Source organism: Pygocentrus nattereri, chromosome 6 (genome assembly GCF_015220715.1).
Source record: "Pygocentrus nattereri isolate fPygNat1 chromosome 6, fPygNat1.pri, whole genome shotgun sequence".
In the NCBI taxonomy this organism is placed as follows: domain Eukaryota; kingdom Metazoa; phylum Chordata; class Actinopteri; order Characiformes; family Serrasalmidae; genus Pygocentrus; species Pygocentrus nattereri.
Window position 1 is genome coordinate 8,971,460 of NC_051216.1, and position 60,948 is coordinate 9,032,407.

General features: G+C 40.4%; 1 long non-coding RNA gene across 1 annotated transcript; it reads right to left on the reverse strand.

Annotated features, from left to right (window-relative positions):
- Window positions 1-33,317: 33,317 nt before the first annotated feature.
- LOC108411302 lies at window positions 33,318-49,921 on the reverse strand. Its single transcript, XR_001856560.2, has 4 exons — window positions 49,855-49,921; window positions 49,555-49,618; window positions 47,840-47,938; window positions 33,318-33,433 (listed from the first exon to the last, which is right to left on the reverse strand). It is a non-coding gene; the product is annotated as an uncharacterized LOC108411302 (long non-coding RNA).
- Window positions 49,922-60,948: the final 11,027 nt, after the last annotated feature.

The window sequence follows — 60,948 nt, forward strand, 5'->3', positions numbered from 1 at the left end:
CTGGATTAAAATCACTCCACAATTATTACTGTCAGACTGTAAAACTACACACTGCAGATTCATACTGGATTAAAATCACTCCACAATTATTACAGTCAGACTGTAAAACTACACACTGCAGATTCATACTGGATTAAAATCACTCCACAATTATTACAGTCAGACTGTAAAACTACACACACTGCAGATTCATACTGGATTAAAATCACTCCACAATTATTACCCTCAGACTGTAAAACTACACACTGAAGATTCATACTGGATAAAAAATCACTCCACAATTATTACCCGCTGCAGATTCATACGGGATTGAAAATCACTCCACAATTATTACCAGTCAGACTGTAAAACTACCACACTGCAGATTCATACTGGATTAAAATCACTCCACAATTATTACTGTCAGACTGTAAAACTACACACACTGCAGATTCATACTGGATTAAAATCACTCCACAATTATTACAGTCAGACTGTAAAACTACACACACTGCAGATTCATACTGGATTAAAATCACTCCACAATTATTACAGTCAGACTGTAAAACTACACACTGCAGATTCATACTGGATTAAAATCACTCCACAATTATTACCCTTAGACTGTAAAACTACATGCTGCAGATTCATACTGGATTAAAATCACTCCACAATTATTACCATCAGACTGTAAAACTACACGCTGCAGATTCATACTGGATTGAAATCACTCCACAATTATTACAGTCAGACTGTAAAACTACACACTGCAGATTCATACTGGATTAAAATCACTCCACAATTATTACAGTCAGACTGTAAAACTACACACGCTGCAGATTCATACTGGATTAAAATCATTCCACAATTATTACAGTAAGACTGTAAAACTACACACACTGCAGATTCAAACTGGATTAAAATCACTCCACAATTATTACAGTCAGACTGTAAAACTACACACGCTGCAGATTCATACTGGATTAAAATCATTCTACAATTATTACAGTCAGACTGTAAAACTACACACTGCAGATTCATACTGGATTAAAATCACTCCACAATTATTACAGTCAGACTGTAAAACTACACACACTGCAGATTCATACTGGTTTAAAATCACTCCACAATTATTACAGTCAGACTGTGGAACTACACAAACTGCAGATTCATACTCGATTAAAATCACTCCACAATTATTACAGTCACACTGTAAAACTACACACTCTGCAGATTCTTACTGGATTAAAATCACTCCACAATAATTACTGTCAGACTGTAAAACTACACACACTGCAGATTCATACTGGATTAAAATCACTCCACAATTATTACCGGCAGACTGTAAAACTACACACACTGCAGATTCATACTGGATTAAAATCACTCCACAATTATTACAGTCAGAATGTAAAACTACACACACTGCAGATTCATACTGGATTAAAATCACTCCACAATTATTACAGTCACACTGTAAAACTACACACTCTGCAGATTCTTACTGGATTAAAATCACTCCACAATAATTACTGTCAGACTGTAAAACTACACACACTGCAGATTCATACTGGATTAAAATCACTCCACAATTATTACAGTCAGACTGTAAAACTACACACACTGCAGATTCATACTGGATTAAAATCACTCCACAATTATTACAGTCACACTGTAAAACTACACACTCTGCAGATTCTTACTGGATTAAAATCACTCCACAATAATTACTGTCAGACTGTAAAACTACACACTGCAGATTCATACTGGATTAAAATCACTCCACAATTATTACCCTTAGACTGTAAAACTACATGCTGCAGATTCATACTGGATTAAAATCACTCCACAATTATTACCATCAGACTGTAAAACTACACGCTGCAGATTCATACTGGATTGAAATCACTCCACAATTATTACAGGCAGACTGTAAAACTACACACTGCAGATTCATAATGGATTAAAATCACTCCACAATTATTACAGTCAGACTGTAAAACTACACACGCTGCAGATTCATACTGGATTAAAATCATTCCACAATTATTACAGTAAGACTGTAAAACTACACACACTGCAGATTCATACTGGATTAAAATCACTCCACAATTATTACAGTCAGACTGTAAAACTACACACGCTGCAGATTCATACTGGATTAAAATCATTCCACAATTATTACAGTCAGACTGTAAAACTACACACTGCAGATTCATACTGGATTAAAATCACTCCACAATTATTACAGTCAGACTGTAAAACTACACACACTGCAGATTCATACTGGTTTAAAATCCCTCCACAATTATTACAGTCAGACTGTGGAAACTACACAAACTGCAGATTCATACTGGATTAAAATCACTCCAGAATTATTACAGTCACACTGTAAAACTACACACTCTGCAGATTCTTACTGGATTAAAATCACTCCACAATAATTACTGTCAGACTGTAAAACTACACACACTGCAGATTCATACTGGATTAAAATCACTCCACAATTATTACAGTCAGACTGTAAAACTACACACACTGCAGATTCATACTGGATTAAAATCGCTCCACAATTATTACCGTCAGACTGTAAAACTACACACGCTGCAGATTCATACTGGATTAAAATCACTCCACAATTATTACCGTCAGACTGTAAAACTACACACGCTGCAGATTCATACTGGATTAAAATCACTCCACAATTATTACCGGCAGACTGTAAAACTACACACACTGCAGATTCATACTGGATTAAAATCACTCCACAATTATTACAGTCAGAATGTAAAACTACACACACTGCAGATTCATACTGGATTAAAATCACTCCACAATTATTACAGTCACACTGTAAAACTACACACTCTGCAGATTCATACTGGATTAAAATCACTCCACAATAATTACTGTCAGACTGTAAAACTACACACACTGCAGATTCATACTGGATTAAAATCACTCCACAATTATTACAGTCAGACTGTAAAACTACACACACTGCAGATTCATACTGGATTAAAATCACTCCACAATTATTACAGTCACACTGTAAAACTACACACTCTGCAGATTCTTACTGGATTAAAATCACTCCACAATAATTACTGTCAGACTGTAAAACTACACACACTGCAGATTCATACTGGATTAAAATCACTCCACAATTATTACCATCAGACTGTAAAACTACACGCTGCAGATTCATACTGGATTAAAATCACTCCACAATTATTACCCTCAGACTGTAAAACTACACACGCTGCAGATTCATACTGGATTGAAATCAATCCACAATTATTACCATCAGACTGTAAAACTACACACTGCAGATTCATACTGGATTAAAATCACTCCACAATTATTACCGTCAGACTGTAAAACTACACACTGCAGATTCATACAGGATTAAAATCACTCCACAATTATTACAGTCAGACTGTAAAACTACACACACTGGAGATTCATACTGGATTAAAATCACTCCATAATTATTACCCTCAGACTGTAAAACTACACACGCTGCAGATTCATACTGGATTGAAATCACTCCACAATTATTACCATCAGACTGTAAAACTACACACACTGCAGATTCATACTGGATTAAAATCACTCCATAATTATTACCCTCGGACGGTAAAACTACACACACTGCAGATTCATACTGGATTAAAATCACTCCACAATTATTACTGTCAGACTGTAAAACTACACACACTGCAGATTCATACTGGATTAAAATCACTCCATAATTATTACCGTCAGACTGTAAAACTACACACACTGCAGATTCATACTGGATTAAAATCACTCCACAATTATTACCGTCAGACTGTAAAACTACACACACTGCAGATTCATACTGGATTAAAATCACTCCACAATTATTACCGGCAGACTGTAAAACTACACACACTGCAGATTCATACTGGATTAAAATCACTCCACAATTATTACAGTCAGAATGTAAAACTACACACACTGCAGATTCATACTGGATTAAAATCACTCCACAATTATTACAGTCACACTGTAAAACTACACACTCTGCAGATTCTTACTGGATTAAAATCACTCCACAATAATTACTGTCAGACTGTAAAACTACACACACTGCAGATTCATACTGGATTAAAATCACTCCACAATTATTACAGTCAGACTGTAAAACTACACACACTGCAGATTCATACTGGATTAAAATCACTCCACAATTATTACAGTCACACTGTAAAACTACACACTCTGCAGATTCTTACTGGATTAAAATCACTCCACAATAATTACTGTCAGACTGTAAAACTACACACTGCAGATTCATACTGGATTAAAATCACTCCACAATTATTACCCTTAGACTGTAAAACTACATGCTGCAGATTCATACTGGATTAAAATCACTCCACAATTATTACCATCAGACTGTAAAACTACACGCTGCAGATTCATACTGGATTGAAATCACTCCACAATTATTACAGGCAGACTGTAAAACTACACACTGCAGATTCATAATGGATTAAAATCACTCCACAATTATTACAGTCAGACTGTAAAACTACACACGCTGCAGATTCATACTGGATTAAAATCATTCCACAATTATTACAGTAAGACTGTAAAACTACACACACTGCAGATTCATACTGGATTAAAATCACTCCACAATTATTACAGTCAGACTGTAAAACTACACACGCTGCAGATTCATACTGGATTAAAATCATTCCACAATTATTACAGTCAGACTGTAAAACTACACACTGCAGATTCATACTGGATTAAAATCACTCCACAATTATTACAGTCAGACTGTAAAACTACACACACTGCAGATTCATACTGGTTTAAAATCCCTCCACAATTATTACAGTCAGACTGTGGAACTACACAAACTGCAGATTCATACTGGATTAAAATCACTCCAGAATTATTACAGTCACACTGTAAAACTACACACTCTGCAGATTCTTACTGGATTAAAATCACTCCACAATAATTACTGTCAGACTGTAAAACTACACACACTGCAGATTCATACTGGATTAAAATCACTCCACAATTATTACAGTCAGACTGTAAAACTACACACACTGCAGATTCATACTGGATTAAAATCGCTCCACAATTATTACCGTCAGACTGTAAAACTACACACGCTGCAGATTCATACTGGATTAAAATCACTCCACAATTATTACCGTCAGACTGTAAAACTACACACGCTGCAGATTCATACTGGATTAAAATCACTCCACAATTATTACCGGCAGACTGTAAAACTACACACACTGCAGATTCATACTGGATTAAAATCACTCCACAATTATTACAGTCAGAATGTAAAACTACACACACTGCAGATTCATACTGGATTAAAATCACTCCACAATTATTACAGTCACACTGTAAAACTACACACTCTGCAGATTCATACTGGATTAAAATCACTCCACAATAATTACTGTCAGACTGTAAAACTACACACACTGCAGATTCATACTGGATTAAAATCACTCCACAATTATTACAGTCAGACTGTAAAACTACACACACTGCAGATTCATACTGGATTAAAATCACTCCACAATTATTACAGTCACACTGTAAAACTACACACTCTGCAGATTCTTACTGGATTAAAATCACTCCACAATAATTACTGTCAGACTGTAAAACTACACACACTGCAGATTCATACTGGATTAAAATCACTCCACAATTATTACCATCAGACTGTAAAACTACACGCTGCAGATTCATACTGGATTAAAATCACTCCACAATTATTACCCTCAGACTGTAAAACTACACACGCTGCAGATTCATACTGGATTGAAATCAATCCACAATTATTACCATCAGACTGTAAAACTACACACTGCAGATTCATACTGGATTAAAATCACTCCACAATTATTACCGTCAGACTGTAAAACTACACACTGCAGATTCATACAGGATTAAAATCACTCCACAATTATTACAGTCAGACTGTAAAACTACACACACTGGAGATTCATACTGGATTAAAATCACTCCATAATTATTACCCTCAGACTGTAAAACTACACACGCTGCAGATTCATACTGGATTGAAATCACTCCACAATTATTACCATCAGACTGTAAAACTACACACACTGCAGATTCATACTGGATTAAAATCACTCCATAATTATTACCCTCGGACGGTAAAACTACACACACTGCAGATTCATACTGGATTAAAATCACTCCACAATTATTACTGTCAGACTGTAAAACTACACACACTGCAGATTCATACTGGATTAAAATCACTCCATAATTATTACCGTCAGACTGTAAAACTACACACACTGCAGATTCATACTGGATTAAAATCACTCCACAATTATTACCGTCAGACTGTAAAACTACACACACTGCAGATTCATACTGGATTAAAATCACTCCATAATTATTACCCTCAGACTGTAAAACTACACACACTGCAGATTCATACTGGATTAAAATCACTCCACAATTATTACCGTCAGACTGTAAAACTACACACACTGCAGATTCATACTGGATTAAAATCACTCCACAATTATTACTGTCAGACTATAAAACTACACACACTGCAGATTCATACTGGATTAAAATCACTCCACAATTATTACAGTCAGACTGTAAAACTACACATGCTGCAGATTCATACCGGATTAAAATCGCTCCACAATTATTACTGTCAGACTGTAAAACTACACACACTGCAGATTCATACTGGATTAAAATCGCTCCACAATTATTACAGTCAGACTGTAAAACTACACACTGCAGATTCATACTGGATTAAAATCGCTCCACAATTATTACAGTCAGACTGTAAAACTACACACGCTGCAGATTCATACCGGATTAAAATCACTCAACAATTATTACAGTCAGACTGTAAAACTACACACTGCAGATTCATACTGGATTAAAATCACTCCACAATTATTACAGTCAGACTGTAAAACTACACACACTGCAGATTCATACTGGATTAAAATCACTCCAGAATTATTACCGTCAGACTGTAAAACTACACACTGCAGATTCATACTGGATTAAAATCACTCCACAATTATTACCATCAGACTGTAAAACTACACACGCTGCAGATTCATACTGGATTAAAATCACTCCACAATTATTACAGTCAGACTGTAAAACTACACACGCTGCAGATTCATACTGGATTAAAATCGCTCCACAATTATTACAGTCACACTGTAAAACTACACACTCTGCAGATTCTTACTGGATTAAAATTGCTCCACAATTATTACCGTCAGACTGTAAAACTACACACACTGCAGATTCATACTGGATTAAAATCCCTCCAAAATTATTACAGTCAGACTGTAAAACTACACACTGCAGATTCATACTGGATTAAAATCACTCCACAATTATTACCATCAGACTGTAAAACTACACACGCTGCAGATTCATACTGGATTAAAATCACTCCACAATTATTACCGTCAGACTTTAAAACTACACACACTGCAGATTCATACTGGATTAAAATCACTCCACAATTATTACAGTCAGACTGTAAAACTACACACTGCAGATTCATACTGGATTAAAATCACTCCACAATTATTACCCTCAGACTGTAAAACTACACACGCTGCAGATTCATACTGGATTGAAATCAATCCACAATTATTACCATCAGACTGTAAAACTACACACTGCAGATTCATACTGGATTAAAATCACTCCACAATTATTACCGTCAGACTGTAAAACTACACACTGCAGATTCATACAGGATTAAAATCACTCCACAATTATTACAGTCAGACTGTAAAACTACACACACTGGAGATTCATACTGGATTAAAATCACTCCATAATTATTACCCTCAGACTGTAAAACTACACACGCTGCAGATTCATACTGGATTGAAATCACTCCACAATTATTACCATCAGACTGTAAAACTACACACACTGCAGATTCATACTGGATTAAAATCACTCCATAATTATTACCCTCGGACGGTAAAACTACACACACTGCAGATTCATACTGGATTAAAATCACTCCACAATTATTACTGTCAGACTGTAAAACTACACACACTGCAGATTCATACTGGATTAAAATCACTCCATAATTATTACCGTCAGACTGTAAAACTACACACACTGCAGATTCATACTGGATTAAAATCACTCCACAATTATTACCATCAGACTGTAAAACTACACACACTGCAGATTCATACTGGATTAAAATCACTCCATAATTATTACCCTCAGACTGTAAAACTACACACACTGCAGATTCATACTGGATTAAAATCACTCCACAATTATTACCGTCAGACTGTAAAACTACACACACTGCAGATTCATACTGGATTAAAATCACTCCACAATTATTACTGTCAGACTATAAAACTACACACACTGCAGATTCATACTGGATTAAAATCACTCCACAATTATTACAGTCAGACTGTAAAACTACACATGCTGCAGATTCATACCGGATTAAAATCGCTCCACATTTATTACTGTCAGACTGTAAAACTACACACACTGCAGATTCATACTGGATTAAAATCGCTCCACAATTATTACAGTCAGACAGTAAAACTACACACTGCAGATTCATACTGGATTAAAATCGCTCCACAATTATTACAGTCAGACTGTAAAACTACACACGCTGCAGATTCATACCGGATTAAAATCACTCAACAATTATTACAGTCAGACTGTAAAACTACACACTGCAGATTCATACTGGATTAAAATCACTCCACAATTATTACAGTCAGACTGTAAAACTACACACACTGCAGATTCATACTGGATTAAAATCACTCCACAATTATTACCGTCAGACTGTAAAACTACACACTGCAGATTCATACTGGATTAAAATCACTCCACAATTATTACCATCAGACTGTAAAACTACACACGCTGCAGATTCATACTGGATTAAAATCACTCCACAATTATTACAGTCAGACTGTAAAACTACACACGCTGCAGATTCATACTGGATTAAAATCGCTCCACAATTATTACCGTCAGACTGTAAAACTACACACACTGCAGATTCATACTGGATTAAAATCACTCCACAATTATTACAGTCAGACTGTAAAACTACACACTGCAGATTCATACTGGATTAAAATCACTCCACAATTATTACAGTCACACTGTAAAACTACACACTCTGCAGATTCTTACTGGATTAAAATTGCTCCACAATTATTACCGTCAGACTGTAAAACTACACACACTGCAGATTCATACTGGATTAAAATCCCTCCACAATTATTACAGTCAGACTGTAAAACTACACACTGCAGATTCATACTGGATTAAAATCCCTCCACAATTATTACAGTCAGACTGTAAAACTACACACTCTGCAGATTCATACTGGATTAAAATCACTCCACAATTATTACCGTCAGACTTTAAAACTACACACACTGCAGATTCATACTGGATTAAAATCACTCCACAATTATTACAGTCAGACTGTAAAACTACACACTGCAGATTCATACTGGATTAAAATCACTCCACAATTATTACAGTCACACTGTAAAACTACACACACTGCAGATTCATACTGGATTAAAATCACTCCACAATTATTACAGTCAGACTGTAAAACTACACACTGCAGATTCATACTGGATTAAAATCACTCCACAATTATTACAGTCACACTGTAAAACTACACACTCTGCAGATTCATACTGGATTAAAATCACTCCACAATTATTACCGTCAGACTTTAAAACTACACACACTGCAGATTCATACTGGATTAAAATCACTCCACAATTATTACCATCAGACTGTAAAACTACACACACTGCAGATTCATACTGGATTAAAATCACTCCACAATTATTACCATCAGACTGTAAAACTACACACACTGCAGATTCATACTGGATTAAAATCACTCCACAATTATTACAGTCAGACTGTAAAACTACACACACTGCAGATTCATACTGGATTAAAATCACTCCACAATTATTACAGTCAGACTGTAAAACTACACACTCTGCAGATTCTTACTGGATTAAAATCGCTCCACAATTATTACCGTCAGACTGTAAAACTACACACACTGCAGATTCATACTGGATTAAAATCACTCCACAATTATTACAGTCAGACTATAAAACTACACACACTGCAGATTCATACTGGATTAAAATCCCTCCACAATTATTACCATCAGACTGTAAAACTACACACGCTGCAGATTCTTACTGGATTAAAATCGCTCCACAATTATTACCGTCAGACTGTAAAACTACACACACTGCAGATTCATACTGGATTAAAATCACTCCACAATTATTACAGTCAGACTATAAAACTACACACACTGCAGATTCATACTGGATTAAAATCCCTCCACAATTATTACAGTCAGACTATAAAACTACACACACTGCAGATTCATACTGGATTAAAATCCCTCCACAATTATTACAGTCAGACTGTAAAACTACACACTCTGCAGATTCATACTGGATTAAAATCACTCCACAATTATTACCGTCAGACTTTAAAACTACACACACTGCAGATTCATACTGGATTAAAATGACTCCACAATTATTACCATCAGACTGTAAAACTACACACTGCAGATTCATACTGGATTAAAATCACTCCACAATTATTACCGTCAGACTGTAAAACTACACGCTGCAGATTCATACTGGATTAAAATCACTCCACAATAATTACTGTCAGACTGTAAAACTACACACACTGCAGATTCATACTGGATTAAAATCACTCCACAATTATTACAGTCAGAATGTAAAACTACACACACTGCAGATTCATACTGGATTAAAATCACTCCACAATTATTACAGTCAGACTGTAAAACTACACACACTGCAGATTCATACTGGATTAAAATCACTCCACAATTATTACCATCAGACTGTAAAACTACACGCTGCAGATTCATACTGGATTAAAATCACTCCACAATTATTACCCTCAGACTGTAAAACTACACACGCTGCAGATTCATACTGGATTGAAATCAATCCACAATTATTACCATCAGACTGTAAAACTACACACTGCAGATTCATACTGGATTAAAATCACTCCAAAATTATTACCGTCAGACTGTAAAACTACACACTGCAGATTCATACAGGATTAAAATCACTCCACAATTATTACAGTCAGACTGTAAAACTACACACACTGCAGATTCATACTGGATTAAAATCACTCCATAATTATTACCCTCAGACTGTAAAACTACACACGCTGCAGATTCATACTGGATTGAAATCACTCCACAATTATTACCATCAGACTGTAAAACTACACACACTGCAGATTCATACTGGATTAAAATCACTCCATAATTATTACCCTCGGACGGTAAAACTACACACACTGCAGATTCATACTGGATTAAAATCACTCCACAATTATTACTGTCAGACTGTAAAACTACACACACTGCAGATTCATACTGGATTAAAATCACTCCATAATTATTACCGTCAGACTGTAAAACTACACACACTGCAGATTCATACTGGATTAAAATCACTCCACAATTATTACCGTCAGACTGTAAAACTACACACACTGCAGATTCATACTGGATTAAAATCACTCCATAATTATTACCCTCAGACTGTAAAACTACACACACTGCAGATTCATACTGGATTAAAATCACTCCATAATTATTACCCTCAGACTGTAAAACTACACACGCTGCAGATTCATACTGGATTGAAATCACTCCACAATTATTACCATCAGACTGTAAAACTACACACACTGCAGATTCATACTGGATTAAAATCACTCCATAATTATTACCCTCGGACGGTAAAACTACACACACTGCAGATTCATACTGGATTAAAATCACTCCACAATTATTACTGTCAGACTGTAAAACTACACACACTGCAGATTCATACTGGATTAAAATCACTCCATAATTATTACCGTCAGACTGTAAAACTACACACACTGCAGATTCATACTGGATTAAAATCACTCCACAATTATTACCGTCAGACTGTAAAACTACACACACTGCAGATTCATACTGGATTAAAATCACTCCATAATTATTACCCTCAGACTGTAAAACTACACACACTGCAGATTCATACTGGATTAAAATCACTCCACAATTATTACCCTCAGACTGTAAAACTACACACACTGCAGATTCATACTGGATTAAAATCACTCCACAATTATTACTGTCAGACTATAAAACTACACACACTGCAGATTCATACTGGATTAAAATCACTCCACAATTATTACAGTCAGACTGTAAAACTACACATGCTGCAGATTCATACCGGATTAAAATCGCTCCACATTTATTACTGTCAGACTGTAAAACTACACACACTGCAGATTCATACTGGATTAAAATCGCTCCACAATTATTACAGTCAGACTGTAAAACTACACACTGCAGATTCATACTGGATTAAAATCGCTCCACAATTATTACAGTCAGACTGTAAAACTACACACGCTGCAGATTCATACAGGATTAAAATCACTCAACAATTATTACAGTCAGACTGTAAAACTACACACTGCAGATTCATACTGGATTAAAATCACTCCACAATTATTACAGTCAGACTGTAAAACTACACACACTGCAGATTCATACTGGATTAAAATCACTCCACAATTATTACCGTCAGACTGTAAAACTACACACTGCAGATTCATACTGGATTAAAATCACTCCACAATTATTACCATCAGACTGTAAAACTACACACGCTGCAGATTCATACTGGATTAAAATCACTCCACAATTATTACAGTCAGACTGTAAAACTACACACGCTGCAGATTCATACTGGATTAAAATCGCTCCACAATTATTACCGTCAGACTGTAAAACTACACACACTGCAGATTCATACTGGATTAAAATCACTCCACAATTATTACAGTCAGACTGTAAAACTACACACTGCAGATTCATACTGGATTAAAATCACTCCACAATTATTACAGTCACACTGTAAAACTACACACTCTGCAGATTCTTACTGGATTAAAATTGCTCCACAATTATTACCGTCAGACTGTAAAACTACACACACTGCAGATTCATACTGGATTAAAATCCCTCCACAATTATTACAGTCAGACTGTAAAACTACACACTGCAGATTCATACTGGATTAAAATCCCTCCACAATTATTACAGTCAGACTGTAAAACTACACACTCTGCAGATTCATACTGGATTAAAATCACTCCACAATTATTACCGTCAGACTTTAAAACTACACACACTGCAGATTCATACTGGATTAAAATCACTCCACAATTATTACAGTCAGACTGTAAAACTACACACTGCAGATTCATACTGGATTAAAATCACTCCACAATTATTACAGTCACACTGTAAAACTACACACACTGCAGATTCATACTGGATTAAAATCACTCCACAATTATTACAGTCAGACTGTAAAACTACACACTGCAGATTCATACTGGATTAAAATCACTCCACAATTATTACAGTCACACTGTAAAACTACACACTCTGCAGATTCATACTGGATTAAAATCACTCCACAATTATTACCGTCAGACTTTAAAACTACACACACTGCAGATTCATACTGGATTAAAATCACTCCACAATTATTACAGTCAGACTGTAAAACTACACACTGCAGATTCATACTGGATTAAAATCACTCCATAATTATTACCGTCAGACTGTAAAACTACACACACTGCAGATTCATACTGGATTAAAATCACTCCACAATTATTACAGTCAGACTGTAAAACTACACACTGCAGATTCATACTGGATTAAAATCACTCCACAATTATTACAGTCACACTGTAAAACTACACACTCTGCAGATTCATACTGGATTAAAATCACTCCACAATTATTACCGTCAGACTTTAAAACTACACACACTGCAGATTCATACTGGATTAAAATCACTCCACAATTATTACCATCAGACTGTAAAACTACACACACTGCAGATTCATACTGGATTAAAATCACTCCACAATTATTACCGTCAGACTGTAAAACTACACACACTGCAGATTCATACTGGATTAAAATCACTCCACAATTATTACAGTCAGACTGTAAAACTACACACTGCAGATTCATACTGGATTAAAATCACTCCACAATTATTACAGTCAGACTGTAAAACTACACACACTGCAGATTCATACTGGATTAAAATCACTCCACAATTATTACAGTCAGACTGTAAAACTACACACTCTGCAGATTCTTACTGGATTAAAATCGCTCCACAATTATTACCGTCAGACTGTAAAACTACACACACTGCAGATTCATACTGGATTAAAATCACTCCACAATTATTACAGTCAGACTATAAAACTACACACACTGCAGATTCATACTGGATTAAAATCCCTCCACAATTATTACAGTCAGACTGTAAAACTACACACTCTGCAGATTCATACTGGATTAAAATCACTCCACAATTATTACCGTCAGACTTTAAAACTACACACGCTGCAGATTCTTACTGGATTAAAATCGCTCCACAATTATTACCGTCAGACTGTAAAACTACACACACTGCAGATTCATACTGGATTAAAATCACTCCACAATTATTACAGTCAGACTATAAAACTACACACACTGCAGATTCATACTGGATTAAAATCCCTCCACAATTATTACAGTCAGACTATAAAACTACACACACTGCAGATTCATACTGGATTAAAATCACTCCACAATTATTACAGTCAGACTGTAAAACTACACACTCTGCAGATTCATACTGGATTAAAATCACTCCACAATTATTACCGTCAGACTTTAAAACTACACACACTGCAGATTCATACTGGATTAAAATGACTCCACAATTATTACCATCAGACTGTAAAACTACACACTGCAGATTCATACTGGATTAAAATCACTCCACAATTATTACCGTCAGACTGTAAAACTACACGCTGCAGATTCATACTGGATTAAAATCACATAACTTGTTGGTAGTCACTTAATTCACTCAACTTCCGTACGTAAATCTAATCCAGGGTTGAAAGTATGTGCTCAAAAGTAAATAGAGTAATTCATTGTCATGGACAATGTTCATGCAGGAAAATAAAATGTCTGTGCAAATTCATTTACGTCATGTCTGCAAACCTCTCTTCAGTCTGAGCTGTCAGACAGATAAAAACGAAGCCCACTGGGAGGATTATGAAGTCATTATCTTTCTTCTGCACGATTTCAACCGTCCAATTCACATTAAAATCCTCAGCAAAGTGGCCGATTTAGTTTTGGACAGTGAGACCATGAGAGAGAGAGGGAGAGAGAGAGAGAGAGAGGGAGAGAGAGAGAGAGAGAGAGAGAGAGAGAGAGGGAGAAAGAGGGAGAGAGAGAGAGAGAGAGAGGGAGAGAGAGAGAGGGAGAGAGAGAGAGGGAGAGAGAGAGAGAGAGAGAGAGAGAGAGAGAGGGAGAGAGAGAGAGGGAGAGAGAGAGAGAGGGAGAGAGAGAGAGAGAGAGAGAGAGAGAGAGAGAGAGAGAGAGGGAGAGAGAGAGAGTGTGCATGGCTTGTTGACTCAAGCCCTGGGATAACTGCCGCTGCATGAATTCAAGAAAGGTGAATTACAGTGACCAAAGAAGAGGTCATCTTTCCGTTTCAGTGAAAGTTATTCTACTGCTGCATTGCTACTCTTAGCACTGTGAAAAGTGTCCAAACCATGTGTTTGCTTGCGATGGTTGTCCCATGAGCGGCATCAGAGAATCATAACACTGGAACGTTCCCTCAGTACTCCATGGTTCGTGACTGATAAGCATTTAATAGTGTGGAAATCTGGTTAAACAGCGGGGCGTCGGCAGATTGCTTCCCATTACAATTCTAATGATACAATTAAAACTCCAAAGAGGATTAACATCGGCACACACACTTTTCCCTGTATGTCTGTCAGAGGCTAAACTGCACTTGTCACATGGACTGGGTAGAGCTTGAAAAGAGATGGTATGACCAGTGGGTAGTAACTTCAGTACTTTGGAAAAAAATGAATAAATGTGTTTTTCTCTTACTTTTTTAGCTTTCATCTCTGAGAGGGAGGAGAAAATCAAGCTGCTTCAGATCTGAAAACATCCACAGGTGTTTCTGTCCATCCTTCCACTGTGAGAAGACCGCTCAGCGCTGTGGGTCTGAAAGGACGTGTAGCTGATCAAGAAGAACCTCACTGAGAAAAGGAGACGGACACACCAAACAAAGAAGCTGAACCTGGACTGACCGCCCCACAGTCCAGACCTCAACACCACTTAATGGGTTTGATTACTTCAGAAAATCATCCAGCTTCTAAGACTGAACTTTGGAGGTGTGTCTGCAGGTTCTCTGAGAAAGTCAAAGTGAGTCTCCTGAAATGAATGGAAGCTGGAATAAAGTTAAAGAGTGGACTTAATAAATACTGAAAAACGCATCGCATTATCCTGAGTTGAGGCTTCTGTGTAACTGATTGTTAAATATATGCATTTTTGTTCTTTTCTTGATGCTGGGAAATGAATAACTTCTTATTGGCCGTTTTGACTGAAAACCCTTTTCAAAAATGTTCTATATAGAACCATCTACAACACATTCTCAGTGGTGGAGAAAGCACATAAATCATGTACTTGAGTTAAAAAACACCCAAGGTAAATATTACTCCAGTAAAAGTAGAAGTTCCTCCCTTTAGACCTCCACTTGAGTAAAAGTATAAAAGTATTTCCCTTCAAATGTACTTAAGTATCGAGAGTAAAATTAGTAAAAGATTAATTAACTTAATGCAACTTGGTTACAAGCTTAGGTTTAATAAAAACTGGCTTTAAACTCAGGATCACAAATGAGTTTCCTTTACTTTATTGATCTGTAAGTCTCTGTTCAGTAGGGCTGCAACAAACAATTAATTTGATAGTCGAATAATCGATCAATTGCTAAAACAAATAATCAATTATTTGGATTATGAATCACACACACACATTTTCTAAACCGCTTCTCCCTCAGGGTCACAGGGGGGTGCTGGAGCCTATCCCAGCAGTCATCGGGCAGAAGGCAGGATACACCCTGGACAGGTCACCAGTCCATCGCAGGGCAGGCAGACAGACACACAGGGGCAATTTACTGTGCTCAATCGACCTGGCTGCATGTCTTTGGACTGTGGGAGGAAACTGGAGAACCTGGAGCAAACCCACACAGACAACATGCAAACTCCACACAGAGAGGACCCTGGTCACCCAGCTGAGGAATTGAACCCAGGCCCTCCTCGCTGTGAGGGGACAGCGCTACCCACCGTGCCACTGTTTTTACTGAAATGGAGGAAACTCTGTATCTCTCCGTGCGCCTGTAAGAGACTCGCTCTCCTCTGAGAACGGATACTCCTCACTGACATGCCCTGATGGAGTGGAGGGGAAAGTGGTGAATGTTTGTGGCAAACTTCTCAAGTCAAGTCAAATTTATTTGTATAGCACTTTTTACAACTGATGTTGTCACAAAGCAGCTTCACAGAATTCCAGTAAAGTTTTAGCATGAAATGTAACACCTCCCAGGTGAGCAAGACAACAGTGGCCAGGAGAAGAAACCCTGGGAGGAACCAAGGCTCACATGGGGGGACCCGTCCTCCTCTGGTCAGACTACCTACAAATGATTATACCACTAATATTAATAGAAGTAGAATTAGTAGTAGTAACAGCTAGGAGTCCATGAAAACTTCAATCTTCTTTTCTGGGCAGCTAGTCCAAGGCAGGTGGCAGTAGCTGGGGAGTGGGCAGCTGGTCTGAAGAGGGTAGCAGGAGGGCTCGACAGTGTCCGGCCATATACTCGGAAAAAAGGCAGGGAGATGGAATTAGTTTTATTCTTTGTTTGTACACAAAACAGGGAATGTGAACATTTCCAGAGTGTGGCTAACGACTCCGGCAGATCTGACTATGACAGCTTAACTAAAAGGAGAGAACCAGAAGGACACACAGACACGGCAGCACTCTGAAACAGTTTGGCATTCTTCCACTTCACCGTCCACAAACCTGAGTGACTGCATGCGAGCGGCGGGACGACAGCACCAGCGTCTCAGTTTACTATAACTCCCTGTGTCCATGGACCCCTGGATCTGCTGCCTTTATCTAAGGGGGACCATCACCTACCAAAAGCTAAACTGAACAAGTGAGTTTTTAGCCTAGATCTGAAGACTGTGTCTGAGTCCCGAACATTTTCTAGAAGATCATTCCAGAGTTTGGGGGCTTTATAAGAAAAGACTCTTCCTCTATCTGTAGCCTTATGAATTCTAGGAACTATTAATAAGGCAGCACTCTGTGATCTGAGTCATCATGAAGGCTTGTAATAGGAAATAAGGTCCTGCAGGCACTCAGGAACGAGCCCATGAACTTCTCTATAAACAGTTAGATTTGAACGATTTTGAACGCTTCATTTAAGCGGTAACACTTTGACAAGCTTCCCTGTGTGTTCACGGAGAACTACCTCCTTAAACTGTTAGTGAGTGGTGGCAAATGTTAATGGACAATCTCTGGTCTCCACCGAATTTGAACGCACCGACAATCTTGACGTTAAGACAATGATGCAGTGTTTAAAACTGTAAGCGTCATCTGGAAAGTGAAAAGGGTTGCTGTCAATAATAGTTACTTGCTTCTCTCAGCTCCATTAATAATTCCAGAGAACCTGCATTTGGAAACGGAAAATCAGCTCAGAACATGAAGTAACACGGCTTTTAGCATTAACGTTAGCCAACTAGCTCACTAGCACAATTAACGCCACATCCTGCTGCGCTGCTGCGCTGACGTTGAACCGTGTGCTGCACTGGGTCGGTATGACCAACAGGTCAAAACCAGCTCTAAACAAAGTGACCGCTGGGCCCTGATTGGTGCTCTGGCTTTGCGCTTCTTTCGTTTTGACATGTTACGTTTTTATACACACAGAAACCAAAAGGAACGACAGATTTCTCAAAATGTAGGAGGAAAAAGTCGGATATTAGACTCTGAAATGTAGTGGAGTGAAAGAAAAAAGTCGCCCAGAAATGGAGAAACTTCAGAACAGATACGCCAAAAAATACTAAAGTACAGAAACTAATTACATTTACTTACAGTATCTCACAAAAGTGAGTGCACCCCTCACATTTCTGCAAATATTTTACTGTTTCTTTTCATGGGATAACACTATAGAAATTAAACTTGGATATAACTTAAAGTAGTCAGTGTGCAGAGCTTGTATAGCAGTGCAGATTTACTCAACACACAGCTATTAATGTCTAAATAGCTGGCAACACAAGTGAGTCCACCTCACAGTGAACATGTCCCAATATTGTGTGTGACCATCATTATTATCTAGCACTGCCTGAACCCTCTTGGGCATGAAATTCACCAGAGCTGCTCAGGCTGCTACTGGAATCCTCTTCCACTCCTCCATGATGACATCACAGAGCTGGTGGATGTTAGACACCTTGCGCTCCTCCTCCTTCCACTTGAGGATGCCCCACAGGTGCTCAATTGGGTTTAGGCCTGGAGACATACTTGGCCAGTCCATCACCGTTACCTTCATCAAGGCAGCTGTCATCTTCGAGGTGTGTTTGGGGTCATTATTGAGTTGGAAAACTGCCATGAGTTGCAGTTTCTGAAGGGAGGGGATCATGATCTGCTTCAGAAGGTCACAGTACATGTTGGAATTCATGTTTCCCTTTATGAACCGCAGCTCCCCAGTGCCGGCAGCACTCATGCAGCTCCAGACCGTGATGCTATCACCACCATGCCTGACTGTAGGCAAGAGATAGTTGTCTTGGTACTTCTCACCAGGGCGCCACCACACATGCTGGACATCATCTGAGCCGAACATGAGTTTATCTTGTACTTGGTTCCAGTAATCAATGTTCTTGGGCTGCTTATCTTCAGCAAACTGTTTCCAGGCTTTCTTGTGCGTCAGCTTCAGAAGAAGCTTCCTTCTGGGACAATGGCCATGCAGACCGAGTTAATGCATAGTGCGGCGTATGGTCTGAGCACTCACAGGCTGACCTCCCACTTCTTCAACCTCTGCAGCAATGATGGCAGCAATCATGCGTCTATTTTTTGAAGGCAACCTCTGGATATGACGCTGAACATGTGGACTAAACTTCTCTGGTGAACCCTGGAGAGGCCTGTTTCGAGTGGAATCTGTCCTGGAAAACCGCTGTATGACCTTGGCCACCATGCTATAGCTCAGTTTCAGGGTGTTAGCAGTCTTCTTATAGCCTAGGCGTCTTTGTGGAGAGCGACAATTCTATTTCTCACATCCTCAGACAGAACCTTTGCCATGAGGTGCCATGTTGAATATCCAGTGGCCAGTTTGAGCGAATTGTACCCAAAACACCAAATTTAACAGCCGTGCTCCCCATTTACACCTGGAACCTTGTAACTCCAGGGAGTGACAACGACACAATTGGGCACAATTTGGACTTGTTCACTGTGAGGTGTGTATAAAAGATATAATCAAATATTTGCAGAAATGAGAGGGGTGTACTCATTCTTGTGAAATACTGTATTTACTGTCCCCCGCTGCACATTCTGAATAGCCCTTTCATGACACAAAGAACCCTTTAATAATGCACAGGACTCTTTGAGTGTTTATGGTTTCTTATAGAGCCATTTGCTGTTCTAAAGAACCCTTGAAAAACCGTCTTTTTTAAGAGTGTAGCCTAAGAAATTTCCATTCTACTGGCTGCACTAAGACCTTCCACTGCAGTTTTAAATTATTCAGTACGTGAGCAGTTTATTGAAGTTGTTTCTTGCTTGGCTACTTTACTTCTTATTAAGTAGAACAACACTTTTACTTGAGTTTGGGTTCAGGTAGTTTCAAACTTAGGTGACCTGTTCGCAGAGGAACGGACTGTCTACTGTTAGTTTTTTCGCAAAAGCCAAATGCTAGAGGTGAGCTGCATTTGTAGACCACTACATAATCAAGGACTTTTCCAATCAAAGAGATCGTTTGAATACAGCTGGGAAATGCCGTCTTGTGACTGGAATATCCTTTGTGGTCTTCTGTTGCCAATAAACTGAGACATGCATTTTACACAAACAGATTTAAGACTCTGTGGAATTTGTATTCAAAGGCAAGTTGTTCATATAAGCTTTGCTCCAAAAGCTTGTCTATATGAAATTAGTTTAGTTTATGTGACGGCTTTCTAAAATATCAAAGAATAATGAGTTTATAAGAAGTGCTAGCTGTATTCAGCTTCTTGGACAGCTAATGCTTATGATAAAATGCTTCAAAAATGATGGCACCCAGGGTTTAAAAAGGCCAGTACAATTTATTGTAAAATAGATAGCATACTATTTCTTCAGTTGTGTATCTGTTTAAAGGGTATAAATTGAATGCATGGTAGGAAATACATCTGCATTCAACAAGCTGAACAGCATTTAATTATGAACAAGTCAGTGCTTTGCCTGCCATTTCACTATGGCCTCTTTTCCACTGCTGGGCTTAAAGGTTCTGAGCATGGAGGGAAATCGTTCCCGTGGTGTTTCCACATGGACAGAGTTCAACATAGAAAGCTTGAAAAAAACTGTTTTTGTCGGCACAGATAGCTAACTGTACTTGGGCCACAGGACCGTTCAGTGGGATGATTTAATGACATACTAGTCACTTATTGGTTCTATGGTTATGTCAGTATTCTGCCACTGCATCCTGCTGCATTACTTCAAAGCTGAAAACAGTCCATTAAGTTCAGTTGCTCACATGGACACCAAATGAATGAAAGCAGTGCATGATTCTAAACCCGCCATTCAATAAATGCCAATGCTTCGATCTAAAACCAATTTCTAAATATTAAACAGTGCCGATAACTGGGAGAGAGTAACTGGCAAGCATTCGCAATGCTTAGCGTTACCCATGTCACCTCAGAACAGGTTCGATTCTGACTAACAAAAGCTTTACTGACAGACGTTTAGATGATAGTGACTCAGCTTTGAGGAAGAGAAGTCAAGCGGCTGATGTTAGAGGGTCAGAAAGCTGCAATTAAACCTGTTCTCTGCTGTTTGGGGCTGGAGCATCCTAGCTCAAGTTATGCTAGGAGGCTCCTCTCTCCTATCTAAACACCCCGGTGCAGGTTAGACCAGCACGGAACAGCCTAGAGAAGCATTTGGCTCAACATTGGAAAAGCAGCTTATCATTCACACAGTATTTTCTCCATCAGATTTCCAGTGATGCAACATTGGCTTTGTTTCCATTGAGTTTTTATATAATTTGCCAACAATAAATTGAAAATACATAAAATTGTTTTTGCTATACTCGCTTCCCTGCAGCTTGTGTTTTTGGGATACAAATGGTTATGTAATGATATCATCATCATCATCATTATCTTCTAAGCCACTTATCCTCCTGGGTCAAATTCCATTTGCTTAGCTTACATCAACAAAGGTTTTGAGGCATCGCAACATTTTTTTTTGTAAAAACTCCCTTGCATAGATACCTAATGTGGCTTCGGTAATTACATTTTGCCTTCACAGGTTCAACTTTTGGAAACTCTATGCCAAATGGGTCACAGTTATCAGGATATTGTTGGTTGTATTTTGGCCATGAATCACTTTCACATATCATTATTTAATCTGTCCAATGGGAAATATAGTTTTTAAAATAGTCATCTGCTCTGTGTAACATGGTGAGTCTTCTGTACTAATCATATTTAATAAAGTGTACAAATTTCATGGCATCACATCTTCAGTAGTTTGATTATTTATTAGTTATTATTTAATTATTTTGTAGTTTTCCTTTTGAAGAGTTTAGAAGCTAAAGGGTGAGATTCCTTGCATGCATGTCACTTTGTTTCTCCCAGGTGTGTTTTTGTTGTAGCCCCATTTAAAAACCACCTGCCCCTACATATCATATGAATACAACAGTCTGTGACTGGTAATATTTTGTAAGTTAGACGGCCCGTTGTCATCAAAGTAGGTAGTTCTTCTCCATGTTGAGCAACAAAACACACTAGACCTCCTAACAATAAGCAGAAGTCTGGCTGGAAAAACTAAAGTGTAGGCCACCTGGCTCACCTCAAGGAATGCCTACAAAACAGCGGCCTTTTCTTCCACAGAAATGCACTTCATTAGCAAATAAACTCCATGAAGGATCTCCAAGCAGCTTTCAGAGTGAAGAAAGGCTATGAATAGGCCACATAGCATGGCACTGATTTAAATGGGTCGCTCTCGGTAGTAAATGGAAAACGTCAGCGTTGTGACAGCTTATCAAGGCTTAGAAAAACAGCCTGGTGTCTTTCCATTCAGGAAATGGCCCTGAGCAATATCCCTGGGCAAGGAGGCACTTTGTGGTGGGTGGTGAGATGAAATTTCAGCAGGAAATGTCAGCTTTACAGTTCTGCTGAGAGCTCTTCTCTCACATCCACCTGCACTTGGGGCTCATAGAGGTCCCAGGCACGTTCTTCCTCAGGAGAGCTTATGTGTATAATAGCCTCATGCAAACAAGACCATGGGGAATGAAATAACAAATGACATTCATCTAGAAGCTGAGTATCCTAATAAACCACGCTGAAGGTTCTCCTCCTCTGCATCTTCTCTTTGACATAAACCTACTTTATTGCTGGGTTTTCTGGGGTGGATCTCCATCCTAATTCAGGGAGGATTGTATTTTTTTGAGCATCATGTAAGTTTCACAGTTTTGTTTTATAGCAGTCACTACCTGTAGCTTACTTTGCCTTAATACATTAACTCTATAGTGCACTTAATCTGCTCCCTGAATCCTATGATAGCTGTCACTGCTTGCAGAGAAATAGCTGATTGGGTATATTAATACTGAATCAAATAAATTATGTAGAAGCGAAGTTGAAGTAAAACTTATTTGTATTGTGTTCTGTGATACAGGCAAACCCAGTAGATCTAGAAGATATGGAAAGTGTCATTGAGGATAATAAATCCAAACCAAAGCGTATGCTGAGCAGGTGGACCAAGTACAGTTTGAAATGCAGTTTAGGGGGGGGGTCCAAAATCGATAAACTTATATGACCCAAAAAATGTCCAACAAATTACCAATCTTTCCTTTTTACAGTGTTGTGAAAAAGTATTCACCCCCACCTGATTTCCTCATATTTTATATTTGTCATGATGATGTCAGATCATCATACATAATATATGGAGAACACGAAGAAAGACATTTTAAAATGTTTTTAAAATTTATTGAAGGGGAAAAAAAAAGTTTTGAAATGCCTTTGTGAAGAATATTTGCCCCCTAAACGTATTAGCTGGTTGTGCCACATTTAGAGGCTAGTCTTTCAGTCTATGCAGGAATTCTGGTCTACTCTTCAATTTCGCCACATTGGAGGGGTTTTAGGCATGATCTGCCTATTTAAGGTCCGGCCACAGCATCTTATTGGGGACTAGGCCATTCCAATTTTTGTTTCCAAATTTTGTTTCTTATGATTTCAGAATTCAGAAGGCTGCAGCTGGGGGAAGAGCTTTTTCTTATAAAGCCCCCAAACTCTGGAATGATCTTCCACAAACTGTTCGGGATGCAGACTCAGTCTCAGTCTTCAAATTTAGGCTGAAAACTCACTTGTTCAGTTTAGCTTTTGGTAGCTAATGTTCCCCCTTAGATAAAGGCAGCAGGTCCAGGGGTCCATGGACACAGGGAATTATAGTAAACTGAGACGCTGGTGCTGTCGTCCCGCTGCTCGCACGCGGTCACTCAGGTTTGTGGACGGTGGAGCGGAGGGATGCCGAACTGTTTCAGAGTGCTGCCGTGTCTGTGTGTCCTTCTGGTTCTCTCCTTTTAGCTAAGCTGTCATAGTCAGATCTGCCGGAGTCGTTAGCCACACTCTGGAAATGTTCACATCCCCTGTTTATGTACAAACGGATAGAATAAAATTCCATTTACCTGCTTTCTTTCCGAGTATACAACCATCCACATGTCCGGCCAGACACTGAAGGACGACCGACTGCCGAGCCCTCATGCTACCCACTTAAGACCAGCTGCCCATGCCCCAGCTGCCACCACCTGCCTTGGATGAGCTGCCCACCCTACACTGATGTTCTCATAGACTCCTAGTTATTCCTAATACCAATATTACTGCTGTTAATATTAGTAGTATAACCACTTGTAGGTAGTCTGACCAGAGGAGGATGGGTCCCCCCTTGTGAGCCTGGTTCCTCCCAAGGTTTCTTCCTCAGCTCTGAGGGAGTTTTTCCTTGCCACTGTTGCCCCTGGCTTGCCCACTGGTGGGGGGGGGGGTTGTACATTCTTACAGTCATGTTAAAATTTTGTCTTTTCCGAAATTCTGTAAAGCCGCTTTGTGACAACATCTGTTGTAAAAAGCGCTATACAAATAAATTTGATTTGATTTGATTTGATAATCCATTCAGAAGACGACTTGCTCTTTCTTTGGATTGTTGTCTTCCTGCATAACCCAAACGCTGTTGAGCTTCAGTTCACAGGCTGATGATTAGATGTTTTTTATAGAGAGCAGAATTCATGGTAACATAAGGTCTCGCCAGTCGCTCAGGCCTTGAAGCAGCAAAGCATCCCCACACCATCACAATACCACCACCCTTGTTAGAGCCATTTATTTTTTGTATTTTAAGAGAAAACGTATATTGTAAATTTGGATTTAATCCTTCATTAATATTTGTAGCTTTTGCATTTGGGTAATATAAGAATTTAGCAATGTAATTGCTTTAATGTGATGCAATCTGATTGGCCGCTGAGCTTAGTAAGAAAGGGTGATGACGCATAGAAGAGAGCAGAAGCCTCGAGCCTAGGAGCATCACAGTCTTTTGACTGTCACGCTGCCTAATTTAGAAGTCAAGAATTCGTCTTTTGTTTTGTTTGATTTTAAGTTCATAGTAAAAGATCTTTTCAAGATCTTTTCATTTCTGATACGTGACGCGTGTAAAAGAACTTCGAGGTTCAAGGCTAGTGAGTCAGCACGCTGTACTCACAACCATGTTTGACCTTTGGTGACGTTCTTAGTGAGGAATGCGTTGTTTGGACTTGGATCTTCCAAAATGTTCTACTTTTGATTAATCAGTCCACAGAACGACGTTCCAAAAGGCATGGGGGTCGTCAACATTATGTTCCTTTGGTTAACAGTGTTTTTGCCTTGCAGCTCTCCCATGGATACCATTTCTACCCAGCCTCTTTTCAGCGGTGAAATTGTGAGTGCTGTGGGAATTGTGAATCTGAGTTGAGCGAGGCCTGAGTTATATTCATGGGATTTATCATATTACATTTTGCTTGAAGGTCTGAAACAATTAAATGTGACAAATATGGAAAAGTCTGAGAAATCAGGAGAGAGAAATTCACATGATTGATCTAGAAGCATGTTGAGCTTCCTTTGATTTCAATAGCATCAGTTTGTCCTGGCATGGATTCTACAAGATGCATATTCTTGTTATTCATGGACAGCATCTTTACAATACTCTGCACAACAGCGTTGAATCTGGATGTGATTTGTCTGGTTGTAGCCCAACTGTTTGCATATATGATTCTCATCATTCTCCCTTGACACGTGAGACACTTTTATCTTTTATCCATATTTTTGCACCATGGTAAACGTATAAATGGCTCTATCTTCAAACTTATTTTGGCTATTGTGCCATGTGGATGGTACAGTGTAGTGGGTAAGACCTCTGTCTTCTATGCTGTACACTGGGGTTCAATCACCACCTGAGCAAGGACCCTACACTATACCAATAAGAGTCCTTGGGCAAGACTCCGAACACCACCTTTGCCTACCTATAAAAAATGATTAAATTGTAAGTCGCTCTGGATAAGAGCGTCAGCTAAATGCATTGTAAGGCACAAATAAATGACAATTCCACACAGATCTTTCAAATTTTCTGCATAATGCTGAATGCTTTAAATGTAAACCAAGACAGAATCATTCACAGTGGTGGTGATAGGAATGTCTAAACAATGTAATTCCTCTAAAAGCTCTATCAAAAAAGTTATTACATTAAATGGTTCAAGTTCTTTCATGGTGGAGAGGTACAAGTAGGGTGTTGTGCTAAATAGTCCACAATGGAAACTGTTTTTTTCTTCTTTTCAAGAAAACAGATTAAGTTAAATTATCTTTAAAATTCTGCCAACAATCTTAAAAATGAGGGTAAGAATATTCAGTCAATCTTTAATAAATAATTAGTTGAATGTTCATCAAATGCAACTGAACTTAAGTTTGTGTGTGGAGGGTTCTATTAAATTTGGCCCTAACCCTAACCATTAATCTTAACCTCAAGGCAAAACCTCCATGTGCTTATTGTAACGTGGAGCGATGAGGAGGTGGAGGCATATGTGGAGACAAGTGAGATTTATTCAGGGCAAATCCATAGTCAGGGTCAAAACAGTCCAGGTTCAGGGAGCCAACACAGAGAACAGGAGGGACAGGCATGATGAAAAAGAAACCAGATCAAACAAATAACGGAGGCCAGAATAACAAATACCAAACGATACAATACACTTCAAACATAAACCAAACAGCACAGGCATGCAGTACATACATCCAAAGACCAGCAAACACAAGGGGCAAACACAGGGCTTAAATACAAACAAGGATAATGACAGAACAGGATACAGGTGGAAAACACAGGTGGCAACGATCAGGGGAGGAGTCAGAAAACAAGGGGGCTGGACCGGGATGGAATCAAAACAAAGAAAGCACGTGGACTAGACCAAAACAGAAAAGCACATGGAAGACTGGGAGGGGCCAATCGTAGCACTTATAAACCTAACCCTGTCCACAGTGTTGTTGATAATCAACTGAACATTGCCAGTAAGTGTCTTAATATGTAAGTATCTGTAGATCATCTATAGGGGACCATACAAAGAAAGTGGGATCATAATGAGAGATACTAGATATATCGACTTAAGATGATTTCCCTTGCAAAGAGCTCAAATCTCAAAGACCATGAGATGCTTAAATTTCTAGTTTATTTATTTTGCCCATCACTCGAGTCCTGGCACATTTTCAATTATTTTTCTTTGGAAACATCCAACCACATTCATTCCAATGTAAATTAAACTGCCCAAACTATGTTGATTAATGTTTGTGCAATAAATTCTGCTCATTCCTTGCTGCACTACACAGTAAAAAAGAGAAAACTCTATCAGTTCGTGCACTTTGTTTTTGTCTTTTTGTTTGTTTCTTGTACTTTAGTGGTTCTACAAGGGAAATTTGTCATTGTCAATCAGTCTGGGAGGCGAACTCAGTCACTCTTGGGATGTAAACCCACAACCTCAAACAACAACTCAGCAGACACATCTCTCGACCAAAATTAGCCACTTTTTGCTAAAAACGTGACCTAAAAAGAGCTGAAATGGCTCCTAAACAGTGATTGGAGGGCTGGGGTAAATGGGGTCATAAGTTGGAGGTCTTGAGATCGTTCTGATTGGCTTGGTCCCTGATGTTGTTGCATACTAGATACCATTCTGTAAAATTTCATGAAGAGTAGCATGCAGTATACAGCAAACACTAGTGCAGTATGCCGTCTTGATTACACCCAGTGTTTGTGCAGGACAGATCAATATTTTAGACAATAATATCTTAGAGAAAGTTCTTTAGTTCATGTTATTAAAAATTGGCTTCACAATGGACTGTACTGTACCGGACCACTCTGCGGTCTCACTGGAGGGCGCAGAGACCTATACAGTTTTGTTGGAACCTGCAGGGCGCCTTCTGGGAGTGACATCAGCTTGAAGAGCATCATCTAACTTTCCCGCACTGACTTAGAGAGCACAACAACATCCGAGCTCCTGCGTGATCCAGCACACAAGCAGATCAAAAAACACGGAAACGTGCCAGACTGTTATGTAGCAGAGATGAGCTGAAAGAGCGTCCGCGGCAGGCAGTTCTCCAAGCACATCCTTGAGAGGATGACAGGCAGAAATCAGGGAGGTTTGGTTTATTCTGGACTGAGATGAAACGAGCCTGTCAGGGCAGTCGCACTGTCCCCTGAGCCGCAGTCTCATTTGAGCCAATTGCTTACTGCTTTTCAGTGCAGTAAGGCAATAAACCTCACCGACAGCAGAACAGTAGTAGTAATTGGGGCTGGAAATTGCTTATTATGTGTGAAAAAGGAAGAGACAGCAGAAGGAAATCTGTATAGACGCACAAATCAAAATAAACCCCCATCCTCACTGTTTGGTGCATCTCTCTGGACAGATGATAATAATGTCCTGAAAATAATAATAAACATGTGAAAACATTTCCTGAGTCAGAACAAAGAAAACTGAACTCTGAACTCCTGCTGTAAAACTAGGCCAGCCTTTTCCATTCATGTCCTTGTGGCCGCTTTGTTCTCTTACACACCCGTTTTCAAATTTCACCAATTTTTTATGGCTCGCTTTAAAAAAGCAAAAGGAAAACTGCGGCTGCTCGTCTTCCAGCATGGTTTCCAGTGTTGTCAGTGGTAAGATATACTCAGTGTTTGGCACCCTCTGCTGCCCTTCATGGGACAGCTGGGCAAAAGTTTGCTATAATTAATTATAGCAATTAATTATTAATAATTCATAAGCTTAATGAATAATAATAGTACTTAGGTAATCAATAATGACCACCAGCACACTAGTTGCATGTTGTGGCTATACCTAAAGAAAAGCATAATTAAATCTGCTTTTAAGCAGAACAAATATTCCCACTTAAATGTTTGCTGAAACTTTGGGTGGTGCACATGTTGGTGCAATGCTAATGTTACTACTAACCTAGGTTGGCTTTTAGGTAGAAGAAATATGTTCACCTCTACTTTTGCTACAACTTTACATGGTGCACATGTTGGTGCACTGCTAATGCTTATATAGTATGGCTGGCAGCACACATTCTGCTACTAAGGTACATGACACCTTCAAAATCAGTCTTTACCTTCTTTTAGTGGATTAGCCTCGTAGCTGCACCCGTCCAGGGAGGGATTAACTTAAACCCTGAACCTCACACCTTGGAAGCGGCTGGAGTCGTGATGGGAACTCATCCAGAGAGGCTTAGAAGACCTGCCCGTGACTTCATGGATATGTCAGTGGATTGGATCTCACATAGGGGATGTAAGACCCAGCTCCTTCAGGAATGCATGGAGAATGGTGGTCCAGCATGATTGATGATTTAGATTTAGATGACATGTTCCACATATTGATACGTTATTCAGACGTCCTTTACAAACCATTTACTTCACAGTCATGAGGTCAGATCTCGCCCACAAGACAGGCATGCTTGCTCTAGAATAACACATTGCCATTAACATACTGAGCGTCTAACTGCCAGCTGTGCTCTGTCAGATAACAGATTAGCTAGTATTACCCTGAGTGATGGAAGGAGAGGGAGGTCCATCACACCCACCCAGAGAAAGCATTGCCTGTGATGCGGATGGCATTGTCATGGAGCAAACCTGCAAATTCCTGATGATAAGGTCAAAGCTAATGTTTGCGCCCCAGAAACGCCTACCCTTTGTCACGCTGTTGGACAATAGTGGAAGTTCATGAAACTCAGATTCTGAGATTACAATCATCCTGGAAGGTTTAGAAGCCTATACGTGTGACTATATATATGTTTTTTTAAATTTTTTTTAAACACCTCACTGCCACTGCTGGACTGGGAATAGTCCACCAACCTGTGGGTCCTGTGGGCAGCATTCTGTGACCACTGATGAAGGACTAGAGGACGACCAACACAAACTGTGCAGCAGCAGATGAGCTGTCGTCTCTGACTTTACATCTACAAGGTGGACTGACCAGGTAGGAGTGTCTAATAGAGTGGACAGTGAGTGGGCACAGCGTTTAAAAACTCCAGCAGCACTGCTGTGTCTGATCCACTCATACCAGCACAACACACACTAACACACCACAACCACATCAGTGTTACTGCAGTGCTGAGAATGATCTTCTTCTTTCGGCTGCTCCCTTTAGGGGTCGCCACAGTGGATCATCTGCCTCCATCTTGCCCTATCCACTGCCTCCTCTACTTTCACACCAACCATCTCCGTGTCCACCTTCACTACATCCATAAACCTTCTCTGAGGTCTACCTCTTCTCCTTCTACCCGGCAGCTCCATCTCCAACATTCTTTGCCCAATATATCCACTATTCCTCCTCAACACATGTCCAAACCAGTGCTGAGAATGATACATCACCTAAATAGTACCTGCTCTGTGAGGGTCCATGTGGGTCCATTATATAATAAGGGGAGATGATAAAATTGACAATGAGTGTAGAAACAAGGAGATGGTCATGATGTTTTGCCTGTTATGATGTTATGTTATGATGTTATGTGTATATATATATATATATATATATATATATATATATATATATATATACACATATATATACACCAATCGTACAGAGAGTGAGAGAGAAAGAGGACTTTCATACTTTTTACATTTTATATATACAGAGGCACAAGTGTATCCCCTACGCAGGGCTGAGACACAGATAGCAAAATAGGTTCAACTGGACAGCAGCTGAAAATGGAGGGGCACACAAACAGCAGAGTTTTTGTTCATATTCCCAAACAGTTATAAACCGGACCCCCTCATGAACAAACCATTTAAAGTCCTCCAGTACAGGCAACAGTATCAGTCAAAACACCTCGCAGTGACCGTCCTGGACAAAGTAATGACACCCCCCCCCACTCCCCCAGGCAGCAGACTTTTTTTGCTCTCCTTGAAAATACAATGTGTCATAAAGCTCAACACGCTGACTCAGCACTAGGACACCTGAGCCCTAGGCTTCTACAGAGCGTATATCCTCCGACCTAACTGTCCATTTTATCAGGTTAAGTTTTGACCACAGGTCAGCGGAAACGTCTCACTAAGCATCAAATTCAACTCTGTCCTCTTGGCGCAGAGTGGAATTGTGGGACTGCTGCTCTTTATTGATGTTCTGAGGCCAGCGCTGCTGATCCAGAGCTTTCCACACTCTCAGCTTGATGAGCACACAGGTGACAGGATGGTCATCACGGTTGCCTCATAAGCATTTCGCTTCGACATATTTCTCCAGCATTACTGCAGTGGTTGGGCCTTTCTCACAGTTTCCCTCTACGCCAAATGTAGTTGATCAGCCAAGAGACGTTTGGTGCCAGAAGTTTGCTTTATTGGCTTTGCCCTGAAGATTTGAGGCTCATGTACAGTACTGTGCAAAAGTCAGAGACCACCCTTCATTTATTTAATTTCCAGCCTTTAAGGACAGCTGCTTTTATTTGACTTGACTTAACTTTTAATATGACTTTTGGCATGTTTTAGCTATGTCTTAGCTATTGTTTTTACTTTTTACTCTTACTTTTTTTTTACTTCTGTGCTTTTATCATTATTTTTATTTCTTGCATTAGTAGTCTTTTTATTTATTCTATTATTGTCAATGTATTGTCTTACATCTTTCTTTTATTTCATTAATTTATGTTTTTATTTATTTTATCCTTATCTACTGTGTTACTTGATAAGTTGATATATTGTAATTTTAATCATTTATTGATTTAACAGTTTATTGGTACCTTACTACTACTATTATTACTACTACTACTACTACTATTATTATTATTATTATTATTTACTTATGATTTTTATCATTTAATTATAACGTGTATAGTATAGGGGCAGTCGTGGGCTGGAGGTTAGGGACCCACCCTTCTGACCGGTCCAATCCCCTCAGCTGACAGTCTGTGACTGAATTGCCCTTTAACAAGGCACCTAACTTCCAACTGCTCCCCAGGCGCTGTGGATAGGGCTGCCCACTGCTCCGGGCAAGTGTGCTCACTGCCCCCTAGTGTGTGTGTTCACTAGTGTGCACGTATGTGGGTGTTTCACTGCACGGATGGGTTAAATGCAGAGGTCTAATTCCATAGTGTGCAAACACGGTTGGCTGATGGTTGTGTACTACTACTGATTTTTGTTTTTTACTGCACGACTTCTCAATCCCTGATTCCTGTATCTACTCGACTACATTGTAAATGAGGGTCTCCTCTCATGTATTCCGAGTTTAATTAAAGGTTGATTGATTGATTGATTGATTATAGTTATTCATTGTGAGATGTTTCTGATGAGATTAGACAGAATATAATCCACTTGCATTTTGCTAGTGTTGCATTAGTAACCCTTCTGTAACCCTTCTGTATCCAACACATGCAGAGCTGTGCAAAAGTCAGAGACCACCCTTCATTTACTGAATATCCAGTCAAAAAGGAATATACAGTGAAAAACACAATTTTCCAAAACAGGAGTTCTGTCAGAAATACTCAGGAGGCAAAAGTGAAGAGGACATTTTTTTATATCCTCAGTGGAATTTTGCAGGTTTAAAAATAACAATTCAGTAGAAATTAAAGAGCCTTTAGCGTAGGCCGGGACAGACAGGGACCCAACTGGTGGTGGTGGGGAGGAAGGAGAGGAACATCAGAACGTCAGCACCTGAAAGCAGCAGAATACATAATACATAATACATAAATCGAGTCACTTTTAATACAGGTGTAGGCCCGTGATTGGTCAGGAGTAATGAATGAACGGATGACGTAGCTGGAGAGTCTTCCTGGTGGACTTTTTGCTAAAGTTTCTATTTCAAAAAATGATGCTACAGAGAAAATGGGGCTCCTAACAACCACCTGGAAAGCCTGGTAGACACCCAAACTGCCTCCATCAGAAAAACAGCACTTAATGCTTCCATCTTTGAGAGAGAGGAGAAAACCAAGCTGCTTCAGATCTGAAAACATCCACAGGTGTTTCTGTCCATCCTTCCACTGTGAGAAGACCACTCAGCGCTGTGGGTCTGAAAGGATGTGAAGCTGACCGAGAAGAACCTCACTTGCTTTGACTGCACTTCTACCTATATGTCACGATTGGCCCCTCCCAGTCCAGTCCATGCGTTTGTGTTTTGGTTTTGTAACTCCGCCCCTGATTGTTTTCACCTGTCTCTCGTATTTAAGCCCTGTGTTTGCCCTTTGTTTTCGCTGGTCGTTGTGTGCTCGTCGTGTGGGTGTTGTTTGCCGTATCCAGCTGTTTCTCATGTCGGAAACTCAATCTGTTCGTGTTGGCTATATGACCCTGATACTGGATTTGCCCTCAATAAAAGTCACTTACCTCCACACATGCGTCCGCCTCCTCGCTCCTCGTTACACTATACTCGTATATAGTATCAAGTTCAACTCCATCCTCTGGAACTGCTGTTCAAACCAGTGTTTATTCTAGCATCTTACTCACCTGCCATATTACCCCACCTATCTGACCGTCTTTCTCTGCTACTATACACCCTTTAACTGCTGCTGCACTCGGCACTTTAACTTTAGACTCACATTTTTGCACAATGTAAGGTTTACAGGTATGACTGTGTGTGTGTGTGTGTGTTTGAGTGAGTGAGTGATGGTAGGAATGCAGGTTTTATTTTATCTTGTTATATTTTAGATTTATTTTATCTCTTTCCCTACATGTGAATGTCTGTCTGATACTGTGCACTGTGAGCTCCTGCAACCAAAACCAAATGACTTGTATGTGTAGCACACCTGGCCGATAAAGCTTGATTCTGATTCTGATTGGAAATTAAATTAAAGGGTTGCCTCTACATTTTGCACAACACTGTAGCTAAGAAGTAAATAAAGAAGTAAAAAGTTTTTTAAAAGCTTAAAAAACATTGTTCAGACTGCATGACTGAACATTTGCTTCGAACAATGTCGAGGCGTTAAATAATCTCTACTAGACTTGCTTGTGTGGTATCTGACACTGTTCGGCATACCGTTGCCCATTAAAATGGACATGAGCATATCTCAACTACAAGCAGTGGGAGCAGCTGTCTTAAATCATGCATTTCATTTGTACTTTGTCCATTTTTGTATAGATACAGAGTCAGAAACCACACAAGTAAGTCTATTTGAGGTTATTAACAACTTTACACAGTTTTAAGTAAGTGTGTGATGCTGTAGGCCTGAAATTTGCACAATGCTAATAGGTGGATATAAGCTTCCATTACTCGTTTGCTTCATTAGCCCTTTAATTCCAGCACTAGTTTGGCTGAACCATTGCTTTAAACTTATGATCCTTATTCCTCAGTTGATCTGCGGCTGTAACAGGGCTTGGTTCAGATTGTATTTGGCCCTGCAGCTATTAATATCTTATTTCCTATCTGGCCAAGGATAGAATGTACTATAAATGACCTAAAAGGCCAATAAAACTGCTCAATTTTCTATTTCCGCCCTTAGCAAGTTTGCTTCTTAAGAAGATGACAATTTCAGCTTTGTAGGTGTTTTATTATCCTCCCATCATTGTTACTACAACTACCTCAGAGTCTGATTACACCTCCAGTCTGCTGGTATTTTTGACTCTAGTCCACACCCATGTTCCCCAGACACTATACACTGCAGTATAGTCCAGAAAAAGGCCGGTCCCTTCTACTCGTAGAATGCACTTTCCCCATCAGTCATATATGGTGTCATATTGCAGCATATTGCTAATGAAATATAAGTCTAATAAAGCCTGGTTATTTTTAATCTGCCAGTCTTATACCAGTGACGGATTTGGTAGCAGCGCCAGAGAAGCCTCATCTCAGCGTGCCAGCTGAGGCTCACTGCAATCAATTATGAATTTGGCACTCAAAAGCCAGCAAGCCACATTGCTCTGTTTCCAGGTACCAGCAAGCCTCATGATCTGCCAGGATGTCCAGCACAGTCCTTCTGGTCATTTAAATACAGGGCAAGCCAGTGCATTGTCACTTGTTTCTTCACCACTCATTTAAATATAGTGTCCAGGCTTTCTACCGTCAGGAACATAAGCTTTATTTAGCACAGCTGTGGAGCTCTGAACATGGAAAACTGATCATTTACAGTTCTGTCTGAAGCTTAAAGCATCAGTCAACAGTTTTGACTTGCCTGATCGAAAGTGGTGTATCTTAATCTTAAACGTATTCTCATCTAAACGCTGTGATTTATGTTTAAACGCTTGAAGTGTTTCTACAGCCTCACCATTTCCCCTCAGGGAGTCTCCTTACAGGCCACTGCTTTACTTTATTAGCTGACGGGAAGTTTGTTAGCTGAGCCCTTGGAGGGACGAATGATGGAGTGAGCACAAGTGTTGACTTCAGCAGCAACTTCTACCCACGGATGATGGTGATCTGGCACATTTCCCTTTTCAAAATAAAATTGAGGATGAAGCGGTTTATAAGCAATATCAATAAAATACTGTTACATTTGTTCATGTGACTTTAATACTGTACTTGGTTACATAACTAGCAACAACAAAAAGAAAGATAATACGTGTTTCACAAGCAAAGCTTATCACCAGACAATGCAATGAAAATTTTAGTCTTAAAAAATAAAGATTTTGCTTTCCATTGCATTTATGTGCAAGTCTTCATGGATAAGTCACTGAAGTTAACCTAGTCGAGGCTGTTACAAATATACTGCTCACTGTCCTCTACTCCCTGTGGCGAGCCATGACTATTAGAGGTAGGCCTTCATCTTAGGCCATAATGTTACAACTCAGTCAATAGTCACGTACATGCAGACTAATAATCTGTTAATAATCCAACTAATAGCTTAATCAGAATAGAATATGTCCATGTACTTAAATTGGAATAGAGTAGCCTGATTGAGGCCATTTGGAATACAATTCCTATCTGACCGAGGTGGGAAATCCTGTAAATAATCAGTTAAATAGAAGAATAATGTCAGTGTAAACGCCTGTATCTGATTACATTCCCTATCGGAAAGTTTACGTCCGTTCTTAAGTCCGTGCCCACCTTATGTGTCTCAGAACATGACGTCTTCCTCTCGCCCTTCTTTTAAAAGGACATGTGAGGTACATTTTTCTGAGCCTGACATCATTTTAACGTTATTAAGAACACAAGCACTGCTCACTGCTGCTCATCTCACTCTGACTGGACTTCGCTGTCATGGTGACATTTATTCCAAGTGGTTATTCATGCATGCCGTTTTGGATCAGATTATTTGCAGTGAGCATGTAAACGAAGATTTTCATCAGATTCTTGAGCAGATAAACACCTCAGTCTAATCTGGAATCGGAATATATTCAATCGGACTGGTAAAAACCTTTGCATGTAAACACAGACAAAGACGAGGGAGAGAAACCTAATATATTATTGATGACGCTGCACTATACCAATAAGAGTCCTTGGGCAAGACTCCTAACACTACCTTCGCCTATCTGTGTAAAATGATCAAATTATAAGTTGCTGTAGATAAGAGCATCAGCCAAAATGCTCTAAATGTTCTGTGATTCTAGTAGCATGTTAGTGCTAAATGAATATCAATTCTTTTTGGCTGTTCTAGATTAAGCAATCTTGTAAAACATGTTCCATGTCCTATGGAAAGCTTCCAACAGACATTAACATGTCACTTTACAGTAAAAGGAAAAAAATACTCTTAACTTTCTATGTAAGCTCATGTAACAAGATTTTATTCGAAGTGATTTTGGACCATTTCTATTGGAGATTCAAGATGTTATTCTGACCTGCGGCGGTATATTTTGTATTGAGTGTAGTACTCACACTCAGTGATGTATCTAGAATGTCCAGAAGGCCTAGACATTTTTCTCAATAATGTGCCCAACTGGCAATCCCAATCCCATTGGCATCAACACGACTGATTCTGCTGTCACTTCTAACTCATTTTAGTGGTTAATCTGACAGGTTAGTCCTTCAGTCCAGCTCCTGAAGTCCTAACCAATGGGAGATATAGCTTGACAGTATCTACCTAGATACCACAGAGAAAACAATTCTGATTGGACAACTTTTTATTTGTTTCAAGCCAAAACCTAGTAATAATGTTAGTATTACAACAGTACTTGCAAAGTATTTATATAAGTGTGATAATTCAGTTTAATGAAAATGAACGAAAATTACAGACCTGTGTTCTTTAGTTTCCAGACATAATTAGGACTTCTCTGAGGGCCTGTTAGGCCCTGACGATCCCCTTCTAACGTTTCTCTTTGCCTTGTGGTATGATGCACATCTAAAAGCATTTATGTGGATCTTCTTAGGTCCTGTTGGAAAAGCATCTCAGGTGTCTCTTCATGAAGCTACAGGAGAGTATCGCAAGATTGTGTTGAGCTCCATCAAGACAAAGGGAGACCACTAAGAATCTAAGAATAGAAAGTAGTTTGGATATGTGGATCAACTAAAAGGTAGTCTGGATATGACTTTTTTGATCAAAACATTGAATATCTTTTATTTCACGGTTTGAAGTCTTCACTATTGCTCTAATGTGGACCTGTGTGATGCCCCATCATATCATAGCCTACGATTACTTTAAAATCACCTCTGGTAGCCTAATGCATGTTAAATGATCATTTTAATACATGGTATGAAATAGATGCAGGTCTTGCATGTTAAAAAACAGCCCACCCCAGCAACCCAGGCTTAATATGTGCCGCATTTATCACAGTCTTACAGAGAGATTAGGCCTGTGCCCTTCATAAAAGGTGGCGAGACTCCAGAGATTTCGCATTACGGTCTTGTTTGTTCTAGCATTTGCCTTTGCCAATCATGTGTGGTGAGTGAAGGGGGTGGAAATGCGCAACATGTTTTATTCAGGGGGGGATATCAGATACAGCTGTGCTGCTGCACACAGCCATTAATCTAGCGCCAGCGCTCAGATGCTATCGAGGTGTCACAGGCAGTCTTTGTTTGTTTTGCCTCTCGCTGAGGCCGTAACCTTTTCGGCTCAGAGGGAGAGCGAGCTGCGGCATCGGATCGGTCAAGTAGAGCATGAGGAGAGGAAGGGGTCAGCAGGGCAAAGCCCTAAATGGGGAATGGCATCATCTCACATCAGATTGCCTTCTACATGACGGCTTCATTGAGCAGGAAACCAAGATGTGTGCTATCTTTGAGAGTGAATCACTAACTTAGCATAAATAACACATCAGCTGCATATATGTGCTACATTAATGAATGTAGTATTAATGGTGACATGATATTAACCCTTAGAACACTACATTTATTTGGTATTTTACATTTACATTCATGGCATTTGGCTGACGTTCTTATCCAGAGCGACTTACAGTTTGATCATTTTACACAAGTAGGCGAAGGTGGTGTTAGGAGTCTTGCCCAAGGACTCTTATAGGTATAGTATAGGGTGCTTGCCCTGGTAGGGGATTGAACCCCAGTCTGCATTGTAGAAGGCTGAGGTGTTAACCACTACACTAACTACACTACACTACACTATCCCAACCCCAATTTTAGGTCAATTACAATCGCAGTTACAAAGTATTCACATGTGACAGTCACGTGTCATAGGTTATTATTTTCAGGAGACCCTGGGCTACTCAGATATGCCATTGTTTGACATGGAAATGCTGAAAGAAATTTGATGTCTATGAATTTGGGTCATTTTTGATCAAACATTTACCTAGCGACTGCCAAATTTATCACTTTCTTGCATATAGAGATCTTGAAAACAAGTGTAGTTGTGGTTATCTTTTCAGAAATTGTTAGTCTGGAGTGCATGTGAGCTGAAAGTGCAATAATTTTGATGGTGATTCTTTCTAAATAGTTCTTATTAGTAAAAATAAATAATTAGCGCAAGGCGGAATGATTTTCATTGATTTTCTGTCCTCTTGGATTCATGCTGAGTCCTAAAACTCTGATACACAGCAAGACTTTATTTTTTTATCATCAATTGAGTTGCATGTGCAATATATAGAAAATTTTAATATTCAAAAAGACTGAACTGAAAGATCAAAGAGCTCAATATTATTCATTTTATAATCATATTTGTTGTTATTTAGCTGTCAAAATGTGTTTTAGGGCCTGTGTGTGATTTTGAGGGAAAGAGGGAATGTGCACTTATGTTGAATGGGACACCTCAGTTTTATCTCCTTTTTCCGCATTTTATGCATATTTAGCTATAAATGTCTGATTACCAGCACTAAAGTCAGAGTCTGAGTCAATCTGATGACTGTTTGATACTTTATACCGAACCCATTGCTCTGGGGGTTTTAAATGGAAGTACATGCAGTATCGGAACGGTGGTTTACTGAACTGGATTACTGCCTGGATCATGTCCGAAATATCCACAGTCTTTCTGGACACACAGGGTAAGCCCTGATGGTCAACGTGACGTGTGATTTGCGTCGCTGTTGTTAAAAAGTATCTAGACAGTTCTTCTAATCAGTGCGTTCGGCTACTTTATGGTACACCTATTGATGACACAGGTGACCACACAGTTTGTAGAATTTCCATTGACCAACCAAGTGGGATGCTTTTGAGCAGCCACATGTGAGCCCAAGATCACTAATGCCAAGTGTGGGCTAGAGGGGTATAAATCCCCCCAGGCATTAGGCTGTGGAGCGATGGAGCTCCATCCAATACCTTTAGGACGAGTTGCAGCGATCCAGAACTGACCATCCAACATCAGTCCCTGACCTCACTAATGCTCAATCAAATCCTCACAACAATGTTCCAACATCTAGTGTAAAGCCGAAGAGTCGAGGCTGTGACTGCAGCAAATAAGGACAAACTCACTATTAATACCCTTCGTTTCAGAAGACACGCTGAGCAGATGTCTAAGGCCTTTAGATATACAGTGTTCTGCTGTATTTTAAATGCAACAGCTGTTTCCAGACTCAAATATTAACTTGGTGAAGCCAATATACCACGAAATACGATAAAACATATTTATTGTTGTAGAAAAACAGGCAGCAGTCAACGCCTGAGCAATAACTCAGCAGAGCAGGAAGAGAGAGGCTTATTTTTCCATAACTACTGTAAAACGATCAGTAATGTTTGAAACTACACTACAAATAATTGTCTTTTTTCCACTCGCAGTTAATGATGCTAGTTTGAGAAGCATAATTAAGTGAAATAAATAAAAGGAAGACCCTGTCACTCAAAAACGGGGTAGGATATTTTTGAATATTTTTGCCGCAATATGAATATGAGCAGCACTAAAAGTGACCAGGTTTAGCACCAAAATATCCCCAATTTTCCAGATTTGTACAATGAAGGACCCGAGTGGCTCATTTGAATGAGCTGACCAGTGATTGGGCCGTTGTTTACAACCAGAAGACCACAACAGATGGGTGTCCAGAAATCAGATTTACTGACCCAGTTTGTTGCTGCTACACGGTGGTTTTTGAAGTGCTTTTTTGGCCCGCACTAACAATGTGCAGCTGTTGTAGCAGGGGTGCAGTGGTGGCCCCCCTGCTGAGCTTTGTCCTTCCTCAGCACTGGACTGTTATATAAACGACTGAGAGAAATGGCATCCGATGTTTTTTTCCCAGCCTACTTGTGTGAGCTGTAAGACTTCGAATATGTTGGAATCAGGCTGAGTAGAAAAAGCGGCCAAGGTGATTTTGGTTTTTAGCACTACAGATTAATCACGGGGAATGATGGGACGGGAAGGGAGGCCTTATTGAAAATCGCTGATGAGGACATGCTGAAATGAGGCAGGTAATGCTGCAAATTCAATCACTGTAGCTGGAGCGGCAGCAAATATCCTCCATCTGGACAAAACAGTCTGAGGCAGAGAAATGGCTGGCCTGCTCGTAACGAAAGGAGGAGCCTTGCTCCAGCCTGAGGATGACAAAGGCTCCACGAGGCTGCATTTAATGCGCCTCTCAAAAAAGAGGCCATATACGCTGTAAGTGGCTCACGTTTAGCATGCTGTCACGCTTTAATGATGCAGCGAACCGTGAGCACTTCTGGAGCATCTCCCGCTGGCATTAGACAGCTGCGGTAAATGCTTATGTGGTATGTTTAGCGCGGCTTCAGGCCTTTTGCTTCATATACATGTGAACTGTATAAGCACATTCATGCTTTTTTAGTCTGGTAAGGCCGTTTTGCTAGTGCAATATGATCGAGGTGGTTCAGAATGTCCATATTGATTTGGATAGCTACATTAAATACATACATGACATGCATTTTATCCTTTATGCAGTCTTTCTGTGCAGGGTTGTGTTGAAATTCATTGAAATTCATTGAAATGTGCAGGGTAGGGTGCCACCAGCACCAGCATTGAGAAAAGCTGTTAGAAACACACATATTTCATGTTTAATGTGCAAGTTGACCTGCTTACTATAAGTTTTATGTCAGTGTCTGAAATATTCTAGTTTTGCTGGTGGCCAGCTATGCTAGTCTATGCTGTTTGTAGCAGAGATTCAACGAGCTGGATGGCAGTTCTTTGAACCCTGATTCTGTTAGCTGTAACTTCATTAGGATTTACAGGTATAGTTGATTAATGCTTCATGCATTTTGCCTTAGCCATAATATCGTTACTGACAAAAATGTGTGATTCCTAGTTGTAATGTACACTACTTAGTTGTTAACAGGTCACACTCTTGAATGCTACTACTACTACTACTATATTACATTTAGCAGACGCTTTTATCCAAAGCGACTTACAAATAATGAGGTACATAGAACAAGCATAGCCAGGCCTTAAAGCAGGCCAAAGGGTAATAGTGGGGTAGAGAAGGGAAGGAGGGCAAGAAGGAGATGACGTTGGTAGTGGTTAGATTGCAAGAGGCGATTAGAGTAAGTGCTCCCTGAAGAGAAAATAGCGAGGGACGCCGCTGCTCTGACAGTGGAAGGTAGCTTGTTCCACCATTGGGGAATCAAGTATGAGAACATTTACATTTACGGCATTTGGCTGACGCTCTTATCCAGAGCGACTTACAATTTGATCAGTTTATATAGGTAGGCGAAGGTGGTGTTAGGAGTCTTGCCCAAGGACTCTTATTGGTATAGTGTAGGCTGTTTACCCAGGTGGGGATTGAACCCCAGTCTACAGCGTAGAAGGCAGAGGTGTTACCCACTACACTAACCAACCACAGAACAGTCTTGATTGCTTTGTGTGAATGTTTGGCAAAGCTAAGCGACGTTCGTTGGAGGATCGCAGCGGCCGGGCGGTGCTGTAAGCCTTTAGGAGCGAGTGCAGGTAGGAAGGAGCCTGCTCTGTTAACACCTTGTAGGCAATCGTAAGAGTTTTAAATTTGATACGAGCAGCAAGCGGTAACCAGTGGAGCTCAATGAGCAGTGGGGTGACATGCGCCCGTTTTGGTTGGTTAAAGACCAGACGCGCTGCAGCGTTCTGAACCATCTTCAGTGGTTTTACAACACAGGCCGGGAGGCCCGTCAGTATGGCATTGCAGTGGTCGAGGCGTGAGATGACCACTGCTTGTACCAAGAGTTGGGTGGCTTGTTGTGTTAGAAACGGCCGTATCTGTCTGATGTTGTACAGCGCAAAGCGGCAGGACCGAGCCGAATGCTGTCCATGCTTGTGAATTTTCAGATAACTTGAAGGTAAGACCTCTGCAGTTCATCCCCCTCCCTGCCCTGTAAATAAAAAAGCATCAAGTGTTCTAAATCCAATTAATTCATTCACCCAGAAGAGATTTTAAATTAGTCAGAACATATCGCTGCTCTCCAAAACACACATCTCCACTTTTGTCCCTTTTTAGTTTTCTCTATATCATCTGAATTCTGTAGCTGCTCTGTGCGCTGTGCAATAAATTCCAGATCAACAGACCAAAAGAAGTGCTTTCAAATGACTTGGAATAACTTCCGTGTTACTTCAGCTTCCATTTAAAGTTGAGAACATTTCTGTGCTCTCCTGTAAAGTCATTATTTTGGAGCTGCATGTTTTTACATTTACATTTAAGGCACTTGGCAGACACCCTTATCCAGAACAGCGTACAACAGTGCTTCACTGCAGACTCAGAAAATATCCTTAGCTATTGCGTATAGACTAAAAGACACCTCAAGCTTCGATGCTGCAGAGTACAAAAGTCAGTACAGATATCTAGATGCACAATGCTCATATTAGTCAAACTGTCCCGTATTACACTGAAGCTCAACTCAAGTAAAGACGTAGACGAGAATAATTAGTGCAGAGTTAGTGCTCATTGAAGTGCTAGTTGAAGTGTTCTCGGAAGAGATGGGTCTTCAGGCGGCGTTTGAAGACAGCAAGTGACTCCGCTGTTCGGGCACTCAAGGGAAGATCATTCCACCACCTGCTCTGCTCTGTACACTGTGCAATACATTCCGGATGAATAGACCAAAAGAAATGCTCTCAGATGACCTGGAATAACGTCCGTGTTACATTAACTTCCAATCAAAGTTAAGAACATTTTTGTCTTCTCCTGCAAAGTCATTATTTTGGAGATGCGTGTTTTGCATTGGACAGCAACGATATGCATTCAGTAAATGTGTTGATGTACTTTTCCCATTATTGGTTATGCTAACTTAGCTTGTCTTTTAATGAGTAAACACAGCCTCTTCCAGAGTGCCAGCTGACATGTATTCAGACCCAAGTGAAAGACAATAACTCAAGCTTCACTCTCTCATGAGATGGCCGTGTAAGATCTGTTGCAGCATTCTGCAGAATGAGGGTGCCCCCCTAAAGCATCACAGGCCAGTGCGTGACACATTTCAGCGAAGTCATTCAGTGCCTTGTCCACATTTAGACTGCCTGTGCTCTTTGCATACACATCTACCAAGTTACCGTACAATGCAGGAATCACTGAGGCCAGGCGAACATGTCAAGTGTGTGGCTCTTGCTCTCCTTCAACAGGGAAGGAATACTTTGCACATATCGGCCAACATTTAAAGAAGCGTGAAACGGTGCAATGCGTCTTTACTCACTGTGACTTCAAGACAAATGTATATGGAACATTTGCATCCCAAGAAACAGAAACCACACCCCTCATTTGTAGTGATTTTAAAGAAGAAGTGATTACTCATACTGATCAAGAGGAAGCAGTTAAAGAGCAGAATCCTATTGATGATTAGAAAGAAGTAGTCCAAGACTCTGCTGAGTCGGCTGCAGGTGTGTTGGATATCATTGTTAAGAATGTGGGCCCCATATAGCAAAAAGTTGAAAGCATATACACTGTATGGGCCACAGTTAAGTGTTTTTGTTCATATTTGTCTTTTTTGTTGGCGTTGTGAGTGTGCGTCCTCTATAGATGATGGGTGTTACCCTATAACCCAGTGAATGAGATGCGTGACGGGGAGGAAGGCAGAGCGGCGATACCGCCATTGACCTCAGTTGGTACTCAGTAGGCGTACCCCAGTTCTGCTCGTTGTAAGGCTGCTGCCATTGGGGCCTGTTAGCCAAAACAACCTCACCTAACAGTTATTAATGCGATATTTACGGACTTCATGCTACCACTGCATATTTAATTTTGTATTTCTATATAATTATTATACATTTCCAGCGACATTTTGCATCAAACACTCTTCTTTGGATTTCGTGGAAACCAACTGTGAGTCTGACACTGAGTCTGTCGTCTCCTGTGTGGTAAAGACCATTGGAAACTGGAAACAAGGGGTTACAGGATAAACCCAAACTGTTTTTACCATTACATACAGACGAGCTTGTAGAAGAGCTGTCTTTCATCTGAAGCATCTATCCCTGTTATATTGTTGATGTAAATCTTAAGAGACATGGCTGTAGCGCTGAAGAGAAAGTAATAGCTGAATTAGCTGAAGAGCCGTGCAAAGGCAACCCTGTAAGTGCTGCACTTGGTGAAGACGGTCCGTTTTGTACGTCATTTAAGAGAGCTTACTGTAAATGCACTCAAGCACAAGCATCCAGACGATTCAGCCCCAGCAAAACATTAAGAAACCGAAGAAAGCCGAGGTTAATTTCGTTCCTCCTTACCCAACAGGAGAGACAAAGGAATCTCTAGAAAAAGTAAGGATTGAATTGATCGAAGAAGTAAAAAAGAGAGACAACGAAAAGATCATAAGTGAAAAAATGGCCAAAACGTTTTCACTGCGCAGGGAGGAAATTATCACCCAGCGTCCTTTGATTGCAGACTGGAAGGACAGATGGCCAGCTCTGTTTACATTAGCTCAGGTAAGTTAAGTTAGCGTTAAATTCTTTGAGTGTTTGTTTAAAACTGAACTGACACTTTGACTGTATGTTTTGATCTAGTTATTTTTGACTGTCATTTGCAGCACAATGGATTTTTTTCCTGTTCATTTACAGATCAAAGAGGAGCTCCAGCGCATAACTACTTTGCATCTAGAGTCAAAATTCATGTTTCCCGTTGACCAGTGTACACCAAAACTCCTCTCTATCTTTACTGCCACGGGAGGAGCCGCAGGAAGAAGGATGCGAGCCATAATGAATTGTTTGCACAAGGTATCCACACCTAATTTTATTTATTTATTTGCAGTGCTTTAGAAGAACCACCTTTGTTTCCCTTAAAACCTAAAATCTCCTTTTATAATTGAGATGTGTGCGAAGAACCTATTTAAAGTTGGAAGAACCTCCACATTATGTTAAAAGTTCTTGGAAGAACATGGCAGTGGTTTTCAAACCTGTTCTCAGGGACACCCAGACAGTCCATGAGGACCAGTTTGAGTGCTACAACTGGTGCTTGTATGGCTTTGCTCAAGTAGGCCTTTGTGATACCATAGTGTAAAAAAAGGCAGATCAGTCATCATCTGCTGTTTGATGGAGTATGTGGGGGAACCTGGCCTTTTCACAGAATGTTTTGCAGTGTATTTTTATTAGTGATGGGACTTGATTAAAAATTTTAATCGAGTTAATTACAGGGTCTGTAATTAATTCATCGCAATTCATTACAAAAATGATTTTGCTACTAAAATTTTGAATGAATAGACGTATATTCTTAACAACAAACATGTTTATTGCTTCCACCCTTTGGAAACATCCTGGATTAGGGGTTCATTTTCCTGGTTTATACAGTTCCATTGTGTTGGCTGGACTGTGTCTGAAATGACCCACAATCTTGCGGCACTTTGCTAGAACATCATTAAATCCACAGTAATGGCACACTGATGGATCTCTGCAAAATATGCGCAACACCTGGCATCTGCTGAAATGGGAGCTGTCTTGCTGCTGCCATCATGATTCCGGCACAATCGGTGCCAATTGTTGTAACCTTTTGCTCAATTTTCCAGGACTCAGCTACAGAAAAAAAGGTCTGAGATGTTTACTGCATAATGTCTGCTGTTGACTTTCTCTACAGTGAGGGCGAAAGATGCTAATTGCCATACTTCGTTAACGACGCATGCTGTGTGCGCGGTCACGCCAAGGTAGTTAGACTTGCTGGCGGAAGTCCAATGGTCCCCTGTCAATGCAACACAATCAACTGCATTCAATGTGTCTTGTTTTGACTGCTTTTCGTCATCATAAAGCTGCCTAATCTTACTCACTATGGTTTTCCTACACGGGAGTTCGTAAGCAGGGTCCGATGTCGCGATCTAACACAGACTGTAGCCCCCTGTCCTCTACCACCGACAGCGGTCTACAGTCTGCTGCGATCCATTTAGTCAGGGAGTTGTTTAATTTTTCAGACGTAGACTTACTTATTTTGGCCCTGAAACCTGTCACCTGGTCCAGTGTGGGCTGGCTGGAGCGGTTATTTACCCCTGCTGGGGGCGCTGAAATCAGCTGTGGGGTCGGCTCTGCTTGCCGCAACATGTTTTGCATTGAGATGGTATTTTAGGCTTGAGTAGCTTCGGTGATGAGCAAACTCCTTTTTGCACAACTTGCATACAACAGTAAGTCTTTTCAAAAGTCCCAACAGGATGTTTTTTAAAGCTAAAGTTTCCCTCAGTGGACCAAGAGAAGCGGCTTCGTCGTCCATCTTTGTTGTTTGCGGATGTCGCTTGTGCATCAGATTTACAGGCGTGCTAGAACACGCGAATACAAAGGTTCCAGCTCCAAACTTAAAAAAAAAAAAAAGTGATTAATTCCGATAAACGTTTTAACGCGTTAAAATCTTTGTAATTAATTAATCTATATTAACGCGTTAAAGTCCCGGCCCTAATTTTTATCAATGTGCCGATATAATTTTTTGGGCTAATATTGATAATTTGAATTACACAATACTTACAATACTGTTCTTCTTTGTGCTGTGGTGTGCTGTGCTGTGCTTGACAGAACAGTGAATGAAACCACAGTCTTCCATTCTGAGGTGGTTCTGTTCTGTATACTGTGTTCCACATATATGATGAGAGAAATTCTCAATTAGTGAAAGCAGGTGCATCACTGCATGCATGAGCTGAAAGAAAGATACTACATGATAATATCTAGGGGCGGCACGATGGCGCTGTCGCCTCACAGCGAGGAGGGCCTGGGTTTGATTCCCCGGCCGGGTGACTGGGGTCCTCTCTGTGTGGAGTTTGCATGTTCTCCCCGTGTCTGCGTGGGTTTCCTCCGGGTTCTCCGGTTTCCTCCCACAGTCCAAAGACATGGGTGTGAGTGTTTGAGTGACTATCTGTGTCTGTCTGTCTGCCCTGCGATGGACTGGTGACCTGTCCAGGGTGTATCCTGCCTTCCGCCCGTTGACCACTGGGATAGGCTCCAGAACCCCCCCACGACCCTGAAGGAGAAGCGGCTTAGAAAATGGATGGATGGGATGATAATATCTAATTAAAATCTAACAATAATTACATTTGATATTTTATTTGGGGCGGCACGGTGGCGTGGTGGGTAGCGCTGTCGCCTCACAGCGAGGAGGGCCTGGGTTCGATTCCCCGGCCGGGCGGCCAGGGTCCTCTCTGTGTGGAGTTTGCATGTCCTCCCCGTGTCTGCATGGGTTTCCTCCGGGTTCTCCGGTTTCCTCCCACAGTCAAAGACATGCAGTCAGGCCAATTGGACATGCTAAATTGCCCCTAGGTGTGAGTGACTGTCTGTGTCTGTCTGTCTGCCCTGCGATGGACTGGCGACCTGTCCAGGGTGTATCCTGCCTTTCGCCCGAAGACTGCTGGGATAGGCTCCAGCACCCCCCCGCGACCCTGACGGAGAAGCGGCTTAGAGAATGGATGGATGGATGGATATTTTATTTGAACAGTCCATCTTCAAACTAAACAGTCCATACTAACAATACAAATGTTGGCTGCCAAGGTAAACATGAGCAAAATGGGCTGTAAGAAACTCGTTTACTGTTATCTCTCATTCAAAGTATTAATGAAAACTGTGCTTTGGATCACCGTCCTGCTGGAACCACGGCCAAGTTCCGACCCCAAGACACAACCAACTTCTGTGATTGCTGCGTCCTGTTGTCCTCGTCACCTGTGTAGGCTGCATCTCCGTTTACTCAACATTGATTGGTTTACAGAATTCAGGATGTGCATCTAACGTTGGCATGTTATTAATTCGGTGAATTGCCTTTCCAGGTTTCTGATGCCCTTTGCATGCATGTGTGTCCCGCAGCAGAATGAGCGCAACAGATTCCCTCCGATTCCCTGCTTTTATTTCTGGGTATAAGTGTAGCCCGGGGAAAAGGTGCCACACAGGACACAAATTATTATTATTATTACGTGCCTGTTACTTTGTTTGGAAAAGTATTGTTCTTGTTTTGTTTGCTTATTTTCTTTCCAAAAATTGTATTCGGTTTGTATAAAGCTTCATATGGATTTCAACCCCATGGGGGCGCACTTTATCTTGAGGGAACACAGTACAAACTAGAGTGCAATATACATAAGACCAAATAAATACGGCAGTGCTTTATGACTGTAAAACAAAGAAATGCAAAAATAGTGAGAAGAACAAAATCACAAAAGTAGAGCCACTAATAAATGATAGAGAAAACAAACAGAAACTCACATCTCAGGTACGTTAGAGGCTCCCTTTTCACAGTTGAACTGCTCTCGACTGCGTACACATAGTTCTATATTCAACACAAGAGATTTACAGTTTTAAGGTTACAGAATGTTATTATAAATATCCTCAAGAACATCTAAGATCTCTGCTGGAATGGGAGAGCCAGCTGAGTATGATCTCATACACCTCGAACCATATACTAAAAATAAAATGTGAAAAGATGGTCATCTCTACTTCACAGGAACACTGTATAATAGTTTGACACCTATATTCTACTTCTGGGGTTAAGGATGAAATAATTACCAGTGGATTTCTCCCTCCGAGACATTTCTAACTCCACCACGCAATCTGGACAAAACCATGCGCTCTGACGACAAACTCTCGCTAGAGACGCTCAAACCACGCGATAAGTCGAGTTTCTTAAAGGGCCAGTGTTCATTTACCCACCACGTTTACACTTACAGAAAGGAAGCTGATAACAAGAAGGATATTGTGAACTGAAAGCTCTGAAATAACAATTTTATTTCCCACCTGGATACATAAGGGTTAATCTACAGCCACAGTAGATAAAGGAATCACCATCGTAATCTGTTGGGCCCGTACTGCTGCGAGACACATGTGCATGTGGAGTCAGATTGGAGTCAGGTGATGATAGTGTGACTCAACTTACTGTTATTGTTGCGTTTATCCTGTCAGTTGATCCGGGCTGAGACCATCTCTTTTGCTTGGACTAAATTTTGGTCCTTTGGTCCGGACCACGGTTTGCGGCATCTTTCACACCTGCTTTTTTGGTTCTGACCAAACTGAAGAATCAGAAGTTCTGGACCAAACAAGGCAGGTGTGAAAGCATCCTCTGAGTCTAAAATGGCAAAGATTCCTTTCCCCAAAATAATACCAAAATACCATCACAACAGCGGAATAGACTTATTTGTCTTATAAAAAGGCCAACCTGTTTTTGAGCTGGATGTCCAAAAACACAGACTTCACCAAGTTAGTTACCAACGGTGTTAAATGTGCTGTGTATTTTTAATAGGATGTGGACAGAGCTGAGAAAGCATCTGACTTTTCACAGCTTGTGATGAACATCGTTGGCGAGCAACAGAGGACGATGATTACGAAGACATTGTCATTGTCCTTGAAGGTGAAGAGGTAATGGCTGGTTTCAGAAACATCTCGCAGGCATGTGCTGCTCTCCTGGGGTTCATATATGCCTTGAATTTGCAGTACCCTAAACCACTGAGATATCCTTTTGAAGCATTTCAGAAGCTCTTCCTGGAAATTGATGGTCTGAAACTTTCTCTGAAGGTGTTGTCTTTGAAAAAGCAGTTGTTAGCTTAAGCCTTGCTGTCTTGTTCAGAGGGAACAAGTAGCTTTGAGAGATTCTGTGGCATTTCTTATCACCAGCTTTGCAGAATGGCTTTAAGTTTTGCTTTGTTGTTTAAGTTAATCAGCTGAGACTTTTATCAAAGTAATTGTCTTGGCTTCACTATAATGGCTGTTAATGGAAACGATAACTTGCATCCACAGAACTTTGCAAGTATTATGGTGAACACTTAATCTCAGACTCAAAATCTTTATTTACATCGTTTTTTGTTGGATATCACTGCTCTCTTCGTGCCACGTAACAACTGCTGAGAACTGTTACTTTAGATTTATTGTGGTTCTATTTAATAACTTTTTGTGGGAGGGAAAACATAGAAAACTTGTGCACTACACAGTGAATGATGGCGACTTTCAGGTCTGACCACTATTTGATTATTATTTATTTTTCAGCAATATATTGTTTTAATTTAAAGATAGAGTGTAGCTTAAATTTTAGGGATTGTATTTGCAAGCCTTTTGGTATTTGTTAATTGTCTTCAGGCATGTGCTGCTCTACTGGGGTTCATATAACACCTTGAATTTGATGTGCAATAAACCACTGAGATAGAATTGAAGTATTTGAGGATCTGGTGTTGTCTCTGAAAAACCGAGTTGTTAGCTTAACCCTTGCTGTCCTGTTCAGGGGAAACTTGTAGCTTTGAGACATTCTGTGGAATTTCTTGCCACCAGCTTTGCGAAATGGTTTTGAGTTTTGCTTTGTTTGAGTTTGTGAGACTTTTATTGGTTAAGCACTGGGATTGGCTTCACTACAACAGCTGTTAATGGAAGTGATAACTTGTACCTAAAGGGTATAACTTTTCAAGTATTATTGTGAAAGCTTCATGCCAGACTCAAATCTTTGTTTACATTAACGTTGTGTTGGATATTACTGGTCCGTTCAGGTCACGTAACAAATGTTAATTGAGATATTTTGAATGCTGCTCTACTGTTTTATTTAAGAACTGTTTTTAAGTTAAGTGATACTTTTTTGATCCCACAACTGGGGAAATTCCACCTCCGCATTTAACCCATCCGTGAAGTGAAACACCACATACACACTAGTGAATACACACACTAGGGGGCAATGAGCACACTTGCCCGGAGCGGTGGGCAGCCCTATCCACGGCGCCCGGGGAGCAGTTGGGGGTTAGGTGTCTTGCTCAAGGACACCTCAGTCATGGACTGTCGGCCCTGGGGATCAAACCGGCGACCTTCCGGTCACAGGGCCAGATCCCTAACCTCCAGCCCACGACTGCCACAAGTGCCCCCAGTTTTTGTTAGAGGGAACAAAAAAAAGAAAGCAGTTGTGCACAACACAATGATGGTGACTTTCATTTGACCAACTTTTGTATAATATTTTTGTAAGCAGTACATTTTATGTTTCATGTAACCAGAATTAAGGATTGTATATGCAAGTCCTTTTGCTGCTTGTTTGTTTGCACTTTTAATAAATGCAGATGTAGTATTTGATGTATGGAAATTGACCTATTTGAGTGGTAGTTAAGTGGGCTTATATTTTAAGAAATACAAAAGCAAAATAATCAAGGCAAAAGTTTGCATGGATTTTTCTATGTTGGTAGAACTTAAAAAATGAGTTAGGACAACTTGAAGTAGTCCTTCATTTTGGCTTTACTTAGTTGAGTTTATTACAAAAACTAAGTACATTTAACTTAAATATTTTGAGTTGGGGGGTTGAGTTGAGTCAAAACAGTGATTTTAGTTATACTGTGAGAATTTATTTAAGTATATTTTAAGTGGCTTAGACAGGTCGCATTTACTCAATAGAACAGAAGGTTAATTCAACTCCAAAAGCTCCATGCAAACTATTGCCTTATTTTTTAAAAGTAATTTTAACGCCTCATTTTATTGCGCAGGAATGGTTTGAGGTGACAAAGAGTTCAAGGTGTCGCCCTGGCCTCCAAATTCTCAAATGTGTTGAAAAAACACAAAGATGTTTATTGGCCTTTGCTTCATAGCATAACTATGGCTTTCAAATGATATCATATAACATAATCTTCTGCATATTTTCTGCAGAGATAGATGTGCAACAAATGTCTTAATTGTGAAAATGTCTAAATAAAAGCATTTAGAGATGATACAGATGGAAGCGTTTCATGGCCCAGAACATTGATTCAACAGATCAACTGCAAATAAATAAATAAATAAGTAAATAAATAAATAAAATCCTTCTCCTGTAGGGGGTGCTAGTAGGGGAAGAGGGATCTGGATGATTCCAAGAGCCTGGAAAAAACGGGGGCCCACAAAAATGGTCAGTTTTTTGTCTGTGTTTTATATTTGCTTAAAAATTCATTACATAACAATGAAGTAGTCCATATAACGGAAAACAAAGAGTTGGAGGGTGTTGCCCTGGCCTCCACATCCCCCAGAGCTCAATCCGATTGAGCATTTGTGGAATGTGCTGAAACAACAAGTCTGATCCGCGCCAGACCCACCTCACAACTCACAGGGCTTATAGGATCTGCTCCTAATGACTTGGTGTCAGATACCACAGGGCACCTTCAGAGGTCTTGTAGAGTCCACATGGTCCCACTTTATACTGAGTGTCTCTAATAACTGTGTAGTTACACATGGACAACATATGCAACACTAACTACTGATGATTTAGTCAGCGTTACAGGCGGATTACAGAAGCGCAGCCTATGTTATTACATGTGTATCAACTTCCATTTTGCCTCATGTAATTACACAAGCATAACGTCTACAGAGGAACTTGGCTGTAGTGCAGTGTTTGTTACACTGTAAAACAAGTGGTCAGTTCCTGTGTAGTTGTAATGTAGGTACTGTGTAATAATGGAGTAGTAACATAGACATTGCTCTGTGGGAAACGTAACACATTTCATTTTATAACATTTACGGCATTTGGCTGACGCTCTTATCCAGAGCGTTTTACACAGGTAGGCCAAGGTGGTGTTAGGAGTCTTGCCCAAGGACCCTTATTGGTATAGTGTAGGGTGCTGCCCTGGTGGGGGATTGAACCCCAGTCTACAGTGTAGAAGGCAGGGGTGTTAACCACTACACTACACTACACTACACTAACCAACCACATTTGGCTACATTTTACATTTTGGTTACATGTTTGGATACTACCACATTTTATAACAGTTCCATGTTAAGATAAGTGGACGTCTGCTGGACTGTCACATATACAGAGTGGTTTAAAGCTGAAACTGGTTACACTGCATGTCACAGAATTAGCAGATACAGTGTAAGTGATTGTGGCATGTGACCCGACGATGACGGCCGCAAGAGCCGGCAGGAAGGTGGGGCCCGAACATTCAGCGGCGATGCACCTCGGCGAGGACGCCGGGGAGAGAGCCGCAAGTGTGGAGGGGCTGGAGTGCAAAGCCTGAGCACCCAGGATGGACGCGAGTCAGGAGAGTGAAGGTGGGAGGAGGAGGTCGAGGACGCTGGTGCCGACCACGAGAGTCATTAGCGCAAGGCGCGAGTCCTGAGCTCTGCTGCCTGGTCCCCGCCCCGGTTACGCAGCGAGGCCGCCTCACTACACCTCACGTTCGACCCAGGCAGCCGAGTTGCCTGCTGGGGGCGATAACGAGGAGGCGGATTGGCGAGCTCTTGTTCTCTCTCGGCTCTGGTGCTCACGCTGCCCTTAATGAGAGCCAGCTGATTCTCACCCGGCTGGCAGCGTGACTGCCTTTAAAAAGAGCTGAGAGCGAACAGAGAGGGAGAGGGACGAGCAGCAGCAGACTGAAAATTTGGAAAGCTCAGGGAAGAGACTGAAACGTCCAGCCAGCTTGAGCCACTGAAAAGTGGCCAGTTTAGTGTTGGTTGGTTTTGTTTGTGTTTCTTGTGTGAAAATTAAGGTCATGGATGCTGCAGCATTGACCCCTGCCTCCAGCATCCTCCTAGAGCCCGGGCTAGCATGTGCTGTGCTACAGTGATGTCTTAATGTTAGTTAATACAGACTTCCCTTAAAAAAAAAACCTCTGAAAAAAGTTAGTGATTACAGTGTAATTACATTTATGTAACCCTTATGTAATTACATGAGCGAGAATAGGCTGTTACAACTATTAAGACACATAAGGCTGCACTTCTGTAACCCATCTGTAACACTGACTAAATCATCAGTAGTTAGTGTTGTTCCATATGTTGTTCACATGTAACTACACAGTTATTAGAGACACTTAATATAAAGTGGGACCGTCCATTTCTCAGCAGGTCAAGCTGTTTTGGCAGGTGGAAGACCGGCAGCACAGTCTGCAGCTGTTGTAATGGTTTGCCTGATTGGTGTATGTGCATGTCAACCGTCAGCTTTAGCCTTCTCACTGCGTAGATTTGAGTGGCACTAGATCATCACATCAGCATTAGCTGGGTGTGCAAAGTCCCTAGCAGGTGAGGAGACATCAAGGCAACATCACAGCAGAAAGGTTAAAGCAACAGAGTGATGCCCTGCAATCTGAGATGAAAAGCTTTGTTTGGTGTTGAGGAAGCAGGAACAGAAAGGCCTCATTCTTCACACTGCGACGACTCCGAAAGCTAATGAGAATTTGATCAAGAAGCCGACTCTGGAGCTCATTTTATCAGCCATTAACCTTTTGGTGTTTATATCAGCTCTGTTTCAAGATGTTATCGAAGCAGTGTATCTGCGGTGCGGAATAATGAACATGCCAAAGGTTTACAGCGCTGTATGGTCCAATTATGCAGATGAGCATCAGGAGCCTCCATAAAAGCATCTGAGTTTCTAAATAATTGAGAAAGGGAAGGTTTTTGAGGTTATTTCTGAAAGTAGGTCTCTATAGCACCTGTTGTTTATATGAAGCACCGACGAGGGAAAACAGTCTACAGGGATAACAACTGTGCTTGTTGAGAAAACACAAAGATTTCTGCTCCAGAAACATCTGGCAATGCATGGTTTATTGATTTTTGCTTCATCACAAAAACTTGACTATTGCAGTCAAATTGGATCATACGGTCATTTTCTATACATTTTCTGCAGATGTGCGATGATTTTCTTCATTATCAAGATGGCCAAAATGAAAGCATTGAGAGACGATACAGATGGAAGCATTTCATGGCCCAGAATCATTAAATCATTACACAAAAAAAAAAAAAAAACGTCCTGTAGGGGGCACTGACAGGCAAAGTGGGATCTGGATGATTCCAAGAGCCTGGAAAAAACAGGGGCCCACAAAAATGGTCAATTTTATTGTTTTTGTGTTTTATATTTGCTGAAAAAGTCTAAATCGAAAGCCCTGCTTTATTAAATAAGAAAGAAAACGGAATTTTTCGAAACGTTTCCGAAATAAAAGTGTTGTTGATTTTACAACAAGCACTGCTAACACTGGGGCAGTCGTGGGCTGGAGGTTAGGTCGCCAGTTTGATCCCCTGAGCTTACAGTCAGTGACTGAACAAGGCACCTAGCCGCCAACTGCTCCCCGGGCGCTGTGGACAGGGCTGCCCACTGCTCTGGGCAAGTGTGCTCACTGCCCTCTACTGTGGGTCCTCACCAGTGTGCATGTGGGTGTTTCACTGCACAAATGCAGGAGGTGAAATTGCCCCCCGTTGTGGGACTAATAAGGGTCTCTTAACGTTATTTTTAAAAAATAGCCTGTTTAATTGTAAGAGATTTTAAAATGAATGTTATAAACAAATTATGTTTTTTTTGTGCATGAAACAACTTTAATCTAAAAGCTAAAAGAATCACATGGAAGCAAAATAAAATGCAAGAAAATGTAAAGGCTGCAAACAGCATGTAATCTTCCATTCTATGACCCCTCTAATAGGAAACTCCATGTAAACATTCAGAGGTGGACAGTAATGAAGTAAATGTAATTCATTACTGTACTAAAGTATTTTTGGTGTATCTGTACTGAAGTTTCTCCGTTCGGGGCGTCTTTTTCCTTTCACTCCACTACATTTCAGAGTCTAATATCCGACTTTTTCCTCCTACATTTTGAGAAATCTGTCGTTCCTTTTGGTTTCTGTGTGTATAAAAACGTAACATGTCAAAACGAAAGAAGCGCAAAGCCAGAGCACCAATCAGGGCCCAGCGGTCACTTTGTTTAGAGCTGGTTTTGACCTGTTGGTCATACCGACCCAGTGCAGCACGCGGTTCAACGTCAGCGCAGCAGCGTAAAACTTTGGGAGAGTCTGTTCAACATAAATGATGAACTAACCTAACTTTGTGTAAATAGAGCTCAATATAGAAATACGTCCACATATGCAGTCGAGACTGACGCGGCTTTTTTCTGAATTTCTACAAACACCATTTCATTTTATAGTAAATTAGTTTGGGCTGGTTTATGTTTATGAACAGACGCCTACAGATCAACATAGTAAAGGAGCTCATCTGTGATCCTGAGTTTAAAGCCAGTTTTTATTCAACTTAAACTTGGAACTAAGTTGTAAATAAATCTGAAACTGAAACTTTGCTTGTGTGTAAAAAGTGATTTCAGAGCCACTCGGTTCTCCCTGATGGAAACTGTTTACCTTCAGTGTTTTGTGCTTCTGATCATTTTAATAGACGTCAGCGTCACTAATTAATGACGTTCTATTAAAAGACTGGTTTACCAAGAGAGACGCTGGAGGACTTTCACCTGAAATGAGTTCATGAAGCCAGTCTGGTTATAAAAATGATAACAGGACCAGATCAGAGCCAGAATTACTCTTTTAGTACTTTTACTTTATACTTAAGTTCATTTGAAGGTAAATACTTTAGTACTTTTACTCAAGTGGAGGTCTAAAGGGAGGAACTTCTACTTTTACTGGAGTAATATTTACCTTGGGGGTCTCTACTTTAACTCAGGTACATGATTTGTGTACTTCGTCCACCTCTGTAAACATTCAGTTGATTGTAGGTACAGGCTCTCTCCTCAGTCCTGTTGCTGGACACTATTTAAACAAAACAATCTCTGATTTATTTCTGTTTTTTTTTTAAAGTCTGAATGGTGAATGGCTAAGCTGGATAGGAAGGTTACTTCGGGAATAATGATTTACCAAAATACTAAACAAAACCACTTTGGTCTTTTAAAACGAACTAAACCTGAAAATAAAGTGAAACAAAAACCAACAAGCTACCCCAACTGCCTGCTTAAAAACGGAGGAAAAGTTAAAGAAATGTTGCTTGACCACTACTTTTTCTCAAGCACTCACAGTTTGAAGGTCTAACAAAGCTTTCACAAATTTAATAAGACAAGCACAGTAAAGAGAAGTGAAGAATCCAAAGCTGGTCTGGACAGAAAGAGCCTTGAACATCTCCCAGGTCAAGCATTGCCTCTCTCTTTTAATGGAAGGTGTCCTGTGTGGTCAGTTCCAGCCCTGGGCATAATACAATAGAAAACAGAAGACAACACCCACACACACACACACACACACACACCCCACACACACACCCACACACACCCCACACACACACCCACACCCACACACACACACACACACACACACACACACACACACACACTAAATGAAACACACAGAAAGGCTATTACAGCTACAGGTTGTAATAAGTGTGACATCCAGGTCTCCTGAGGTAAAGGTGGTTTATTAAGATACTGGACATTTTGACAGAAAGGAAGCTTGTGCTATAATAACTGCGGTTGTCAAATGGAAATGAAGTGACAGAGCTGCCTAAACAAGGGTCCATGTCCTACTGCTAATAGTTTGCATTTTCAAGCTTATAATTAAAAAGTGCAACGTTTTTTAATTTTGTGGTTCTCCCAATGACAAAAATGTAAAAGTTTAACTTAAACAGTGTGTTTGTGTCTGCTAGTAACATATGAATTAAAACCGGATCATCCCTATTATTCCAATTTCATAATGTATAGCTGGATAAATTAGTAAGTTTTAGTGGGTTGTGAATAATGAATGTAAATTACTGTGTCTATATCATGTCTATACTAGTCAAAAATGGCCCATAATAGTTTTGCTTTGGATCCAAGATATCAGAAACTTTTGAGGAGCAACAAGCATTACAGTTTTGACCAGTATAGTGTAGTAATACGCGATCATATTCCTTATATTCATGCACTATATTGCCAAAAGTATGCGGACACAGTACTGTTGGCAACATGAAGGGCCTACGATCGATCCCCACGCCGGGCAGCCAGTGTCCTTTCTCCATGTCTGCGTGGGTTTTCTCTGGGGGCTCTGGTTTCCTCCCACAGTCCAAAGGCTAACTGGAGATATTCAATTTATCCTAGGTGTGTTAGTGGATATGTCTGTCTGTTAATCTGCCCTGTGATGAACTGGTGGCCTGTCCGGGGTGTTTACTGCCTTCCGTCCAATGAGTGCTGGAATTGGCTCCAGCACCCTCACGACCCAGGAGGATAAGGGGCTTAGAAAGTTTGTGTGTGTGTGTGTGTGTGTGTGTGTGTCTCTGATTCCAAAGTCATGGACATTAATATAGAATCGGCTATAACAGCCTCCACTCTTCTGGAAAGCTTTCCACAGGATTTTAGAGTGTGTCTGTAGGAATTTACATCCATTCAGTGCATTTGTGAATTGAGCCACTGATGTTGGACAAGGAGGCCTGGCTTGCAATCAACATGCCAATTCAAAGGTGTTCAGTGGGGTTCAGCTGAGGCCTCTGTGCAGACCACTGGAGTTCCTCCACACCAAAACGCATCAAACCATGTCTTTACGGAGCTCACTTTGTGCACAGGGGCTCCTGCTGGAACAGGAAAGGACCTTCACCAAATTGTTACTACAAAAGTGGGAGCCTATTATTGTCTAAAATGTCTTTGTATTACCCTGACATTATCCCTCCTCCACCAAACTTTACAGTTGGCAAAACCCAGATTCCTCACTCAGACTCCTAGAAGGCATGATTCATCGCTCAAGAGAGTTTCCCAAGCTCCCGAGACAATGGCGGCATGCTTTACAACACTCCAGCTGATGCTTGGCATTGAGCATAGCTTGGGCTTGTGTGCTGCTTCATGAAACTCCCAATGCACAGTTCTTGTGCTAATGCTGCTTCCAGAGGTAGTTTGGGACTCTGTAGTGAGTGACGCAGGCAGCCTCGTTGTGTGAGCTTGTGCTTCATTGCTGAGCTGTTGTTTCTCCTAGATGCTTCCATTACACAATAACAGCACTAACAGTTGTCTAGGGCAGATCTAGCAGAGCAGAAACTTCCCAAACTGACTTGTGGCAAAGGTGGTGTCCTATGACAGTGCCATGTTTACATTCACAGAGGTCTTCACTGCGACCCATTCTACTGCCTGCGTTTGTCTATGGAGACTGCATGGCTGCATACTTGATTTACACCTGTTAGTAATGAGTGTGGCTGAATCAACTGAACTCAATTATAAGGATGGATGTCCATATACTTTTGGCCATATAGCGTATTCACAGCTAGCTGCATGCTCAGTAAGAGCTGGGTTACGAAAATTGTGGCGCATTTTAATGTCAGATTCTGCTAAGAGGAATAAGGCAAGACAAGGCGGCGATGTATGGGGCCCAAGATTCCTACTGACACCTCCATTTACAGCAATAAAGACATAATGAATTGAAGTGAATTGTAGGACTCTGTTGTCTTTTGGAAGGCAAAAAAACGGACATGACAACGAAGGCTCAAATATTTAAGCTGTCTTCATTGACCAGCTGCTCTTTTCTAAGCAAGACGTCTCTGTGTAAACAGCACACCATCCAGATCATTTAATCCAAATCATTATTAGCGCCATAATTAGAAGCTTCAGCTTCACAATTACTGCCTCAGAAGCAGCTGCTACAGAAGTCATTCTCAAACAGGTGAGAACTGATCCATTAACAGACTTGGGTCAGGCAGGTGTGCGAAAACGCGTGAGAAAGCCGTGGAAGCAGACAGCTGTGATGAGATCACTCTAGAGAATGCAGCTCCCAGAAGCACAAAGCCAAGAGGATGAATCCAGATTCTGCTAATGCCACTTCAGATGGTCAGATTTAGTTCAGTAAAACTGGGATCAAGTGTCCCCTGGAGCTCAGGTAAAGAGATAAAAGGCACAGAGTGCTTGAGGTTTAGCCTTAATTTTGCTGAGGCATGGGTCAGCACACCACAATGGAGTCTAACAGGAGTCTATG